At 25.5% G+C, this 72,089-nt stretch overlaps 1 protein-coding gene across 1 annotated transcript; it reads right to left on the bottom strand.

Annotated features, from left to right (window-relative positions):
• Positions 1-19,987: 19,987 nt before the first annotated feature.
• LOC136977826 (glutamate receptor ionotropic, kainate 2-like) lies at positions 19,988-62,477 on the bottom strand. The gene is made up of 16 exons (XM_067273406.1): positions 62,405-62,477; positions 42,670-42,880; positions 32,344-32,499; positions 31,022-31,273; positions 30,059-30,237; positions 29,365-29,418; positions 28,822-28,989; positions 28,027-28,179; positions 27,838-27,942; positions 26,240-26,350; positions 25,959-26,156; positions 25,489-25,850; positions 21,451-21,649; positions 21,152-21,377; positions 20,785-21,053; positions 19,988-20,621 (listed from the first exon to the last, which is right to left on the bottom strand). Exons 2-16 carry the CDS (start codon positions 42,746-42,748, stop codon positions 20,457-20,459), a joined length of 2,676 nt encoding a protein of 891 aa, XP_067129507.1. The 5' UTR covers positions 42,749-42,880; positions 62,405-62,477; the 3' UTR covers positions 19,988-20,456.
• Positions 62,478-72,089: the final 9,612 nt, after the last annotated feature.

Raw genomic sequence — 72,089 nt, 5'->3', positions numbered from 1 at the left:
CTTGGATGGAATATTCTAATTTTTGGCGAGGATTTTCACTCCATTGCGATTTAGTCATTATAGTATGTGAAAGTATGTACAGGGACAACTAATTTAAGGTGGATTGCATACATTTTAAATGAAATAAATTAAAAAACTATGACTAAAATTTGCAAACCGACACGGTGACGATGGCTCAATAAATAATTGCTCGTTGCTTTTAAAAATGTTAGTGAATTATAATCTTAATTATGATGACATTATATTCAGATTTTAAGTATAAAATAAAACAATTGCTAATTTTAAAAATTTACTTCATAATTATTTAATTCTATTATTATTTGTAATGTTTATCTGTTATACTCTGTATTTAAGAACGAGCAATTATTTATTGTGACATCAATTATTGTGCTACAATTTTTAATCATATTTTTAACTTTTTTAATTTAAAATACCTCAAATTATTACTGTAGTGTTTTGTCCCTGTACAACATACTTTTCCATTAACAATGGAGTCGTCCCAGTCATCTATGTAACTCCTTTCGGGGGAAAATTTTTTCAGTTAAAATAATGAAATTTCAGGTTTTCTTCTATCTTACTCCTTTCTCGAGATTAAGGAACGACAGACGGGTGGACAGACGGACAGACGACAGTGGAAATTTATATGTCTACAATTTTTTTCAAATTGCAGCCTAAAAAATAAATTCATTATTTTGTTTATATCAATGATTTCTTTTATAAGATTTACCATTTTCAAATATAAAAATGGGATTTATCTTGAATCAAATGTTGAGAAAAATAAAAGAATTTTACTACACTTCCTTTTTAGATTTTACTGAAGACGAACGGAGAGAGGTAGCAAAGGATTTGAACCACATATTATTTGAAAATCTTACTACTGAAATACAAAGCCGAATAAGAAAATAACGCAACTTTTGATGGTTATTTTCAATCCAAAAAAAATAAGCAAGAAAATATAAATCAAACAATTTCACTGGAGTTTTCTTTTAATTGAATTAATTAGAAATTTAGCAAACTCACTGATAACAAGAGAAAATCCCATTTAGAACGATAATTTAAGAGATTTTTATAAAATAAAAACAATAAATAAAGATTTGTTAATATATTTTCATTTATACATTCATTTTTATTTAAAATAACATTAAAATAATAAATTTTTTTTTCAATTTCCGCACTAGATGATATAGATCTTAAGCTAGATCCAACAGAAAATAAAATCTTACTAATTAATATTTCATAAAAAGTATATCATAAAGATTTCTTTTAAAAATACTATGATTTTTATAGTTAATTATTTTAGACGTTTCTTTTATCACTTCAATTTATATACTTTGTAAACCATTTTGTAATTTAACTTATTGTGACGATTTACAGGAGCTTTCATTGTCAATTTTCGTCACTCCTTATAAAAATTTTTCATTTCTTCTATAAATAATTTGTTGAAAAATAAATTGTAATCTTCGATTTTTAGGTATTTTTTATGCTAGTTTATCGTTCGAAATCCCAAGATTTTCTATTGATTATCAGGAAACAGATTTAATATGCATATCAATATTTTTTTTTGAATATAAAAATGTATAAATTGTTTGATATTTAAAATACATACAATAAACCATAAAAATAAAAATTATAAATATAGAATTTACTTGTCTTTACTGTAGTTAAAACGGTAAAGAGAACTTCTAAACTTTTTAGTACGTAATCTAAATACTGTATTTTAAATTGCATGTTAAATTTTAAAATATGTTAATTATCTAAGAAGTAAGCTATAGTTAGAACACAAGCAATAACTAAACGATGTGAGCATTAATTATAGAAAATAAACATTTTCTGTGAACGTAATTGTTTAGTTTGGTTTGATTTCAATGGATAAAGCAACGTAGCCTGAAAACTATTTGTCAAGGGAATGTTTTCCGGAGGACTTTCTATGGGAAACTTTTTCCTGTTTAGACGTTAAATCTGGTTTTTACATCGCCGAAAAATACTCTAGAAATAGAAAATAGAAACGGAAAATTGACGCCTCTTCTTGTTCAGGAGTTTCCTTTTACCAAAACCGGACGGAAACCTAGAATAGATAACACTCCTGCTTTTCTGTTTGTGTTTTAATAGTTACGACATAGTAGTGACGTTATGTCTATTTGTATCCAAGGAAAATGGCAGACTATTTGAGAAAAGCGAGACGAAGTCAAATTAGAATTGTTTTAAAAGAGGTCAGGAAGTATTTTTTCTCCTCTGTAATAAAATAAACAAATAATACGAAAATATCGCCTTAAAAAGCCAGTGTGGTCAGCTATTAAAGACTACGTGCTATCATCGACTTAACTTCGTTCATAATATTCTGCTATTGTGGAAATAGAACTAAATAAAATGAAGGGAAACGGAATCTAGTTATTTTGCTGCTTCCGTTTTCTGGTAATGTGGAAACCAGCTTTTAGCATGCGAATAAAACCTGGAAAATTCTACGTGGCCAGATCTGACATGAACTCGCGACTAAATACAAGCATTTACTAGTTTTATCCATTTGACCAGTGATGGATCTGTGAATATAATGAACGTCTTCCCATTCTATACTTAAAACTAACACGTGATTCTTGGCTTTGTACCTAATAAGTGTGGCATACTGATTCTAGATTATTATAATATAATGTAAGATAATAGTTTAAAGTCTATAAAGAAATTATACATACAATTGAAATTTGTGTAATAACTTCAAACAATGTTTATTTATTCCAATATAAAATATATCAAATTCATAAATAAAAATATTCAAATTTCTGAATAATGATGTAAAAATTAGAACCAAATATGCCGTAAAATAATTAAACATACAGTAAAATTTAGACTGTATGTATAATTATTTTACAGTGAATTCGGTTTACTCTTTTGCATAAACTTTTAATAATTAATATAATTTTTTTTTGTTTTGAATTATTCTGTAAATCATGTTAGATATTGTTATTGACAAGTGTTACAGCCATGAAAGTTTATTTTATCCAAACAATTATAAATTGCAACTGTCAATTCATCAGTTGTGCGTTGTTTGTTGCTAGCATAGAGCAGGGGTGGCGAATCTATGACACACGTGTTCAAAGTGACACGTATGGAGAAATCATCTGGCACGTAATTTATCATGGGATTTCGATTTTTCGTTTGTCTTTCTCAATCATCGTTTTGGTTTATCGTCTGATCAGCTTTTTTTAAATCAGCTTTTTTACATTTATTCTAATTAAAGCATATTTATTTAATTTATTTAGATATCGTCATTCGAAATCTAAAACTTTGACACGCATAAACATCTTTAATGCTAAGTATGCTTACAACATGGCACGCGGAATCAAAAAGGTTCGCCATCTTTGGCATAGACCATTCGAGAAAGCATTGCTCACACATTTTTCATCGAATTTAAGTCTGCACTATGCAATATCCAGTCCATTAAAAATTTTTTCCTTGTTTAAACTAATTTTTGGTTGATTAAATGCATGACAGGGAGCATTGTCTCGCTGTAATATCCAATCATTTCTTCCAAGCAGTGGTTCAACTAGAGTAATGTTCAAATAACATATTTTCATATTTTCTGAAGTCACTCTATTATTAATTATGATAATATCTGTTTTGCCATTAAAAGCAAATGCTGATCAAATCAGTCCACCCAAATAAAACTTTGTCGTTACGTGCCAGATGATTTCTCCATACGTGTCACTTTAAACACGTGTGTCATAGATTCGCCACCCCTGCTCTATGCTAGCAACAAACAACGCACAACTGATGAATTGACAGTTGCAATTTATAATTGTTTGGATAAAATAAACTTTCATGGACTGTAACACATTTTTCTATTTCTCAGTCAAACTCATTACTGATTTTGCCCATTCTACTCTATTTTGTTTCAGCTCATCTGTTAGTTTAGGTTTTGTCTTGAGTTTTACATAAGCAACTTATCATTTTTTTTCAAAACATTAGCTACTATTGAATGCGATACTTTTGATGACAAACTATCAGTAATGGCTCGTGTGGACATTCGTTGTGAGGTGACAAGATGGAAAACTTTTCCTTTTCTCACTTAGATCTTCTTTCCGATCGCACCATTTGTCTATTGTTGTTTAAGTCAAAGAAGTATTAAGTTTAAAAAGAAATATTTACAGTATTCTCGGTGAAAATATTGAGAAAATTAATTAAAAAAGAATAAGTATTTATATTAGTAACGATATGTTTATATGTACGAATGTAAAACTTTGTTCTGATTGAATAATTAATATAAAATAAATAATTAATAGTTTCATTTTATACTATTTATCATGAATTATTGGTTCTCTCAAGGAACGTAATTAGTTTTTAAAAAAAAAGCCTCAGAAAATTATGGCAATGCTGCGGTTGCACTTCGGGGATTTCGCCGTAAGAATTTACGCCAAAGTCTATTGTCTCTACAGGTTCTCAGGAGAATGATCACCCGATTTGAGGAAACTAAACGTCCCAAACTTTAACCCTATCGAGGGAGCAAATTTATTACTTTAAAACTCGTTGAAAATGTTTACTACAGCTGTTGTTGAGCAGACAATAAATAAATGTTGCATGTTCCAGTACTGCACGTACGGTGCCACGGAAGTTGGGTATATCCTATGGCACAGTGTGAAAGGTACCAAGTTGGTGCTTTGTAATTACTATAAGATCAGCCACTATCAGCAGTTGTTTGCTGCTGACAGGGAATTCGATTATCCTTTGCATTGACCTTTCTTATCAGAATGGAAGGAAATGTGGTTAATGTGAGCTTAGGCATACAAAATGGCGGCCGGAAGTGACGCCATCTTGATTACGGCTATCAGTGAAAATATTTATGCAAATTAGCCGTCGCAAGTTATTAGATATTAAATCCCTATTTTAAATCTACTTTACGTAAAATAGTAATTATTAAATTGAAAAAATTAATTTACTTACTTTAAGATACTTCTTTTCCCTTTTTCCTACGCTTGCTTTCTACAACAGTTGATTCTGACGAACCGGTCTGATTTCGTTTTTTCTTAGTGTTTTTGTCACACTTTTCTGTAACATCGCATTTCTTGCTTGTTTCCTTTTTTAATTTTTTCTTATTAGTAGAAACAGGAACGGCAGGAACAGTCTCCGGTTCTAACCAATCGGAATTTCTTCCGGATCCAGGAAAAATCTTCCGTAAATGTTGTATGAATAAATAAAATTTTTCGCCAGGTTTTTTGGATGGCCAATCTAAAAACTTCTTGTACATAAATGCATACATGTAGGAATCGGATAAATTGTCGGTATAATGTTTCGGCAGGTTTTTTTATTTTTTAAATAACCCCAGAGTCTTTCAATGTTTTGCGTGTGCCTGTAGTTCAATGCCTGTAGTTGGATTAACAAAGTTTTCTGAATGGTTAACTGTTCGATGTACAATTTCAATTCCTTGCAGGTCGTCTATATTCGTATAACCTTTCCACTCGTCTGTTAGGACTGTACTCCCTGAGTTAACAAATTTAAAAATAATCCAGTTTAAGGTGATTTCGGACCGATCATTCACTTGAGAAATAAAGCAATTCCTATCTTCTCTGCATATTCCACCAGTAAAGTTCACAAAAACGTCCGATGTGTTCACTATTGGCGACCGACCCGGTGCGCCAATAACATCCGATGAAGTTCTGTGTGTCCTGTTGGGAAACACCGTTGCAGGTCAGTCGGGAAGACACCTTGCGAATATTCCGTTGCTTGAAGGCTCCGCTCGGGTCCAAACGATCTTCGAAACTTCTCTCGCCAACCGTCTGGATGGCGTAACGTGGGCGAACTTCTCGAATCCCGTAACGAGACGAACTCACTACACCACCTGCGTCCCTCTCTCCTTTTTTTCCCACACCCGAGCGTCCACTCCCTTCTTCCCGCCTCGACCTTTTCCCTACACACATGTCGGCCACGTGTCGGATGACCACCCGGTGTTTTCCCGTTCACATGTGGTCAGTCCCTCCCTCCACCGTCTTCTTGGAACGATGATCGTTATCAGCGCAAAAAGGGAAGGGCGGGAATCGTGTTTACACAATTCCACCCCGACACCACCGACAACTCATTTCGTACTTTTCAATTTCCGTCCTTTTTCATATTTGCGTTTGCATATGACTGTTTCGTCTATTTCTACAGTTTTGTTTGGTCCGCCAACTTTAAATGTAGTTAAATTATGCATAGCCGCCATCATTACAAAACGGATGTGGTTTGACCAATCTATTCCAGCTCTATTAGAAATACCTGAGGCTAGGGCAGCTGTTGTAGTAGAGCAATCTAAACCAACGTAATGCCACAAACGAAATAATTCGATTCCATGGAATTTTGCCGCATTTCCCTTTAAATGTTCCGTCCAAAGCTGAAAAATTACTTCTACACGTTTGACATCGCACAACACAAAATTCTCTGTCAATTCGATAAATTATTTTACATAAATTAGAACATTTTTTACACACATCTTGTACGTGCTGTATTCCTAACGTTACTGCTAATTTAAACCCTTTATCAATCCTGGCATCAAGACTTAATTCGAAAAAGTCTGATTCAACTAATTGAAAAAATGATAGAGATGTGCATTCGGCCCAAAATGCTTCGGAATTAATATTAATCGTACCCATTTTTGACAAATACCTATTAATAGATAAAAATTAGGAAAAATTATGAGTTTTAAATACCTGAAAACTAGCATTAAAGCAAGAACTCCAATACTCCTACCTCGTCCGTTCACAAGGGGTGTTTCAATAATTAATTTGCATAAAACGCCACAATCATTAGCAGCTTCCTCTACCTCGTACGTTATTTAGTCATTGTTTTCGAGATTATCGGAAGTGCCGCCATTTTGTATACCTAAGCTCACATTAACCGGAAATGTATCTTGCAATAGATGATCTTGTGGAACGACGAGGCACATTCTTGCCTCAGTGGGGTGAACACCAGTAACTATCACATTTGGCCACGGAATATCCTAATATTCTCTAGCAGATTACTCTGGTATGGATTCACAGCCAGATTTATCTTTGGTCCATTATTCTTCGAAAAAGCTAGTTTCAGTTGGATTGCGATACGCGCTGTTATGACCCAGAGGTTTGAGAGATGCTCAACATTTTTTGGAATCTAAGCTGCAACAGCGACAATGCCTTGAGTCAACAACTTTCACATAAGTTGGAGCACCTCCACTCGGAAACTAAGTACAGCAGTTTCTGTAACAATATTTCACCAATGGCAGCTCATTCGTGCGTTCCTACCTTTAGAACAGGAATCATATTAAATAGTAAAAAAGCATCGGTAAAATCTCTGTGCAGCATTATTGTCTTATACAAATAAAATGTTTGTCGCTTGCAGAGCCAAAAATACCACAGTAACGAGTTTTGGTAATAGTTTTTTTTTTACGAAAATGTCTTTCGTGTGGGCTAATATATAACCATAGAAAATTTGTTTGCATTTGGTCTGCTAAATATCTTTCTAGACATCGTTGAATAGGGATAGTTTAATTACGATCACCCGGTATTAAGTATACGTATGCAAGAGATAAATTACTATTTTCATTAAATATTCTGCTCCGTTAATGGAAAGTCATGATTTTACGAACTAATTATTTATTTCTCCATTGATGAAATAATCAATGATAAATAGTATAAAACGAAACTCTTAATTATTTATCGTATGCTAATTATTCAAAGGATACCATTATTATTTTCACTTTTACTCATTAAAGCATGTCGACTGTATAACGTTAATTGGTCAATATCATCGATCGAAAGTTCGGAATTAATTCTGGAGAACTATCGACAGAATATATTAAAATGAAATAACTGATTATTAGTTATGTATTATATTTGTGACCTTTTCTATTTATGAGGTAATCTATAATAAATGCTCTGTTGATCTATGAAATTGCTGTCTGCCGACATTTATCTTAATAGCTAAAATATATTCATTACTTTTTTTCCCTAGAGGTAATGTTTTCTGTATATTAATTTAAAATATTAAGAATAAAAGCAAATGTATAAAGAGGAATGTACAGAATACCTGTAAATTATATTCAAAATTTCTGACATCAAAACATATATCACGAATTGAAATATTTTTACACTGTTTTTCATATATAAAACATAAATTCAATAAAGTTTAATACAACTCGACGTGGGTATTCCCAGTTTGTGTTACCCATTACTATTTTAGAGAAATCTTAATGTCACCAATTACTGAGACAGCTGTAAGTGAAGAGAGACATTTATATGAAACGTTTGAGGATTTACGTTTCAAAAGAAAAAAAATATATGAAAATATTTCAATTCTTGTTTTTTGTATCGATATCCGAATTCGTGAAGATAATTTACAGACATCCTGTAATCTATAGTCTGATTATGATGTAATAATTAAATTTACTACCGAATTTAGCATTATGAGAAAATTATATTTCTAACATGAATGATAATTAGCAATTAAAATTAAACTAAGTTTATGTAAAATTAGTGTATAAAATATAAAAGATCGTTAAAATTATCTTTTATATTGCTTACATTTATCAATACTCTTTTCTGTATATTTAGTAAAATCTTATCATTTGATAATATAAAAGTTTATATAAATTTAATATTAAAAATGCGTTAACTTTAAATAACTTTAAATAATTTGATTATAGTTAAATATATTTGAATTCAACTTATTGATGAAATCCAATTATACAGGATATTTTAAGTACTTTGACTCTCTAATATAATGAATCCCAAACAAATATATCTTAATAGATAAACTTTCTATATATGAATGGAAACACGAACAATACAATTAAATATTTAAGGATTTTTAATTATTAAAATGCTTTTCGAAATTGAAAGCAAATTGCTTAATTAACTGCTTTTAACAAACAAGAAAGTTATTTTTCATTATCTGTTTCTTTAAAAATAGTAAATAAATATTATAGAATCGCTATTTATGTTGTCTATTACGGTTATTTTTGTTAGGTTGGATGTTTATTTCGATATTTTACACTCTCTTTTCGCATAAGCAATCGACTGTTCAATAAAACTAATATAAAGAGTTAAGTTCGAATGCTTCTGTATTATTAAATTGTTAGATTAAAGGATAATGAGAAACAACTATCAGATTGGAAAAGAGCTAGCGAGATAAAGTTCAAAATTCACAGCTTTGATTGATATACAAATAATTTACATACTAGTGGATGAAAATGATGCGTTGATGACATTAAGAAACATTTATAGATAAGTTATTTACAGAGCAATATCTGAAGTGAATGTCAAACTTGTGCCCACAGGAACGAGTAAATAAAACCACTGAACACTAGTAGTTGGGCTTGAGTTCGCTCCTGGCCAACGGACTGGCCGCGAGGAGTTTTCCAGTTTTTCTTTACGTGTTTAACACATAAATAAGGGCCAGTTTCCCATTGTAAGTCCAACCAGGAGACATTCGCATTGGCGGATCGCTTCGGTGTTGCGTTAGCACAACAAACTTATTTTAACCACAAGTTCATATAATTCTTTTTAGTCTATATTCTCAATATTCTACAGAATATACTATAATGTCCTCATCTTCGACGAGGCAAAAGAAAATTTAAAAAAAAAAAATGTGAATAATTATGTATAAAATTCGTACCGATTTCTGTTAACTCGTCTACTGGATTTGAAGTTATTTTTTATATTCTTACTTATATCAAATGCATATTCTTATCTACAGTTTTTCTGCCATATAAGAAAGAAAAATCTTTATTGAATCCAACTAAATTATTTTTATCTCATGTCGACTGTTTTCTTGACAATGGAGGATATGTTGAAAAATCCAAATAGGATATAAAAAAATTTTATTTTCGTGACATTTCAAACTTTTTTATTGTTAGATAAATATATTTGATTATGTTGAATTATTTTTGTTCTTGTTTGTTCTGTCCATCACGGCCGATATTTCGGAAATAAGTCTTTATTTTTTTTCTTGTTTTTGAAAAAAATAAATACTATATTATAGTTAAAAATTCAGAAAATTCACATTGAATTTTTGTCGTTTATATTATATAGGTTTATATTGTTAGGAAATCAATATGTCACACATTTTAAGCTAACAAAAACATCTGTTAAATTTAAAAAATAATAAAAATATAAAGGTATTAGCGTAAAGAACTTTATATTTACAACAAAAATTACAGTTAAATCCGGATAAAATCATAAGAAAAAATTATATTTATCTCCTATTATTAATAATGAAATTAATAGTTACAAATTATAAAGTTTCTTATTTATTTGGCACATTATTTATAGGGTTACTGTTTTAATTTCTTTATTTATATATTGAATATTATTGTATATAAAACAACACCATTTGTTTTAAAATAATATCAAATAAACAAAATAAACAAAATAATTAATCTGTAAATATTTGCTTGTAAAACCTCTTTAAAACATCTAATTCGTGATTTGATTACAGTAGAGCGTCGATAAGTGGAACGTCGGTAAGTGGAATGGTCGGAAAGTGGAACGATTTTCAGTCGGAATGTGTCGTGCTGAATCGAACGTTTTTGATACTAAATTTACTTCTAAAGTATAATTTTCATGTTTTTTATATTCTTTAATATATTTATTTTGTTTGTACAAAATGCAGAAATAATTTTTAACGATACGATAGCCTCGATGATTATTATAAAAATTTTCGTTAGGCTTAAAATCGACGAAAATTCAACACGAAGCGACACGCAACGGAGAAAAATTCAACAGGAAGCGATACGCAACGGAGAAAAATTTGAACATCGGACAGGTTAATGTATTTTTTCGTACAAAGTCGGAAACTGGAACAAATCATTAACTGGAAGGACCCCAGTCCCCAATTGGTTCCACTTATCGACGCTCTATTGTATTTCAATAATTTTAAATCGTCATAATGATCGTCTTTATGAATCAGGCTAATTTAATTAGTTTGTTAATTAGTTATAATCGTGAGTATTACATTTCTCTTTATGTAGTTTTATAAAGTACTTTTACACAGTCGTGATGATAATGTTTCAGAATTCTTCAAATATTTACATTATTTTTAATAATAATATTTAAGAAAATTAAATGTTTGCTTAATCTAATTACATAAAAAAATAAAATGTACAGAATAGAGAATATTATGTAATTTTAAATTGTGTACAAATAGAAGAAAAGAATAAAATAATTATAAGTAAACAGTTATAAAAATTTGGAAAAACTTGTAATATTCTTCTAAAATATAAAGAAATCAGATATGCCAATCAGAAAACATAATATGGAGAAGAAAATGCTGAAAGATAGAATTTGAAAAACAAGAAATCAGAGGAAATAAGAGAATAATGGAATTGAATACCGATGAAACTAAAAGAAAAATAAACAAAACTGTTTAGAAATTATCTTGTTTCATTTATATGACATCAGTGAACAACATGAACACATCAGTGAACACACAAAAAAAAAACACGTTTGTTTTCTCCTAACTCCTAATATTTATCTTTTACTTGACTTGGAATAATTCAATTTTACATTTTAAAATGTAATTTTTAAAATTCTGAATGAATTACATTTCATAGAAAACAAATCCAATTTATTGATTAGATTTAATTTAAAAAGAATTAAACAGAAATTTAATAACAAGTTTTATATTTAATCAATTCTAATAAGCTACATAATAATATTCTATTAATTTTTTTTTATTATGGAACAATGTGATAAATCATTGAATAAAAATATAATTAATTAGGTTAAAATTTAATAAAATGTTAATTCAAAGAAGATTATAGAGTTTAATGTATGGTTAAAATTCCGATAACACAATAACATTAAATTAGTTTGAAAACTTCAAAAATTAGATACGTGAATAAAATTTACAAACAGTTTTAATATTTGTGAAAAATGATAATCAGAAAAAAGCATGAAATGAGGCGGTAAGTTGGAAGCAGTCTTAAATAATAATAAATTTCCTGTCATATTTTAAAACTCGAGAAAAGGAATGCATCTAAAAAAAGGGAAAATGCATATAGTTGATTAGATTAACTTTACTAAAATTTTATTTTGTGCTGATAAAAATTTACAATAAAATAAAACATATTCTTACTTTTATATATATAAAGGAAAAATATCAAGTCACCTCTCATAAAAATTCGAAGTTAACCTTTACAAAAACTCACGTCACGTATCTATCGTAAATAGCGGAGAGTTTTGTTTTTATCACAAATGCAATTATCATGAAACAATACTATCAGGTTTTGTGAGTAGTGAATGGAAATTTCATTTCACTCTTTTTCTCTTACACAACAAAGATATATATGTTCTATCTTTTTAGGAAATTAAATCTTACCACTGTACCAAGTGATCTAATACATTTTTTATTTTTTCTAACGATAATTTCTGCAAATTTTGTAAAAGATAAATGTAATATTACAGAGTTCTTAAAGTAATAATAAAAGAAATTTTCTCCTCTATCTTTTCTGTAATCAAAAAATTCACTTTCTGTGAAAATATTTCCAACATTCTTTTAGATGAATCTAAAGAGAAGTAGATCAAAGGGATGCTTTAAAGGAATATTTAACTTTATAAAGTAAATATTCACTCTACGCAGAATCGATTATGATTTTATTGATTTTTTTCTGTATAACTCGTACTAAAGAATAATTAAAAATTGGAAATATTTTACTTGAGATTTCGACAGATATGGAGTTAGATACTATCTAAAATATATTTTACACAAAAGGAAGAGATTAATTAATTAATATTCTATGAAGTGAATTTAAAATAGAATATTCTTTTATCAGTAAATTACATACAAATTAAATTTCATTATATAATTTTAATTATAGTAAAGCATCCATTATTTAATTAAGAAAAATGAATGAGGAGGTAGTCGTTTTAAATTTTAATCATTTTATCCTCTATCTTTACAACGTTCCTTTCCTCATCTGCTATCTTTTCTAGTGTTAAAGATGCAGAAATGTCATGTGACCTCTGTACATCTCTCAGAACCAAACACGCCTTTGTCTAATTCCAATGTAATCACAAATGACTTTGCTTATAATTTACTTTCGTCTCCGATACTAACTCATTTACCCTATCGTTGTGCTTATTTATTTGTTTGCATATTACATTAGTAAACTGTTATTAAGAATTTATTAATAAAAATTCATTTAGATTTAATTTAAAAACAAAAACAAATAAAGTTCGTATAAGACATTCAATACGTTTATTAATTATATTCAAAATTATTTTATAATGTAATAAAAATATAATTATAAAGTTGATTTTTAAACATGAAAATTAGACTTTAAAAAATTAAGAAACTCAATTTAAATCAGTAAATTTTAATTAGATTTTATACAAAATAATAATAAATTAACTTTTAAATTAATTAGTAAATAAAGTTTTTAAGATCGTAACGTTAATTAATAATTTTAATCAAAATAACAAATATAGTTTTCAAGATTTTACAAAATTCATCTCAAACTGTCAAAAATTTTTAATAATCTTTGACAAATTTCCAAAGTGCACAAGTTGGATATTTATTGATTAAAATTTTCTGCCTGAGAATATTTCGAGAAGTCTGCAAAGTATTATCAAAAACTATTTTAACTGCTCTTTTTCAATAAAGATTCTAGTTTCACAATAGGAAAAAAGTTTGAAGTTATTCAGAATTTATTATTATTTTTTCTAAAAATAATTTGAATAAATAAATGGTTCAAAAAATTTATTTTTTCTTGAATAAATATCAACGTATTGAAACAAACACACCAGGCATTTGATCTTTAAATTTATTATTTAATATAACTGAATATTTTACTGTTTATAACTAATTTTAAATGGGAATAATTCAAAATATACGACATTCATAAATATTTTTTAAAATAACTTTTTGTAAGTAAATTGAATTAAACATAAAATAATTTATCTGAGATTTTATTAAAAAAATAATTACTATATTATTAATCATTATAAAATGGTAAAAACGTTAATTTTTAAGGTAGAGACGAGTTTTATAATAAAAAAAAAAAAAGTAAATGCTAATAGCGAGTAAAATTTAAGTCCGACCCCATTCGAGATAGGACAAATGACTTCTTTCTATCTCCTCACCTCCTTGACCTTTAACAACCAAAATTTAACAGCATCAATAGACCCAATACACAAACTTACCTGCAAAATTTCATAAATTTTGGATAAGAAGCACAGGTGTTATTAGGTTTCGAATTAGGTGAACAAATTCGTGCCCTTCACACACACTAATGTCCATACATTCAGAAAAACCCCCTTTATTTCACGTTTCAAGCTTTCCTACGTAAAAAATATAATAATCTTGCGGGTTATTTTTTGATCGATCGCTATATTTTCCCCTCTGTTAAAGTAAAACTTATGTAAAATTTATATTTATTGGATTTTTAACAAATTTTTTAATATAATTTGAAAGTGTGAAAGTATAACTGTTAAATTAGAATATTTTTTAATTAAAAATTTATAAAAAAAATTATGTATAACATTCAATGTAATATTCTTATAATTTTATTGTCGAGACAATTATCCGAAATTAATATATTACTCTATTAAAGTTATTAATTTTAAACACAATAAACATAGCAAAAATATAAAAAAGAATCTCGAGTTATACAAGATATGAAATAATATTATGTAAAATTAATTCATGGAGACGTATTTTTGTATTTACGTTCTCTTAATAATTATAATTGTTTAGAAAACAAAACAAATCGGAGTTAAAATTGCATTGTAATTTGAATAAGAAGCAAGTTATAAATCAAAATATGATATATTTGTATACAGATACAGTAGTGTATAATCTGACGGTATATAAATTATTTACATAAGTAAGTAATAAATAATTTTAAATTATTGAAAAAATTTGAATAATATCTTTTAAAGAAATATTTTTTAAAATGTAGTTTATTTATAATAAATTGTATTTATTATAAAAATACCACCATAAATTTAGGAAAATAAGAGAAATATAATTCAGTAATGTAATACTGCAAAAATATTTTATATTAAGTTAAAGGTTAAAATTATATTAGATAAATAGCTAAATAATAATTTAACAATTAAAATACGAAAATAATTTCCAGCATTTAAAAAAAAATTACTTATCATTAGCATATTTTTAAATAAAAATAGTATTGGTAATTAGAACTATATTTATATTTTAAAAAATCGAATCTTATAGCATTCATATCCAAGATGTCTTTTGTTGTGTAAGGCATGATATGAATCGTTATGAGATTTCCACATGAAGAATATCATATTAGACATAAGATCCATTAGATTCTCCATTACAGAGTTCTTTCGGAGTATGAAAAATATTCCGTATAATGGAAGATATATAAAAAAGTATACAGGCTGAATGATTTATTCAACTTTAAAAACATATATACAAAATGACAGTTTATTTTTAAGTAATATATTGTTTTAAAATATTCAAAAATTATCTTATTTATTTTCTATGTAAAGAGGAAATATTTCAAATAATAAGATATATTCAAATATGCATATAGATATTGTTTTTTTATGACATAAATTTTTTATTTTATACATTGTACTTTTACGTTTTCTTTGATAAATAAAATTTGTTAAAATTTTTATACTGTATCTAGTTAATTTTATTATAATTGATATCACTGTATATTCTTTTAAATGTTTAAAAAATGGAGCTTTTTTTAAGGATTTTATCATATAGTTTAATCACTTACATTTTATTTAAGTTTATACTAAATATTAAGACTTAAATTTATTAAATTGGCTATTTTCACTATTTCAAATACTAGGAAAAACGTTTCATATTGGGCACTATCAAAATAAACTATTAAAATGTTCTGCTCAAAGGCAAAAGACACTATCGCTTTGTAATAAGTTCTGTAACAATTACAGAACGTTTTTTTATGCTAGATATTGGGTAGTATCGATAAAGGATACTAATTAAGTAAGACGACAAGCTCGCAATTTGATTTTCAACATTTTGAAGGGAGTGATTTTGGACGGTACAAATGAACTTCTATTACTTTTACGCAACCTGAATTATAAGTATTTTAAAAATCTTTAACCACGTTAATCAGAAAAGTCTTAGATATTTAATAAAATTTTATATACAAAGTTTTTATTCAACCAAAATTTTATACAGTTTAATTCTTAATTTTATTAATTGTAAAAAACATACGAAAACTCAAATTGTTTTGTCGAAGTTTAATACAATAAATAATAATTATCGCTATCGATATATCTAAAATTAATTGAATATATTAATATTTATAAAATTTTCAATAATAGACAAACTTTTCAATGTTAAATTAAATTAATTCAGTAATTAATATAAAATTTGATTAGTAAATCAAGCTATTTCATATCAGAATAAAGATTTATATAAGAAAAAAGCATAATTATAATTGTGAGAAATTATTCGTATTTTAATTCAAATTGTTAAATCCTTGATGTTGGACTATTTTATGGATATTTAAAATAAAACACGAAAAATAAATTCGTTTTATAGGTGTGATTTAAAAACTTAAACTTTAACCTTTAAACTTTAAACTTTAACCTAATGTAACCTAAACCGAGTTAACATTTAAGTAAACAATAATGAATACATCGCCTTTCGTTCTAACATTTTATTTTATTCTATTGTATTTTATTAAATATATATAACAAGCCTTATGTAAAGTACTGTAGAACTAATAATATTTAAATCTATTTGATTTCTTAATTTCTACGTTTATGTTATTTTATATATAATAATTGGTGTTTAATTAAATAAAAACAGTTTATAAATAAATAATTTTTCTCATTATCATCATTATCACCACTTTTTCATTCCTCAAACAGATACAGTACAATTATAGTTGTAAGTGGAAAGTATTGAATAAAGTTTTATATCATAATATTAAAAATTCTTCAAAAAGTTTTAATAACTAATCAAAATAAAGTATATTTTAAAATTTTAACAATTTATTAAATTACTTTTACAGTTGCGATATTATTAATAATTGAATATGAAAAAAAAAAAATATATATATATATCGAATAAACAATGGAAATATGTTTAAATTGCAACTGAAGTCATGTACCATTAAGAAATAATATTCAAAAAGTATCCAAAAATGTAGAAATTTAATCAAAATCGATACCAGAAAGAAGGAAAAACACTTTTTAATATTAAATTTTGAATTTTTAATGGTGTGATTTAAACGAAATGTTTGTTTCTTAGAAAAATAACAGTGAAATTATTATATATTCTGTTGTCTTTATAGACATATTTCTAATATATTTCAAAATTATTGCATAGAATGCATCAGTTATATAATGCTTCAATATAAGTCACTCCGATTATCAGTATTATTTTTAATACTCTTCTTTCTTATTTATTCTTTTTAAATACGAAAATAATTTTTTACTTGTTAGCCATAGAAGCTATCAGAATGATATATTTTTTTTAGAAGACGAGAAATAGGTCATGGCCAAACTAACATTTTCAGTCTCAGCCAGTTAAATTTTCACATAATGACACATATTCTATTTCATCTTCTGGAAGGATATGCGCCAATTGCTCTTATCTTAAAGATCGGAATGATAAATCAATACTGTAAATTGAGATTGATATACATATCTACAATTCTATGTGATCTCATAAGCATTTCCACTAAAATTTTATAAGTATGTAACATTTAATAACATAACAGGGATATTAAGATATAATAAATAAATGTTGTGAAAGAATTCAAGTCAATAGAAGATATTTTATTAGCTTATTTTTGTGATTAAGTTTATTATAATTTTACGACTTCGAGGAATTACAATTATCCATTCAATTTTTGATCTTTTAATATATTAAAGCAGTCGTGGCAACAGTAATGGATGCTGGAAATCAAATGAAAAAATAATTTGCTCTTTTAGTTATGGACGTAATTATAATTAAGTTTGATGAGATTGAGTTGTTGAATAGTAGATTTATTGATATAATATCTTATGAAGCAAAAGAATGGGTAGAAATACAGAAAACTGCTGTTAAAATGATTAATTAGCATGTTTTTATCTAACGGCTAATAGATGTTTTAATTTTTTCTTCCTTCTTTTCAATTTTATAAACCTTTCACGAGAATTCAAATTAACGTTGTGATCGTTATTAATTGTTAGAGATGAAAATTATTTTACTAGCTTGAGCAGTAAAAACACATTTCGAATATGGAATTCGCGCAGCCTGCGATTTCCTGTCTACAAGAAAATCCACCTTGTGTGTGTGGATTACTCCTGTCTGTAATTTAAACAAGATTATGTTGCTAACTAATTTGAGAATTCATTAAATATCTTCTCCCTCTAACATTCTAGAAAGATAAAAGTTAAATAAAAGTCATTCTTGTATTCTCATTACCTTCCGAATTTTTTTAAAAAAAGAATACACTTTCGTAAGAGTTCACCACATGACCACGCAACAAGGACTCAACTTAAAAACTTGAGGATGATCCGAAAACTGATTCCTTTTGACCATTGGATACAGGTCATTCGATGAAACATGATATAAATTTATTAATTTGTGTACTGAATATATATATATATATATATATATATATTAACATTTTACAGAGATATGCCAATGCCCTCTTATACTCAAGAGGAACAATAAAAACATCTTAATAATTGGCTAATTAAAAACTATGTTGTAAATTAATTTCATAGTTTAGTTTATTAATAAGATTAATGACATGGTTAAACTGTTATAAACTGAAAACATTTAATGACTGTTTTTAAATTGAGAGATTGAAGAAATTATTTACCGAACAGACTTAATTAAGTATATTTTGTAAAATGTTTTCATTTTAGTAACCAACCAACCAACCAAATAGCAAAAATCTTTATCATCTTTCATTAAAGATTTCGCAACTGTAAAAGCTATAAAAATACTCTACAAACTTTATTTTATATATAAATGTTATCATTATTTATTATTATCCACAACAACATATTAAGAATATCTTTATTACAGGTATTAAAGATACAAATCATAGTCATTTTGTGGTCTCTCTTATACTCAAGAGGAACATTTTTATTGTCCTTAACTCGCAGTTTGATTATACCGTTTATTAACTATATAGATATAAATTATGTTTTTAAAAAAACAAGATATTAATAAGATAAAAAAATAAAAGCAATATTGGAAAAATCATTAGTCAAATAAATTATATTAAATAGTTAAAATTTAATTTATTCGTCAGAATTCCGAACAAATATAGAAATTATAATTTTAAAATAATTACCAAATCTACTGAAATTATTAAATTATATTAATTTAATATTTTCCATTTGTTATTGATGTTAACACATTACTTATTAATTAAAACTTCGGAAAGCTTTAATACTATATAAACAAATTTGATTTGAGGTGCTTGAGATATATTTACAGTCGATTTGTTTCAGCTCGTCCAATTTTCATTATATTATATATTAAATAAATTAATATATTTTAATAATTTAGATAAATCAGACTTTTATACATTAATATTTTGTATAGTTTAATCGTAAATTATTCTAAATTAGCCCATTTTTATTTATGAATTAAGCTTAAATCCATTCAAATTTACAACAAAATGACAACAATTTTTAAAAACTATACGTAAACATTATTAATTTTTAAAACTATTTTTTAAGAGATGAAAAATGTTGAATAAATAAATTTTTTTTTCATATGATTTATTACTTATTAAACATTTTAATTTTTATTGAACAAATATCTGAAAATAAACTTTAAAGTTTTATATTATTTTCTTTACAACAAACTTACTTTATAATTTATAAAAATTTTTAGAAATTCTTTTAAAAACTTAAAAGTTTTTAAAGATTTTATAAAACACAATTAAGTAATAATAAAATTTTAAAATATTTGAAATTTATTAATGCTAATGTAAGATCGAAATAAATTAAATATAGATTAATGGCTTTTACAATTAACGTTAATGAATAATAAAGTCTAAAAACTTGCAGTGTTCTTTTTGTTTTTGAAATTATAAAAAAATCGTGTGCAGATTATATACATTATAAATTCAAAATATATACAGTTTTATTTACATTTTTACGACTCATACTGATATTTACAACTTTTATCAAGACTCTTATCGTGATTCTTCTATACACATTTGTATATGGATCTGTATTAAAATTTATCGGTTTTATGGAAAATTACAATGTTTAGTCAGTTAAATTTTATTAATATTCAGAGGAAAGTTTAAATTTTGAATTCATTCTGATAGACTAATGGTGGGATTTTTGGTGGTTTTTTTTTTTTCTTTCTTTTTGGAAGACTGATCCTGAATGGGAATTTCAAATAATTTCTGCATAACTTTGATGCTCTATTTTTTGTTTTTTTTTAATATCTGATTAGATATCGGACATATCCTCTTGAGAATAATGATAATAGCTGACACTTTCGTTTTTTAAAGGTTCTAATACAACTTCTCCCTTTTCTTGTCAAGAAAATGTATCTTTCGAAGGTGACATTGAATAACGATTAAGAGGCATGAATCTAAGATCATTATCGACATGTTGTTCATCGTCGTCTTTCGGAGCCGGTTTGGAAGTTTTGCACATCATAGCGAGTTTTAATTCTCTGCATAATTCTACACATAATGGTTCCTATAAAAAAACAAATATGTATATAATCTACGCAAAACTTTATTATTGTTTTATCGATTTATTTTATCTATTAAGTTAAATTTACGCTTTAAACATTATAGAAATAATTCTTTTGTTTTAAATGAATTTATAACGATTATTATTTTATTAATGATAAATTTACCCTGTGATCTTTTGGCATTTTGCGAGATTTCCAATAAAATTCTCCAATCACCATAATGCATGCCAAAGCCATTCCAAACGTCAATACTATAAAGACACCTCCGACATTAGCCAAACCTAATTCACTAGCAGAAACCGAAGTAGATGTCTCTTCTTTAGCACATTTTCCTCCCCCTTTTGTTCGCCACCATTTATCTTTAAGAACTCTCAAACCACCTTTTTCTTGCAATTTTAAAATTGCGCTAGATATCACGGTTCTATAGGGAGAACCTGAAGACAAAATAATATATAATTGACATAGTATTCTACTATGATCAATCATTTATAATTTCATTAAGAGTTGTTGAATTAATGAAAGGTAAAGTTACCTGTTGGAAAAGCTACTCCATATCCTTTGGAATCTAAATTAGAACCTATCTTAGTTAATTCGCAGTTTCTTTCTACTCTGTACTCAATAGATGTTGATTCCATTAAAAAGGCATAATTTCCTTTCAGAACTCTTTCCACGCCTTTATCATTATCTTCAGTGAATACACTAGGTCGAGCCGACTCCATTACACTCCACATTCTTTTGTAAGTAGAATAGTTAGAATGCTGTAAACAGAAAACTGTAAGTCGTTGTATATTTATTTTAAAATATATATATATTTATTTATATATTTTGTACCATAAAAAACGATTGAGTAGAACCCGACTGTACACATCCATATTGAATATGATTCTGTTTGGCCAAATCTTCGACATTTTCAATAGGAGCTCCTAATCTTTCTACAGTGAGAAATGCTGCCAAATTTGCTGTATAAGAGGAAACCATGATGAGAGTAAAAAACCACCACATGCCTGCAGCAAGTCTCGTAGATATTGACCTGAAGGAATAAAGAAAGACTATTAAAAAAACAGTGAATTTTTAAAATTAAATGTACTTAAAGCTTTATCTAAAGTTTCTAAATAAAAAAATTACGTTTTAAAACATCATTTCTTAATTTAAATACTTTTCTAATATGTGGTTTATGATATTAAACTACATTATACATGAAAATTATGTACGTATTTCAGGTATATTTTTTATAGTTTCATGTTTAGTAGAAATTTTGAACTAAAAAAAATACTTAATTTATAAATCTTTCCATAAATGATCATTTAAACGTATTAAACTGAAAAATCGAATAGAGTATAATATATAATACGCAGTAGATATTACTTCTAAACTTTGCAAAAATTGTTCAAAATAAAATCGTGTTTGTTCGGTACACAAAATTGCTAAAAATTGCAAAATTCAGTATACAAAATAGCTGAAATACTTGCAAAAGCACGGTTAAATAACTCTTTAGTAAATACAGTTATAGAGGTTAATGCATGTATCAATTCGTTTGCATATTTCCGCATTTTCAATCAACCGTTTAGTGTTTTTTTAAATGATTTTATACGAATTCTTCGTTGAATTGTGGAAAATAATTTATAAATTATCTGAAAAAATATATATGGAAAGAAAAATCTGATTAAAAGTAGCTCGGAGAATTTTATTTGTCAGTAATACTTGTGATGTCTGATACTATAGTAGTCTGAAAGGCCACTTTAGCTGATATCGACAAATTTGATTTGTCTGTTATGCGAGCTATTCTGTCAGAGATTCCAAAGAAGATAAGATTTTCAACAATGGAAACTTTAAGCGGATAAAGAGAATACAAATAGAGTTTAATGGCAATAAAAACTGTTTCATTAATAATATATCACAGAAAAATATTTTAATACGATAATTGGAAGGTACGTTTCAAAAAGATTTTAAAGATTTTACAAGCATTTTTACCTTTCCTGGCTCTGTTATACGTAACAGAGAGCGATCGGTCAAAAAATCACTCCCCAAGATTTTTACAGTTTTGGACTCGGAGGACCCTGAAACGTCCAGAAATGTAAAAACGATTCTATTTTTTCTGTATGTATGGATGTTAGTGTGTGTCTGTTGCACGATTTTGTCCACCCTTTTGAAGTTTAATAACTCCTGTGCATTTTATCGAAAATTTTTGAAATTTTTGCAGAGTGGTTTGTGTATTAGGGAAATTGATGCTATTATTAAATTTTGCTGGTTAAAAATCGAGGGGTGGGGAGAATCGTGAATCATATCTCGAGTAGGGTCGGACTATAAAACCCATCCCTACCCTCAAAATTAAGCTTTTTTGCCATTTTATAATAATTAAAAGTGTAAAAAAATTTTAAAGAAAATATAATAGATGGTGCCACAACCAGTTTTAAACTTTGCCGGAAAAGTTAAGCAACTCGTTTCTGGATTTTTTTTAAATAGGTAATACGAACGATTAAATATATAATTCTAGAAATTCTCTCCAATACATTTACGGTATTGATAATATCAAAAGTCTTCGTCGACATCACGAATCGTGGATAAATGCTACTTTTTTATGATATCACGTATTTTATTATCACAGACAACTAAAAATAGGAATTCGAAATAGCACAAGTGAAAAATGTAATTCTATAAGAAATTTACGAGCAACATTGTCCATCATAATTCTCGAAAATTTCAGCTCTAGTTTTTTCAGTTGTGATAAAAAAAATTTATGAACAGATGAATGAACAAGCTAGCGAACTGATAGATAAAATAAATACAGGAACTATTCCCACATAATTTTATTGCTAAAATTCGTTGCTTAGGCATATATCAGAATGTTATATTCAAATACTTCTATAGTATAATTTGGACAAACGAAAATACCAGCTATATTTGTATTAAATATTTATGTAAAGAAATTCTGACTGATTCGTCGTGTTTTACCTCAATTACTCGTATATCGATTTTTTCCAAATTTCGTGATATCTACTGCAATGTAAAGAATTTGAAAATAATATTGATAACTTGTTCAGCTTGGTTCAATACATTTTTTATCGCTTCGAACTTTACTTCTAAATATATATTTAGGAACCAATAATATTAAACTTTCAACATTTCATTTAATTCTTCAGAAAAAAAAACGAAAAACAATTGTACGCATTGAGTTGCAAACTTATAAAATGTTTATATTAAGGGTGAAAGTGTTAAAAAAATTGAAAGTATTTTCAATTCATATTTTCACACTTTGCTTAAATTTTAATTACTGTAATAATAATTAACATAATTAGAATTTTTTGTATATAAAGAAATTTCTTTATTGTAATTTTTTAATGGATTTTTTCAGTTTGTGATGGTTCAGAATATTAGCTTATCAACGTTACTCTAGGGAATGTACTCAGTGCTTACAATGCACTCCAGGTTATCACCCCCGGAAACTCTAGGTTGCCATTTTAAAAAAAGATGAACAAATGGCACGGTAAACCTGAATTCAAAATTTCAGAGACTTTCATAGTATTTCGATCTGGATATTTCGATCCATTTTCTCACCATCTGTCTACCCTCATTGTGACCTTTGCTGAATCTATGTTGGATTTACAAACAAGTTCTCTAGTTGCCACACGAAAAACTTTAAAAAACTTATTAACATATAATAATTAATCTTAATAAGTAAAATATTTTAATTAGTGTAATATTAATTAACTTTTTTTTTCTATAAAAATAAATTCGATTTTAGCAGAGAGATTCGACTACTTTCGAGTCATCAGAAATGAAATAATTTATTCGAAATTTATAAATATAACAATGTAAAAGTGCATAATTTATTGTTATTTTTAAAAATAACAATGTTAATTTATGATTATTTAATAAACAAGAATGACAAGGTGTTTCTTATTATACTTTAATAATATTTTATTATTTACTGTATAAAATAAGTTATACAAATTAAACTTTCTAAAATAATAGAAAAACAATGTAAAATATTTGATTCACGAATTCTAAAACTGGAGATGTGAGGATTTGAGTTTATAAAAATAAAAAAATAAAAAAAACTGAGTTTATACAGTATATAAACAAAAATTTACATGCAAACAGGACCGTTTTTTGATAGACTTTATTTCTCAAATCCACACATGAAATTTTTATATAAAGCTTGTCGGGACTCAGGTGTCATCTCTTACATTTCTTTTGAATTTTATCTCAAAACCTTGCGTGTGAACAAAGTTTCAGTTAAATGGGTAAAAAAATAGAATTTTAGCTAAAAGAAGGGAATTATTTATACGGCACATCTAACAAAACTAACCATTTTATTTTTATTTTAGTTTTATTACTTTTTAAAGAGATAAAACAATCATAAAAAATTGCGAATTCAATCAAATTTTTATTATATTATTTGAAATGCTTTATTTATCAAATATTTGGAATTTAATAGACATGTATAAAGTGTTTTTTTTTAAATTGTAAATAAACAAAAATACATGAAAAGAACATAAATAACTACAGTATAGAATAGACATATATGAAACACAATAATATAGAACATGACAATGGAAATTAATAATAACGGATTAGAATCAAGAATAATATATATATATATATAATTATTATCCCTTTCATACTTTTTTTATACGTAAAAAGATCAATTTTAGTATTCTAAGCATTTTCAAGATTAATTTTTTAAAATATTTCTACTTAACTTTTAAATATACCGCAATCGCTTCAACTACTAAATTGTTTTCGCATTTTTACTGTAATATCATATGTTGCTTTTCATAAAGAAAATTTAACGTGCAATCTTGTCACTATAAACTAACAATTTATTACCTTTCCTGTAATTAATAGTTTCCATAAAATTATATTTACCTCGGAGTAATATCGCATCCTTGTTGCATTAAACAACCAACAGTAAACCATAACGTATTCAAAAGATTAAATTGGTTCTCTAAATTCTCCGGATTCTGATCACACGGATGAGGATTAACCCATTCGTATGGGCTAAATCTAGCAAGAATAAACAAGAATAAACTGACTCCAAGAAATGCTGTTACCATATACAACCATACTTCTACAGAAAGAGGAGACAGAAAGGAGAAAAGCTTCGGAATTTTTTTGGTTGGTTTTTTAAACAGAATACCAATCCCCAGATTCATAAAAGGCATTGTAAAATCCACTACTTCTTCTCTTTCGTATGTAATTGTAATATCTCCAATTGCTAAATCAGCTTTCTGAAATTACAAAAATTTATAGTACTTAAGTTATGTTTGATGATGTATTTGAATATGTAATGTAACAACTAGTAAAAGAAAGTTTATGTCGTCTCAGTTTACTCATACCGCATCCATAAGTTCTCTGATCATTCCATTCCATTCTCCCAGATGATCTCTTTTTCCGTAACTTTTATCGGCTACTTCTCTGATAACATAATTGAAACCCAAATACTTGGCAATTTCATCCAATAAATCGACACAGAATCCTTCGTATCTTACTTTCTTTGTTACTTTATCTTTAATCTTAATTATATACGGAGGATTCTAAGAAATTGAAAAGTATATATTATATATTTAGAATTAAAATATAAGGTTTTATTTTTTACGAAATAATTTATAGTACTCACAGGCTTGCTTGTCACACTTAAAGTTTTATTTCGTAGAGAATGAATAATGTCAAACGTTCTAGTGAAATTTTCTGAGTATATAAATCCCGATGCTTTTGTCCAAATTCCTGTCTATAAATTATATTTATTTTAAAATACATATAAAAATTATAGTCGTATAATAAATTACATTTAGAAATAAAACATTGAATAAATTAGATTTTTATTTCATTGTAAGGAAAATTTGTCAGTAATTCGATTATTTTTCTTGCAATTTCGTCGAAAAACATTTGGCACATTTTTTTTATTGGATATCGTAAGTGGATTTCGTATATCAAATAATAATTATATTCTTTAAAATATAATAATGAAAGAATTTCATGCTTTTTAAAAAATACCGTAGAAAATAATTGTAGAATCAGCGACACAATAGTATATTTTATTTACGTTAGTTGCTTCTTAATCCTTGCCTTATCAAAGGAAAAAAAACACAGCATTTCGGTAAATAATTTATAGCTAAACTGAGATTTAGACAAGATTCCAAGTCGATTTAAGTGTCAAGATTTAATTTTATCCGATTACTTAAATATTATTGGTCCTAAATAAATAAAAATCATGACTTATGCTTTAGAATTATATATAATAACTAATAGTAACTTGTAATAATTCACTACTAATAATGATCGTCGGCAATATGTAGATCTCTATAATACTATTTAGATCAGTGAATAGGAAAAATTGAATTCGAAATTTATCAACTTAAAATTGCAGGGTCAAATATTTAATTCAAGTAATTAAAAAATTTGATAAGTTTGGTTTAATTAGAAAATAAATTTTACACGAGGATCCGCTTTTAACGCTAAGTTTTAAAATTATCAACTATTTTTCTATGATTTATAAAAACTTAATACTTTGTAAGTATTGAATGCGGGTACCTTGAAATCGTCGGATCACAGGCTTGCCATCATTGATTTAAACGAAACGTTAATTTATATATAGAGAGATAAATTTAATGGATACCATACATAATTGATTTCTTAAAATAAATAAATATTAAATTTCTAGCATTAAAATAAGAAAATTAATTTTTCTAATTTCAATCACGTATAACGTAATTTTAAAATAGCTATGAAAATGTTGAGGAATATCATTTTACTTACATAAGTAATTGTTTATTAAAGTAAATCTATTTTTATTCAAATTAATTGAGAGTTAATTCAAAAAATAAAATAATAAAGAAGTCGCTCTTATTTTCATTACAGTCTTACATGCGTATACAGAATTTACTCGACATCCTTTATTATTTCTTTGCCGGAAGCAATTCTTACTGATTACGAAGAGAAATCGAAATTGAGTTTTCACTACACAGTTTACATATTTTTCGTTAATATACTTTTATATTTATTATAAAATGCAATAATTATTTCGATATATAATCATAAAAATCTTTAAAATGTAAGTGGAGTTAAAGCTTAAGCGGTACTCGATGGTATTTATATGCAGAAAATGTTAATCTTGGTGAAAAAAATATTAAAAATTTCTTAAATATCTTAAACGAAATTTATCTTTAAACCGATATATGACAAGGCTAAACACGAAGCAAAGACGAGTTCACTTACTTGTTTCAGACCTTCGTGAGTGAGATCCAAGATTGTCAATTTGAAATCCTTACGATACCCATTTTTATCGAATTCAATATTTCCAGTCAAGCCGTTTATATTAATCTGTATCAAAGATAAACACGATCAGAATACAGTTTTGCATTATATTTTTACTAATGTTTTAGCATTCGGATGTAATCGACTCACTCTTTTTATCGCATTAGCTAGAGCCATTCCCTGAGGCCAAGTCTTTTCTGTATCGCAAGAAACTGGCTTGACTCTTAATTGGTAACTTCGATCTAAGCCGTTAAGTGCTGTTGCAAATAGCGTGACGGCATCGTACATTAGAACGATTTCTGTCTGAAAAAAATCATATTAATCTTGTTTACTAATAACAAATCATCATCAGAATAAATTATTTTAAAAAAAACGAGAAGACAAATCAGAGAAAATGAACTGAACTGGATGAAGATTGACAAAATCTAATTTAATTAATTAAAAATATAAACAACTTTAATATTAATTAGTAAATGTATGAATGAGGCCATTAAAATAAATTAAGTTTTAATTTTAATTGTGAATTATTTTTTCTTTCCTCTAAATGGAATTTTTTTTTTTGTAAAGAAATCTTTCATAAAGAAAGCGTAACTGGGAGAAGCCATATTTGCTCATACAAATCACTTTTGTATCGATTTTAAACTAGTTCACGTGTCAACAAAAGCGCTGGCTGAGGTTTGGTACCCTCTTAAAGGAACTAAAAGCTTTAAATTTTGAAAAATGTTTACTTACTGTAATATTCTATCCATTCAGAAGCAATAAATAATTGATGTATTTTTAAAAGATTCTTTATTAGTCATTCTAACATATTTCTAATTTAAAATAAAAATTCATTATTTTAAAATAAAACACATTATTAACATTTCAAATTTATGCTTAATTAATAAATTTCTAATATATTTTTTATGTGTTAACTGTACGGAGATTGAGAAGATGCTATAATACCTTATAATATTGTGGATCTGCTTCGATATTTTCGTTGTACCAGAGGGGATGCTGTTTCCACTCCTGGAGTAATTCCTTGTAGATAGAAGCATCTTCATCGATCAAACGAAAACCTGTGATGTTTGGTCCTGCATTCTGAAATGGTTCTACATTGATTGTGTGCATGTCCTATCCATATAAAAATTTAATTTCTCTTCAAATATCAAGCAACTGAAAGGTATCTTTATGCTTTATATATATATAAAGTTTTAAATAATAACAAATAAACTAATTAACAATAATTTGTTTTGAAGTATTTGAAGATTTTGAAGTGTAAAAAGTTAGAAATTACGAATATTATATATAAAATTTATTATAGTTTTATTTTAATGAAAATTTGACAGATAATTTTTAATTACGAACTTGAAAAAAGTCAATAAAATATTTATGACCTGTTAAATAAACCTCGTTAATAAATTAAGAATGTGAATATTTATAACATTATGTATTAAATATCTTAATATATAAACAAATTTTTCAAACACATTTGTAATCTATACTTACCATATTAATAAAAATATAATTGTAATATTCAGACATCATATCCATTTGTTGTGCCTATAACAATTGTAAATATTTAATATATTTTTAAAAATTTTGTTGATTATGTTAAAAAAATTAAGTTTTATACATAAAATATAACAAAAATTTTAATAATTTTCTGTGAAATTTATTATAATCGAATTTATAGTATTACTTTGTATGTTAATTTTTAACATTTTTCAATGTAAATTACTAAAAATAAACGTTAAATAGTTAAAAATTTTAAAATTTATTAATAAAACTAAAGTAAATTAATTTACGTTTTGAAATTGAGAGGAAAAAAAATATTAATTTTTTCAAAAACTAAAAAAGAAAAAAAAATCTAAATTTACTTTAAGATTTTTGCAATGAAACATCTTAAAATAAATATATCGATTTATTAAATTACTTTGTTCTTTAATCCTATTTCATTTACATTTTAATCTGGTTTCCTTTATCATTATTGCATAAAATTATTTAGTTCAGAAGCTAAAGTTTGTATCGAGGGATTTGTCTACAATCGATAATTTCTCTTGTTAACATTGTATTGCTTTAAATATGAAAAGAAAACATTTCATACCCAATTTCGGTTGTTGCTAAATAAATTACACTTTAATATAGTTTAAAGTAATGATTAATATATTTTATATTAAAATTAAATTAATATAATTCCTACATGTTCTATAACAGTAACAAGATTTTCTGTAGCAACGTCGATAATCATGTTTTTGACACCATTCCTTCCCATTTCCTTTAACAGTTTTCTATATTCCTGTTCTGGATTGAATTGTCTGACAATCACATTCTTCTGCCTCATTGCTGGATCTCTCAGTAATGTCTGAAGTCGTATCAACGCTGTTAAATAAACGAAAGTATAGATTTTTTATTGTCATACTCATGTTCTCTTTATATATATAGCTCTAAAGGTTATGTCTCTGTATTCATGTTTGTATGTAATGTTAATACAATGCTAGAATAATTAAAGTTAATATTTCAGAAATTATATTTTGTTAAAGTATGATAATTTAATTAAGTTTATACATAATTTTAAAGTCAATAAACATCATAACCTAATTATTCTTATTATTATTTACATTACTTGATAATTTGCCAATAATTATATTTTTGAAAAATAATTTATATTCTAAAGTCTGTGTTTAAATATCAAATATGTACAGTACTTAATGTAACTTCAATTACATTTTTATAAAATGTGTTCCTTTAACTTAAAGCTACGCTATCAAAATACATTACTATAAATTTCGTAAGAGATATATTAGAGAGTTTTATGAATTCGTAAGCGATTAGTAATTCTAATGGTTATCTTATTATCACATCCTCTTACAAGGCGCTAGTATGGCCATTTAAAACGTGCCTCATATTTAAAAGAGCATTAAAACATTTGTTACAAAATCACTACTCTACTACATTTCTTATATAGCCTATTAAAAAATCTTTTTGCTAATTTTATTATTTAATAAAATATAATTTTTAAAATTGTTTTGTTTTGTTACAGATACTGTTTATATTTTAAAAATAAATTTTATCACTAAAAGTAATCATGAAAACAAGAAATATCTACAGATGAAAACAGAATTTGTACAATACTTCATACTAAATTTAGCTTTAAACAACTCACCATCACTGTCTTCGTATAGAATAGCTAACGTTTTCCAATTTTTTTCTAGAACGAAATCTCTATACGCTATTCCTATCGTATCGGGATGCGGATAGAGATTGACAGTCTGGTTGTTCCTGGGAGATCTATAATCCCATCTGTACTGGATATGAGGAACTTCTAGTACACTGCATGTGGATTGTATGGCTGAACTGCTTTCACTAGATTGAGGACCGAAAATGGCAGCCATTCCTTTACTCAACAATTCACATACTGAAAGATAAAAACAAAAGAAAGAAACTAAAATATAACAAAAATATCGAGCTTTGTTATTATTAGGTTTTAATTGAATTTTATAGAATTCTTATCGATATAAAATTTTTTTAGTATCAGTGAAAATAGATAAGTCTATAGAAACATTAGTCTCAACAGAAATAACGATAATAGTAACATTTTTACAAATAGATATTCTCACGAGAAATCAAGAGCTCCCAGCAAAATATATATCTCTTTTTTTTCTTCTTGGTGTTCAGCTTGGTACTTGCATTTCTGGTCATTGACTAGAGTAGGGAATGGAATAAAATGTCACAGGAGAATCATATAGACACTTTCTCTTGATGACAATATCGAACTATGTATTGAATTTGGTAAAGAGAGATATCAGATGGACAATTGTATTCTTCATCCAATAAACTTCAGAAAAGCTTACAGATAAAAGGATTCGACCATTGTATGAAAAGTAATGTAAAGTCACGACAATAAAGGATTCAAAGTTTAAATTAAATAGTAAAATTTTAATAAATAGTATATTCATTTTTAAAATCTAGATTAAATTTTAATTTTAAAACTTTATATCATTTATGATATTTAAAATTAAAGTAAACATTTAAAATTGTTATTTTTTGATAAAGATTTGTTGAACGTTTTACCCCAAGATGAAGATGTAGCTCTAATTGTATCAAATATAGCAAGATAATCAAGCGAATAATGTATTCTGTAGCTTCTTTCGTAGGAAAATAAGAAGAAAAAACCCCAAAAAACTATCGGTTATATGTTTTTGCGTTTTACAGAACATCTTAGAAAAAAGCAAGGAAGCAAAAATGCGCATTTAGAATGTGAAATGCAAATGTAACAGAATTTATCTCTCGAACAGAATATAAATGCTTTGAGTTAAACAAAATTTAGAAATGTTCCATATGTATTTGGTAAAACTGCAATTGACAGTAAACTAAATTTTTCTTGGATATATTTCTCATTAATAATAGAATTTAATCAAGTTTTTTCAATTTTAAAGATGTTATTGTTGTTATTATTTTAAAAGAAAATAAATTTATAAAAATTACCTTTTCTAGTCGCTTGGAAACTGTCGTGTCGTTTCACTCTTTCTATATGAGGTTGTAATCTGGTGTGGCTTAATATTTGTTTATTATCATTTATCCTATTGATGGCATGACGAAAAGCTTGCTCTAAAGTATCGTCGTTGGTTTCAAAAAGAGCTCCTAAATTAAAAACAAAATCATTTTGTATTTTCACGTCAAATTAGTTCTTAAAAAGTTATTAATACTTCAAATCGTTGAAAAGATGTTAACAGATATAGTAAACTTTCTCTTTATTGGTGTACTAAAATACACTTCTACATACAATACTACAGTATGTTCGTACTGACACTATACTACAATATACAATTTATTTACAATAAATTTTATATATAGAAGAATGCTATATAAAATCCAGATTAATGACAATGATAAATCTAAACTTTAAATTACAGGAGATGAATTATTATTTGATGAAATCCGGCGAAGTTTGAACCACTCTTCTACACTCTTTCTTCGATTTCAGTACATCACCTGTATCTAAACCCTTTCCTAGAGAAATAACTTGCTTATCTATTCCAATAAGCTTACCAGATACTTTAGACACGATTTTAGCTAATCTGAATCTTTCCAATTTCTCCTTTAAGTCTCGTAAAAGTCCTTCCTTCAACACTTGAAGGAGGGACTTTTAAAAACGGATTCGGATAAATCAAGATATTGATTCCTTTTGAGAAACTTCTACGCCCGTCAAATTCAAACTTGGGTTGACATCATTTCCACTTATTTGTTTCCCTTTTTTTTCTTTTTGTGAAACGAGAGATAGATTATGATCAGGCCACATCTGGAACGGAGTTAGATGCAATAAAACTAGTTTCTCCTTTGTCTCTTTCCAAACATCTGGCGAATAATCTTCATGGATACAGTAAAAGATTGTGTTTATTTTTCATTTAATAAATAGATTATATAGCGTAATTATTATTTCCTTACTGTCCTTTAGTTTCTTATTATATATTTTGTCAACGTGGACATTAATTATTAATAGATAATAGCAGATAGCTTAATAAAGAAAGTCTGTTTTCTTTAAGAACTTTTTCCTCGATTCTTGCGTAAAATCTTAAAACCAGTATAATTGTCCAATTAATAATTAATGTCCACGTTGATAAAATATATAATAAGATTATATAGCAATTTAGTTGAAGACGTGTGGGAATATTCTTAATTATTTTAAAGAAATAGTAATTGTTTTAACAGTATATGAAAAAATAAGTTTTAATTATATTTAGTGCTTATTTAAAACTCTAGCTTTTAAACAAATAAATAATTGTATAAGTTTTACCTAACCTAACCTAATGAAAAATATCATTACCTTTATTTAAAATCCATATTTTTAATATACTATTGAATTAATTACTATTATAAACAGAATATATTCAAATATTAAATAAATATCTCGTGTTAAAATAATAATAATGCACTTAATTTATAAAATAAACTTCATTTTAAAATTGCCAAAAATGAAGTTTAAGTAAAAAATAATCATAAAATCTTAGTTTTTAAAAAAATATTTTTATAACATGAATAAAAAAATAATGTTTAAAATTAAATAAGAACAATCCTTATTGTGTTAAAACAATTCGAAAAATTTTTAATTTTCTAAAACAGAACAATTCTTAACTTAATTATTAAGAAAATTTCGAATAAAAATATAATTAACTATTAAATGTAAGAATTTTCGGATTACAAAATCCGAATAATTGTGATAATTCTTATCACAATTATAATTGCTACAAAAGCATACTTAATTCCTAAGTATTCATTCAGTAATTGTCACCTTTATTACAGATAAAGTTATGTTGACTGACTCTTATCGAAGGAGAATCCAATTATATTTTATGCAACGAACTGTAAGATAACTTTAGATACGAAATAATTATTTCCTTATACAAAAGACCGCCTTCCCTTTATAGGAAAATTGTTGTATTTAATAAAGATTAACACATTTAAACATAAATTAATATTTACCAAAGCTTTTAAATGATAGATATTGATCGTGAAAATAAAAATTCCAAGAATTTTATTATGAAACTTTAGAAAAGACCATTTTAACTTTACAATAAAAGTTTTCTTTTTAACTTTATGTTGAGTAATATTTTACAGATGAAATAGAAAATACTTTTATTCTTATGAAAACTGCTTTTATTGATCGTATCAAAACACTATCTTCTGTGGTATCGGTGAAATACTAGGATGAGCAAACATTTAAAAATGAAGAGAATAAATACTTTAGATACGTGTTTCTGTGTATAACTTTTATTGTACAGAACTCGAGATAAAAGAAAAAAAAGGAAAAAAGTTTAAAAACCGATAGAGGTTTTTCTTTCAACTACATGCTTCGTGATATGAATAAAAATATCGATTGTTGAAATAAGGATAAGTAAATTCACACAGGCACTTTCTGCACGAACTATCTTAAATGATTACAAAATAAAGGTTTATTCAATATGTTAAAGATTTTATACCTATATTTTCATCATTAATTATTAATATATAAGCTATAATTTCGTTTAAGTTTAATATTAACATGGCGTATACATTAAATATTTTTTCCTGGTTCAATTAAAATTGCTGGAAAGTAGGTCACACTTTGGCAAAAAAGAAAAAAAAAAAAATACAAATTTTGATATTACATTGCCAAAGAAAGGAGCCTCATTTAAAATTGATATCATATTTATACGGTATATAATTTATACAGTACTGAAAACAATTTAAATTATTTATATTCATAATATACTTTTCCTACATAAAGTATAATATATTTATTATTTAGAGAAGTTAATTATAATCTTCTAAGATATTTATAAGATTTTTCGTGTAAAAAAAAAAAAAAAATGGAAATATTTTTATTTTATTGTCATCGAGCGAAATAATTTTAATGTATTTATAAGTAAAATGTTTTACATTAAATCATCCCAACATCGATTTAAGGGAGTTTATTTGAAAACTTTCCTATCGACTTTAAAATGTTTACTGCAATTTACATGTAACTCACGAAAGTTCAATTTAAATATACCATCGAGTGACATTCAAAAAATGTATTTGTGTAAGGGGGAAAGAGAAAAGAGAAATAAGAAAATATATCAGCTTTTAAATTCGGATACGGATTTTGTAAGATGGCTAAGATTTTATCAATACTGTCACGATTTGTCATATAAATCTGATAGAAACGTTTCTTTTGACATCTATCTGACTATTTAAAATAAAATATAGGTATTTTTGATATTATATGTCTGCGTGAGATATTACGATAGTAAATCTTACAATATATTAGCAAATCAAAAAGATCCTACTTCAACTCAACTCCTTTGTAAACGTCCAAGTTATGAGAAAAATGCACGTTTCTTTAATAAAAAAAGAAAACTTAATCCGCAAAAAATAAAGATTAAAAGAAAGAGTGTAATTAGTATTGGATTCTTGAAGGAAATTTATGTTTCTTAAGATTTTTTTAACTGTCATAAATATATTTTCCTGATAGAAATGCCTATTGATCATATCAGTGATTATCCATAAAACTTTTTTCATCATTAAAAAAATTTGATTTTTTTCTATTTTATAAATCACTGACAAGCAGTTTATATAGTAAAGGATTAAAAATTCTTCTAGCAATCAAATTTGTCTATTTTTATTATAGTAATAAATTAGCTTTTATTTTAGTAATACTTTTATTTTCAACACATAAGAAGGGACTGGTTTATTTTATTTTATTTTTATTTTTTTAATTATTTCAATAAAGGAAAATCATTTCTACACATTATTTTTACTTTATTTATAAAATTCTAATAAAACAAACATAAATTAACTTAATTAATAATACTTTATATGCTAAATTATATACTGAAATTAAAAATTTTAAGTCAATTTTTCGAAAGTTTATTTACTTAAATCTTCATTCGTATCTCAATAATTAATTTTTTTTAATAATAGTTTTGTGAATTTTATAATCTTTTCATCGTATAAATAATGTTCCTTCATATATAATTCATAGTATTGAGGTAATCTATTATTCAGGAGGTTTAATGCTTTTATAAAAATGAATATACACGTTTTTTCTCTTTTTTGTAAATATGAAACTGGTAATTTTTAAAAAAGTAATTAATATTTAAAATTAAATTATAAATATATTTCAGACATGGTACGAAGATTCTTAAATAACTTGTAATTAATGATAAATTTCATTTATAATTTGATAGATAATTAATTATAAGAAGCGAACATATTTTTCTAAAAAAACTTACTTCACATCAAGAATGTGTAAAAAAATATCCTCTAGGGATTTTTGTAACGTAAATAAGAATCTTACAGTTAAAAGTTCCATCATTAAAAAAAATCCAAGCTATAAAGTATATTACTTCTGATTTTATTATAAAAATTTTACAGAAAATTGTAAAAAGAATTTTTATAGGAAAAAAAATATATATATATATATATTTAAGATACCTTAATTTAAATTATTATTAAAACTCAATTTAATTAATTAAAAATTTTTTTATTTATTTTTCAAAATGTATAAAATTACAGGTGACTTTTATTTATTTTTTTTTATATTTACTGAAAATAATTATACGATAAAACCTGTGTAAAACGAAAAGCTGCCAAACCGGAAAAAATATTCGGTTTATACAATTTTTACTGTAATTTGTAACGATTCGTAAGCTTATATTTCGACGATTTAAACAAAATTTTTTAAAAAATCTAGAAAATATTTATTTTTATTGCGCTTAAAACTTTCATTTTAAAATTTATTAAATTAATTTTATTCGATTTTTTATTGTAAATAAAATGAAAATGTTAATAAAAATTGACTAAGTTAGATTAAATATTACACAATAACAATGTATAGATCATATAAAAACTTTGAAAGATTTTATTATTAAAATAAAAAAAATATATATATATATATGTGTGGAAGTATTAATTTACATATATTTTTACAGCTGAAAAAGTTATTTCTATGCGTAAAGATGAGAAATTTGAATCTCATCAACTGTCAATTTTTTGCTAGAGAATTGACGAAATTCCACAGAGTCTCGTTACAAACAGAATCCGAAGAAGAAATTGGTAGCTGACAAGACGAAGAAAGAAAGTAGATGTTGCTAGTTCCAATATTTCCAACAAGTCACATCTCTCCACGACTTTTTGACATTCGAAAATCCAGGATTTACAATCGATTCATTCATTGTTAACCTTTTCAATACACAACGACTAAACACAATTACAAATTGCAAATAAATGGACGTTGCGTAGAATTACAGTAGTTTGGTAATGTAGAATAAAAGTCTATATTTAATAAATAAAATCTTATAAAGTATATTTATAAACTCGCAAATCATATATATATATATATATATATTAATGTTAGAAGCGAACAATAAAATAATAAAGTCATATTATGGAGTTTATCATTTTTTTATTTTTGTTTATTTTAATAGACTAATAGAAAAATATAACTACAATAATAGTTTATTCAATGTAAGCTTATGACATGAAATAAAATTTATTTCAAGTTTAAATATATTGGATTTTTAGAGTTATACTATTATATTCGTATACTGATAAAGGAAATTTATAGATTCTTTTCACAACATATAAGCAATTTCATTTGATATGTATACTTGTACGTAATAAAACCAATATACAAGGGAAATATCTCATAAAAATTTTTTGAACGAAGAAAATATTCAGTCGAATGTTCTCATTTATGATAGAGACGAATTTTAAGTTATTCAACATCATGAAAAAGATATTAAGAAATTTTGGATTGCTCTTTTCAGATTTTTCTCTTATTTTGAAAATTTAATAACATAGATATTTCTTTTTTGTAATAAGAGTTCATTTGCCTTATTCCACACCTATGTGATGTGCAAATGATTATAATTAAGAAAGAAATCTGTTAAATATTAAGTTTGATCACTTTTACAGTTATTTTCTATTAATATATCCAATCTTTTATAAAAATTTTGGAATAATGTTAAAATTCTTGTTAAAACTGTAGAGTATTTGTAACAAATCCAACAGAGTTATTACAAAAACAAACGACATAAACCCAATTATGATGACTAGTCATGAAGTAACTGGGGGCTGTCATAGTTTTGAGAAAAACACACGATATAACCCCTAGTTACAATACTACGACCATTAAACCTTTCTCTTATATATTACTATAGTTGTAGAGTACAGTACATACATTTAATTAATTTATTTAAATGTAAAGAATAATATGACAATGTATGTTTAAGTTAAAAATAAATTTATTTCCTCTTTTCTAATATAAATTATTTCACTTTTGACCCGTTTATTCAATCACACTAATAAAAAGAAATATGATATTAAACTTAAAATCGAATTATTGATTTTAAATTTGTTATAGGATCAGGTAATAAATGTTTTTAGTAACGTTAGCGGAATTAAATTCCTTTCTGCATAGAAAAAAAGATATAAAAATTAAACAAGAAAAATTATTATAAATAATTTATTGCGAACTTTTTAGCAATTAGATTTTTAAATTTATTATAAATTAAATAATAAAATAAAATGTAAGAAAAATGTTTTAATTAAAACTTTGTCATAATTTATCAGAACAATTAATTATTTATTTATGGACGAAAAAAATTCGTATAAACATTTTTAAAATGTTTACATTCATTAATTTTAAATGTAAAATAAAAACTAGAATGAAATATTAATGAAAATATTTTTAAACTATATATTAGCTTCATATTTTTATGTAGAGTCAAGCAGAGATTGTAAAATTTTGAATTATATTTCAAATATATATTTATTACAAATAACAAATTTTTTTTTGTTACCAGATAAGCTTTCAAGTAAATAAATCTTATCTGTAATAAGCAGTTTTGACAAAGTATATCGAGGACAAGCAAATCATCAATCGTATAAAATACATCTCGAACCATGAGAAAAGAAAGAAACAAAAGAACACATCACTTATCGAAAAAAAAACTAAATAAAATAGATAGTGTACAGTTAAAGAAGTGACTTCACTCAATTATTATTTGAAAAATTATTTAAAATAAATATTTCTGTTGGTTGTATTATTCTTATGTTTCTGCTTAAAGATACTTCTGCATTTATTATTATTAACTCTTAATATAAAATATTTTTAGTTAAATTCGAGTGATCAAAACTTATCTTGCGTATAGAGTCAGAATCGTATAGTGCACTTGCGGCTTTCCAGGTCAATATATACACAATCAAACTTCGATTTAGAGTCGCGATCTCTTCGACTCTGAAATTGGCACTAAATCGAGTGTGGCGATAAACCGAAGTTCCTCAAACGGTATATATAATAATTTACAGTAGTTCACACACAAGCTTGACTTTAAAAGCTTCGAAAGTCGTGTGATTTGGTTTTAACCACGTCGATTGTAATGCAAAATCGTACATTTAATATTTACAAGGAAGATCTGTACAAGTATTCACCAGGATGCTCTATTTATGTAAGCGCTTTATCGAGGTTTATCATTAGTAAATGCTATAAATATATGTACAAATTATGAACCAAATAACAATTTTGTGAGAATTTAATCTATTAATATTAATAAAATATTTAAACTTTCGTTGATCATTTTTGTAATTATTTGCTTTCTATTAGAAGAGTTTATGAGGTCCTTTTTTCTTACAGTGCTGGAGGCAGTGTTTTGAAAATGTCTTTATATGCATAATTTTATATTGAGATATTTAAATTTTCTTTGATAGAATTTGTTTCTACCGAACAGTTTTATTTAATAAAATATGATCTTGTTATGAAAAAAACTATATACGTTTTGTTCGAAAGTCATGCGGATTCTTCTTCTATCTACGTGTCTCTACATAAATTATTGAATAAATAAATAAATATATATATATATAACTTTAAAACTTTAAAATTTATTCATTTATTTACAATTTATTTTATGTAGAAATTATCAAAATTAGTTTTATAAATACTTTTCTATTAATGTTAAGTAATTACTTCTATATAATAATTTAGTCATATTCAATAATTGTTTAGAGGAATTTTGAAATTATAACATAATTTTGAATTTAAAGCAAATTTACAGTTAATTAAATTTTATTTAATAGTATTACTTTTTAATTATGATTAATATTCCAATAATTCATGTAAATAATGTAAATCATGTGAAAAATTAACATAAATTTCAAATACACTCAAATTTTATAATTGCAAAATTCATTTATTTTATTTCATTTCACTGTAAAGAACAGAGGGAAAAAAGCTTCATTAAAATATATAAAATTGGAATTAAATTAAATATTTTTAATAAACGTGGTCGATGTGGGTTTTATATCTTAAATTTTAATGGAAAAAAATATGTTTAAATATATATTTTTTCTATTTTAGAAACGGTAATAAATGAAGATAAGCAAGTTATTTTATCCATTGTGTTTTTATTATTGAAAGAAAAACCATCATAGTTCAATAAATAGTAAAATTAGAGTAGTTTCTTTTTATATTTTATATACTAAAATATTTCTAAATTTTATAATACGTGACTATTTTCAAATAATACCGAAATATACCAAAATGTATTACTTTAATAAGAAGGGAAGCTTTCTCAACAAATTTTGAGATTTTGCACTTCTACGTTGAGCTATAAACTCTAAATTAATGTGTAGGATATAAGAATTTTGACCTTTGAAACCCTATTATATATCCTTAATCTGTTATGACTATTTTCTCTTTACTTTATCTCCTTACTTTTCTTAAGAACCTCTATTTCTTTCCCATCAAGATATATTTTTCTCTTTTTTTATCTTCTATATCTTCTCATCCTATATCTTTATATAAAAGGATAACGCAAATATTTCTATAAAAATATATATATAAAAAAGTGTATAAAAACATATTTTTCTATATTCCATTCCATTCCATTTTAATTGAAAAAATAAATAAATATTTACAATATTTGCATATAAAAATAACGTAATTCAATCTTATTAATTCAATTTTTTTTGTGTGTGTTATTCCAAAGAGATTATTTAAAATGAAATGATTTAAATTAAAGCAGCTTCCATAAGTTTGAGTTTAAGAAATTGCATTTTTAATGAAAATTGCATTGAGGTTACTTAAGTGCTTTTTCTTATCTCTTCCTCCTCAGTAACAAAGTAATTTGTTCGGAATGGATAAAATGAAAGGAATCAAATCCATCCAACTTGAAATTAAACTATCTGAAAATTGATTCTCGATATTAAAAAAAAATCAAATATTCAAAAATGATTCATTTTGAAAATAGCAAAAGAGATAAGAAAGAACAGACAATTCTCTTTAAAATTCAGAAAGGAATAAGAAAACACTTTATATAAACGACAGTCACTTAAAATTTCTTCTTTCCCCCCTTTTTTTTTTCCTTGAAAATTTCTAAAAATCATATTCATCAGCACTTTTTAATGAAGTCGAACTCGAAAAGGAAAAGTACATTAAATATGAAATCTAATTTCGCGAAAAGTTCCATCAAGTTATTTTCTAAATAAATTTATTCACGCATTTTAACGGAGGAAAAAAAAATTATAATCTCCTTAATTAAAATTCCACAGCGGAATAAGGCATCGTGAGAATGTGAGCATTGATTAATATATTCATTAATAAGCACTTTTCTATTTTACATTACAAAAATCTGCCAGAAAATAGAGGCAAAAATATATATATACATTAGTGATTCTAACAACTTGTATGTGTTCATTAGATGTCTTTAACGATTTTCTTTAAGATAAAACAATTTTTTTTTAGAGAGAAAAAAATGAAACGGCAACAATTATTTTTCTACGTAAATTATTCTCTTTAAAGTACAATTAAATTTAGTTAATAGTATTTGAATCAAATACAAAAGTTCGCATCGAACTAAACTTGAACTCTGACTTCTTTCAAATTACTTTTTGTCTTCTTTTACCAAAGATCGAAGATGTCGATAAACACCTCTAACCTCTAGTAGTTAACTCCAATACCACATCGCGGACACACGACAGAAGAGTTATGTCTTCTCTGACCTACTAAACTATTTTTATACGAAAATTTATTTTTATTAATGAGTAAACATTGCAGTAATTTGTAAGAAGACCAAGATTAATGTGACAATAAATTTCCAGAGTCTCATTAGCACTTTATAACATTGGTAAAAACTATATATTTACCATGCAAACTGGACACGAAATTGAAACAGAATCGATCTGCACAATTACCGTCATGTTTATAACGTTTTATACACGTTAAAAATTGTTTTAGAATACGTATAGAGTATAAAAGTAAGTAAATCTTTTACTTAAATAGTTATTTACACTTACCTATAGGTATCACATCCGGTAAAGTAGACGTTGTTAATCCAGTCAAAGACAATAGACAGAGGAGCGTAAGTTTATCCATATTCTTGCTAGTTGGATAAGCACGTTGAGAACACCTGTGACTAACTCACCACCACAGATTGGAGAAATGAACAGCAATGGTCGGAGCCACATCCAGGTTGAAGCAGACACCAGGCACTCTGGCGGGATTTTCCTGTAACAATGGAATAATCCAAATGTAAAAGAGGGGTTCTCACCATTACTTAACAGTTATAAAAATCAAGAAAATGTTTCAATGTACTGGTTATTAACATAAAGATAACTTTAAATATTTTTTAATAAAATACATAAAGCTATTTATTTTAAGTTTTATTATTATTATTTTTTTAATTATAATTCTTTAAAGATAAAATTTGCCAAAAAATTTATCTTTATAAAATAAACTTCTCAAAGGACTTAATTAAATTTTTTGTTGTTCTCCTTCTACTTTTAATATTATAAAATTTATATTTTGTTAAAATTTCTCTCGAGTATGTTTAAATTTATTATCTTTCATTATTTTTTTATATTAAATGAATTTAATCGTTAAATAATGTAGCATGGAAAATTTGTAGAAAAATCCGTTTATATATAAATAATTTATAAAATAAAATTAATTGATTAATTAAATCAATTGTTCTTGTAAATAAAAATAAAATTTATTCGAATTTTAATAGTTATTTTCGTAAATATTCCAGATTAAACACATGCATATTCACTAATATTATTGGCAATCAACAAGGTATTAATAATTAAATTATTTTAGGTAAACTTCTGATGAAATTTTAAAATTATTTTAAAAATTGTATTATGTAAATATCTTTTAATAATTAATTATAATTTAAAATTCAAAATCTCCTAATTATACTAATATTAGAGAAAGTGATGTACTCAAGTTTATTTTAAGAATAAAGTTTGATAATCAATTTAATTAAAATAATTTCGAAAATGCTACTGAATAAACATGATTAAAAATAATTTGTTTATGATCTTATTAATTATTATTAACACTTTTTTATTAAAATAGAAATAAAACATTTATCAAATTCGCAATATTATAAAGTTAATGCATTAAAATTTTTATTTATAAATTTAAGTATTAAATTATAATTTATGTTCTTAACATTTGATTAGATTATAAAAATTAAATTATTGGTTAAGTATCTAATGAATTTATTAAAAGTTTAATTCAACTTTAAGCATACAACTCGTAATAAAATTTTATTTATTTACTTTTTTGTTCTTTTATACTAAAAATATTACTAATTTATATTGTAATATATATAAAAAAAGAGTTGTATTTTACAAAGAAATACGAACATTTTTCAAAAATATACATCCTGAACATATTATTTTAGTGGGAAGAATGTGATACTCAAACAGGTCAATAGTTGCGAAACAGATCCCATCTGTTATGGAGAACAATAAAGAGAATTTCTCAAAAGAATGCTATATATACTAGTATTTTCAATGTTTTTTTATAGTAAAAATTATTGAATTTTTCAAAAATATTCTATAAAATAAAATTAAATTTTATGAAATGCATACAAATGTATTCTGACATTGCGTGCAGCGTGTGTACTGTATAAGTATATCTTAATTCATAATTATATATTGTTAAATCATCATTTTATATGATTACAATTACATAAAATATTTACTTATTTTTTTAATATGTATAAAATTGAATGAATTTTTATTTTACTACGACTTTTACATAAGATTATTTCGAAGTTCTTTTTCTTATTATGAAAGAAATATATAAAAAAAATTAATTTATTTTTTTTATTGGATTTCTTTAAATTTTATTAGTTATTATTTATATAATAAACATCTTCAAAAGTATAATAATGTATTCAAATTCTTTTTGAGAAAATCTGTAAATTTACTTGTCATTCTAAATGTAATTTTAAGCAAATTCGTATTTATATGTTTATTTTTATTATTTTTTTAAGGAAAAATAAAAACATATGTACAAAAATCTTTTACATTTTAAAGTTTATTTAATAATTTAATTAGGTATAATGCAAAAATATTAAAAATTTTATACCTAAGAAAAATATTTGAAGAAAAACAAAGCTGTTGTTTGTAAGTTTGTTCATAATTTAAAAAGAAAAATATTTTCTAGATAAAAGTTGGAAACTTACACAGGAAAATAGAGGAGAATAAGAGTTACTAGTTCCCATCGGGTGTTTGTTCGTCCAAACAAAGGAAAAATTCAAGTAAATTTTAACGGTTTGGTGATTTTCTCTTTAGAAAAATAAAAGAGCAAAAATTTATTTCCCTGCTTTAATGTTAACTTTGTAAAAACATGCTGATTCTAAGTTTTACTTATCCTATTATCAACCTGCAAATTCTAGAAATAACTAAACTATTTGTTCTTTATACTTTCTAGATAAAAATATCGCTTGTTACCTTCAATATTTCCTTTAAAAACTTAATATATTCATGAGATTCAACACATAAATCAACAGTTTAGAGTTGAGTAATATAGATTTAACTTAGCCACATGGAAAGAAAAAATACATTTCTTTTTCCGAGGAGCACTCATTTAAAAAATTTTAAATCGAAACTTTGTCTTAGGACTATTGCTTTTCCGCATCCACAGACCAGATGAAATTTAGAGAAATTTAGAGAAATTTTCACGACACCTCGGCCATTCACTTTTAGAATAGATATAAATCTTGTTTTCAATCATTATTACATCATTATTAAGGCGAAGCTGGGCGAAGAACCTCCTAACACCAAAGGGGAGATTAAGTAACTTATAATTATTGATATTTGGGTAGTCCAGTATTATATTATATGAATTCGGCATCTTTCGTGACCGGATATCCTCCGCGTCCAGTACCAATGAATTCTCCATTACGCATCTAGTAAGCTGTCTACATAATTCTTCACTAATCTCCGAAAGGTGTATAATCGGCCCCATCGAGAATCCAAAATTATTGATTATTCTAGTCAGTTGACTTACCCAGTTCTTTCTCGATTCTGAACGTAATGATTTCCAGTATAATTGGTTCAAAAGGCTAAATAACAGCTGTCCGCTCTCTTACCTTCATTAAAAATTTTTACGCATCACTTAGCCAACATTGACGTCATTCTAAATCTATGCAATTCCAATCTCAGAATGCTTCCAGGGAATTTATAGTCCAGTAAAAATACTCTCCGTATGAACTTAGTTGAATCGTCTCTAACTTCTGATATTTTGGCAAACACCAAATAGGGGCTGCATAGCTTGTTGCGTTAACAATTACTGAAAACAATTTAAATTAAGTTTGAATGTTTTTCAATTTAATTTTTGAAAATAGCATTACTAAACTTCATATCAACTTATTTGCCTTGACCAGTGAGACCCTGACTTGTTTTTCAAAGGACAGCATAGGGGTCAAAATTAACCCTAAAAACTTTATATCATTGACTATTTTTAATTCCTCTTTATTAATATAAAATAATATGTTCTTCTTTGAAATCCTAGAACCATTTCTAAACACCATGATAGCCGATTTCTTCGGATTAATATTCAATTTTAATTTATTAAAATATAAAGTTGTTTGCTGAATTTTCCTCCGTAGAGCGGCAGCAGTGGGGGCGATTATCACAATATCGTCTGCATAAACAATGGAGTGAACTATATTAACATCAAATTCCAACCTCTCTATATCAACAGTCTGGCGACTCATAAAAAATATCTAATCTGAATTACTTCTTCCAGATTTAAATCATACGTAAAAATATTACCATCTTTTATGAAATAATCGTCTCTAACCTTTATTTTATGACCCTTAGCTTTTTCTTGACTTATCATTAAAGTTAATTTTTTCCTTCTGATCCTGGATCTCTTGCATAGATCTGCTATAAATAGAAACTTTCTCTTTCCTGTACCGGATAACTTTGACCTCTTTTTCCAAAACTCTCGCAAAATCGAGTTTCTCTCATAGCTAGAACTTAATAAAATTTTCACAATAGATTTATCTTCTCCATCTGACACACTGACCACACCATCAGGCAAACAGTCAGGTAATCCTAAGTCGTTCTTAATATAATAATTAATTTCATCCGTGAGATCGCTTGTCTTGAACGGAAAGTTCAGGACTATAATATTGTTCTTTACCTTCTCGTTTCTCAAAGAATCAATTTGAAACTCCAGCTTACCTTGCAGTTGTTTGCCAGACTTAACTATCTGGTCGAGGTCGATCACTCTCTGGACGGCTTTATCCAAATCCTCTCTCAATTCTCTATTCTCTTTCTTTAGTGATGTTACTTCTGCTTTTATCGTACTTAAATCTGATTTTAGCTGTACAAACTTTTCCTGAATCAACTCGTATATTCCTTTTAAAGTGTATTGAGTCTCTTCCGTTTCACATTCTTCTTTTTCCGCTGCCGATACAAAGTAGTCTTGAATATTTGAGTCTCTCACTATCCCACTTTTAGTTTTAGAAGGGGTTTCTACAATTTGTTCTTGTTCACCATTCTTCAGATTTGATAACTCATCTCCTCTCTCTAAGACTTTCGCGCTACCTTTCCGGGGTCTTCCACGCCTCTTACTTTGCATATCTGCACGATCAATCTCCTGAGGAGATCTAGCCAAAGGCCCGGGGTTAGACTCTATCCCCGCCATTTGCAATAAACACCTTATTAAACTTATTCTTAGAATATTTGTGTATTCGTGAACTTTCTGATACACCATATTCAATTACTTTCCACACTGCTACCGTAAAACGTCACTTCTAGCCTCAAAAATTTATTTCCACTGCTTTACACGTCTAACTTTGTAAAAACATGCTGATTCTAAGTTTTACTTATCCTATTATCAACCTGCAAATTCTAGAAATAACTAAACTATTTGTTCTTTATACTTTCTAGATAAAAATATCGCTTGTTACCTTCAATATTTCCTTTAAAAACTTAATATATTCATGAGATTCAACACATAAATCAACAGTTTAGAGTTGAGTAATATGGTAAAAATACTAAAAATATATTATATAAAATTTAATTATAACTAGATGATTAAATTAAATGTTTATATGTTAAATTTCATATTCGAGAAATCTCATAAACAAATAAATTTGTTGGAAAAATTAAAATGTTTTCTACTTGTTATAAATTAATATAATATTAAAAATTTTTACATGTTTTGGAATATGTAATGTAATAAATAAATTTAAATATTTACTGTAGAACTAAGTTACAATAGAATATTCAGAGAAAGTTAAGTAATTAATTAATTTAATTGAAAAACACCTTTCTGAAGTGTGTTAAATTTAATTTTTCTAATTCTTACAAACAAATTTTAAATGTAGTAATTAATTTTTTAATAATATATTCGTTTTTATTACACATAATTCAATTATTTAAACAATCTTCTAATTTATTTGTAAGTGTTGAATAGGTCCAGATTGGAATATTGAAGACACTCTGTATTAGCATCTCCATTCTAATATTTTATAGTTATACTTAATTTATGCTTTTATTATTTTTAGATAAAGTATATAAAAATTTACTATTTGTTAGATCTGGACCACCATTCAAATGGCTCGAAAGTTTAAAGAATCATAATAGGCCAAAAATGTCTGTGGTAGGATACAATAGATTAACGTTTCTCCTGAAATCTTGGCAATTCTTTGTTCAATCAGAAGATTCTGAGAATCGGCGACTTATTGCTTTCTTTTAGGATAATATGCGAAGAAATGTAGTGGCTTCACTGCATGCATTTCTTCACACGCAGTCTTTCTGCTTAAGGGAGTGATATTCAGAACTGGGGCTATGCATAAGTAGAAATATGACCACGTCTATGCTTAAAATGCAAAGATATATTACATTTTATTAATAATAATTAAAGCAAAATTAAATAGATATTTGTTAGCTTGATGAAATAAAAGATGCTAGTTTACTTCTTAAAATGAATTTTATTATTGAACGTTTCTTTAATAAATTCTCCGAAAAAATATTCATTATTTTATATCATTTACAATTGAATTCGAAGATTTATAAAAAAAATTCATTAATAATTTACTGTTGGAAATTTATTTACATTTTTATTTTAATATTTAACTATTCTACCTTCGCAATGACTAAAATATCATTATTTATTTTATTGACAATTTTAAATCTTTAGTATAGACTACTTGTTATTATAAGTAAATAAATAAGATGACCTTAAACTTAAATATTATTGAAAATTATTTTAAGAACGATTAACAGTTGCATCTGTAATTCAGTTCCTCAATTGACTTATTTTTGGATCGCCATGTCTATCAAATAAAATTGAATTAAACTATCCGCATTATCATAAAAAAAGGCATATTGTACACTTTTTATAATTCAAAACTTCATAAAATTTTATTAAAATGAATATCTTAAATCATACTTATTTTATTATTTTGAATGAAAGTGTATATATGATAATGTTATTTATTTATTTTGACATATTTAAGTTAATATTTTGGAAGGAATCTTTCCAAATTCCGGTGTAAACTTTTCAATGTCAAGTTTGCGATAGAATGTGGCCATCAAAAATTCTCTGAACTATGATTACAATTTTTATAGCAACTTTAGTATTCATATAACTGTTATGAGATCAATATAATATATAAAATTGAATTTTATCTATAAAATTTAAATAATTTCTATTTTAATATTTATAATATGTTAAATTTTTATATATAGCCTAATTTTATATGCATGTATATTTCTCTTAATTATATACAGTATGTTCTTTATGGGTAGAATTTTAATAACAAATTATTTAGAAAATGTAGATTAAATATTTTACATTATTTTAAGAACTAGTTACAAATTACTATTTGTAATTATTTTTAAAGCACTGAAGAATATTTAAGAATGTTTTATATTTAACTTATTGTTAGACTGATAGGAACAATTAAAAGATAAAAAAAAATAGTATGAATGTTTTAAGCCATTTATCCTGATGTGCATCACTTCATATTGAGGGAAAAAGAAGAAAGTGAGAGACAGAACAGAATGCTGTCTGATTACAGTCAAAAGGAGGACTATGTAATCAAACAGTACTCTATGGAAAGGGAAATATTAGGGGAATAGCATGCTCCCTACGAACCTGTGGACTGAGGAGGGTGGGAGAGAGCTACCATTTTAAATAATTAATATTCATTTACTTTTAAAGGTTTAGTATTAAATTAAAGAGTGTTACAAGAGGCAAAAACATTAAAATATCTTAATCTGAATAATATATAATATAATAAACATAAAATATTTATTGCTGCTTTTGTGGGTAAATAAAATATAAATGTCATTTTCATTATAATAGTCGTTTGAAGGCAAAAAACGTGTTAAAGTAATTACAGATTAGTGCATAATAACATATTAAATGTTTAAATTAAAAATTGAAATAAGTTTTTTAATAGTAAAAGTATCTTTTAAGCAGTAATTAAATAATATATGATAATAATTTAAATTTTTATGATATACAAAAATTGAAGTTTTGAAGGGGGAAAAAAACAATTAGTAAGTTGACTGTACTTATTATTTTCATAAAAATAGATAGAAAATTCTCTCTTTATTCTAATGATGCTGACAACTTGATTGATTTCATCTACACTGTATGATAGCGAGAACATTAACTTAACATGCCACAAACAGGGATGTAAAAGTTTAGTCAATTAATCAAGTTTTTGTTTTTTATTTCTGAATTAAATCGAAATAAACGATCGATTTTTTAATGAAAGTTGATTAAAAATTATAGGAAATTTTTTGTATAATTTATTCGGAAATTCTTATAAATGTCTTTTTTTAGACTAAGAAATGAATAATCAACTTTAAAAATTTTTTATATTTTAATTCTTTGAAGACTAAATCATTTAAGAAAAGTCATTAAAGAAATTTAAAATAAAATGATTTATTCATAGAAGTTATTTCTATTAAAATTTTGATTTTTGTCCAAAATTTTGATAAAAAGAAAATAAAATATATTTATAAAATGCATCAGATTTTCGTTCTAAATTAGAATTTGAAATGCTATTGTAAAATAAAATTTATTAATTTATAATTTAGTTAAAGAAGTTTCAATATTTTAAAACATAAAACATATCTTAACTTCAAAACTTAGAATAATCTAATGTAAATATTGTACTGTACTTTATTTCAACCCTCATTTTATTACCAATATAAAATGTTTGGTAGTAAATTATCTGATTGCCATCTGAACCCGAATGGCGATGCATTAAATAAAGATTCCACTATAAATCAATCATTAGAACCTCACTTCCTTCATCCTCCAACATAATTACAATCCATATTCTTTGAATGTAGCCATAGATCTTTGCATTTTTCTTTTTTCACTTATTATTACAGCATAAATTTAAAAATTATTTAGGAAAAAAAACATTTTTATTAAATTTTTATAGAAAAAAAAATCCGCATTTTCTGTATTAAACCGTTAGCACCGATAACCTCGGTATATACACTAGAATTTAAAATATCCTTCACCGAATATCAGATCCTCCCAAACCTTGTTAAGTTAAATCCTTAGCAAAGAAAATCGTTTCTTTTTTGTTTACAGTATATTTCTTTTAGGATTGATAAAAAAAGTACATTGTTTATTTTAAAACATCCCTTTATTCTTTTAAGGAAAAAAACAAAAGATACGAATTAAATTTTCAATTAAGATTAAGAAAAAATAATAATTATTATTATTATTAAATTTTTAAACTTTTTACTTTTCAATTAGCAATTTGTTTTCATAAAAGTTTAGTTAAAATTCTGTACATGCAATCTTGTTGTTTCATTCATTTCCTATGACAATTTATGACAACCACTTAATTCATCATCATTTATCAAAATTTCTCCAAGGAGCAAAAGGATTTAGATTTTGTTCTCACAGATAATTTCATTGATTGATGGATAAATAATATGAATATATAAAGTTTAAAATTTTAAGTAAAGATTTTTATCGATTTATTTATGATAAAATCATTCTTAGAATTTATATATATATATATATATTGATATATTCTTGATAAAATGTTTAGTAAAATTGTTCAGTTTATGTTTAATATATTGTAAATAAAATTATTTAAAATTTTCTCTGCATAATTTTGATGTAACGTTAAAAATTTTAATATTATTTTATATATTTCGATAAAAATTTTACATTTTTATTTATTAAAATTTATATTTTAAGTTTAGTTAAAAGTGGTTAAATATAATAGTAATAAAAAAATATTCCTTAATTTAGTAGAAGATAAAGGAGCAATTACTGTCAAAAATATAGTAGTTCAAAAAGAGTTCTTTGAAAGATTTTTAAAAATCCTTCAAGCAAGAGTTATTAATAGCATAGAAGATCTAGTAATATGCCTAGTAATTTGAAATTTTCTCATGTAAGAACTTAATCTATACATGAAGTTCTAGAAGATGCTACTGCTACTACTACTGTTATTTTTCATGATTAAAAGTGAATGTCAAAACCACGTTATTTAAACATTTTAAACAAAATTTTTAAACACATTTTTACTTACTTAATAATGTATCTTAATAGCTGTTGATGCTGTTATGAATAATAAAAACTGCAGTATATTAGTTAATATCACGAGTACGTAAGGTATTAAGTAATTAACATCATAGAACAGATATTTTTATGCGTGTATTTACTGGAAAATGTAACTCGTTTGTAAAGATTAAAAAATATATATTAATTATATAATAAATGGAAGCAAATATTAACTTAAATGAATTAATCCTAATTGTATTTTAATTAGAATGTATTTAACCAAAACTTAATGAAAATAAATAACAATAGTTGTCTCTAATATGGCCACCTGCTTTCTTTTATAATAAAAAACATGTATTTTGTTGGAAATATTTACATATTTTAATTATTTATACAAATATTTTTCTGTTTATTATCTCATATTTATCTTAAATATCTAATCATCAGAGTATATAAAAGCATTTGATTAATGTAATTCTCTTTAATTTGTTTCTAACTCAAATTAATTAAGTAATTTATTTGTGCATAAATTATAGTTTATTTATGATAATATCATTGTTAAATTTAAAATATGTTTATAAATTTTAATGAAAAAAATTATTTAATTGCCAATACTTTTGTTACTTTAAAATTTTCAAAGTGAAATAAGTGGCCTGTAACTTATTTAATTAATAAACTACGATTAGTCAAACAATAAATCAAACAAACTAATGAAATTTAATAATAATATTTTAATAAAATTAGTTTATATTTTTAAAATAAGTATTAAGAACAATTTATAAAATTATTATTATTACAACGCAACTTAAATACGTCATTGTTATAATAATAATATAAAAGTGATGTAAAAGTTAATATTTAAGTTAATTAATTTTTACAATTATGTGCCAAGTAGATTCCAAGGGTTTTCCAAATTAAACGTTAGTGGTTTGTGTTTAGAATGAAAATATTACTGTTTATTTTATAATTTTAGCATATTTACTATAGAAGAGGGAATTGAAAATGAACGAAACTGCTAACTACTACTGATAAAAATATAATTATTACTAGAAACATTTTGCTATAAAAGTGACTAGTACTTATATTAAATCTTGCTTTACTGTACAATTTCCTATCTTTCTCATTTTTATATTAAAATTACTGTTATATGAAATAAATTTTAATTAATTTTTTTAAATAAGTAACTTAATGGTAAAAAGTATATAAATTTTCTGTTTTGAATTCATTTAAATAATGATTTTTATCTTCTGTTCCTTACTAACATATCACTGGACAGGTCAGCTAAAGTGGTGAAGTCTGAATTGACTCGACTTGTCTAAGAAATTTTCAATGAATTGTCAGAGAAATTGTCAGATTATTCTCTCAGAAATTTTCAAAATAGCAAGAAGTGTGTTTGATAAATTCTGTTTCACCAAGACACGTCGGTTTCCACCTTTTACTACCTGAACGTCTCTATTGTAGACCTTTTTGAACCCCACGATGGGTAAGATAAAGAATTTCAGTTAAAATTTTTAAAAAATATCTAACACTTTCAGAAAAAAATGCACGTAAATTTATTATGAACATAAACATATTTTCATGTCAATAATTTATAAACATGTCGATTAATAAATTGTGTAATAAAAGATTTATGAGGAGTAATTATCTTTCGTCTTCATTTATTGGTATATCTTATACTAGAATAATTTATTATTTAAAGATTTTTCTTGTTAATTTAGTAGTTCTGGTTCAAAATGTTAAATCTAATTACAAGATTACTTAAAAATGTTTTTGATTAGTTAATTACTTTAATCATTTTACTTTATATGTTTAAATATTTTAATTAAATAACAAATTTTTTCTCATTTAATTAAAAATAATAATTTAATTTTTAAAAAAAATTTTTTCCTTGCTATGATCTTTATTTCAAACTTTTTATATTTAGTCGTAGTGTTAAATAAATTGAATAAACAATTTTATAAAAATTAATATATTTAAAATATTAGTTTAAAAGAAATTCTAATGATATTTACTTTTAAATTTAACTTGCATGAAACTATACTATTCAATAAGATATAAATAAAGAAAAACGACATAAATTTATTTTAAAACTTTTAAATTTTATAAAATTTTGTTTTAAAATAAATATTTTTTTAAAAAAAATTTAGAATATTTTTACAATTCTTAAAAATAGGATAACCTAATGTAAACACTTTAATGCTATTGTTTTTTTTTATAAAAGCTATTAAATTTAATAGCACATTTTAAACATTTCGTTTCATTTTTTCTCATTATTTTAAATTTAGTAATATTTTTTAAAAATTACGAAAAATTTTGAATATTAAAACAAAATAGACAAATCATAAATATAATTTATTTTTTAGAATTAAATTAGAGAGATTAAAAAATGAATTACAGAATATGAAGTTGAAGTTAATACAAATTTATAACATATTAGTTAATGATATAATAAGAATAATTAATTATAAAATTAATCCTTTTCTTCTTCATTGTTATTAATCTTAATTTAAGTGGAATTACTGCAGAGGATACGTTTCTCTGTTCTGCTTTATTCACTACCATGACATCGTTCAATCTTAACTCCTTCGTGTCCTATGCTACATAATCCCCCACTTTCTCTGCCTCTCTTTCCTAATACAGTATTAATAATTGTAACATTCTCCTCCTTCCATATAATTCCACTGCTTCTCGTGACATGGTCATACAAACTTACTCTTGACTCTCTAATCTTCATTGACAATCCTGCTTGCATAACGTCTCCAATCTTTTTTCCTTCTATCAATACCACATACCAGTTCTAGCATTCTCATCTCGGTAACATTAAGTTTATCTTTCCATCTTTTGATAAGAGGACATGTCTCTGTACTGTAAATAAGGACAGCCTAACTAAAATTCTATACAGTACGCTTATCAGCTTTATGCGAAACTTCTGATCATACTTGATATCTTCTGTCATTTAGCCTAACCCTCCTGAATCTTATTTTAAAGTCCTCTTCCAATTTCCAATTAATTATAAATTGAATTAAAATACTAAATTTTATATTAAAAAATTTTAAATTTTATTTTATGTTATTTTAATGAAAAAATTACTTCAAGTTATTACTTTATTACCTTAAATTTTTATTTATCTGATATCAATGAATAATTGATGATACGGATTTTTCTTATTTAATTCCTTTATAAATAGAGATTTAATTTATATAATTTAACTTTAATTTTTTATAAGAAATAAAAAGTTAAGATTTCAGATTTGTTTTTTGTAGTAAAAAATTAAGTAAGTGCATTATTAAATTTACAAGAAAATATCAAAAAAAAAGACAATTTCGTTGTGAAGATATTAAAAGCATTTCCATTTTTCTTATTTTGATTAAAAAGAAATAAAAAATCCAGCAATATGATAAAGCTCTTTACTGAAGATTCAAAAGGAAAGTTCATCTGGCTTTAAAAAAAAAGTTATATTATTATGAATATTTTAAAAAGAAATTTAAATTTAAAAAATTCTGCAATAAATTTTTCCTTCATAAAATTGTAATAAAAGTTAAGAATTTAATTAAAATTTATAAATATTGTCAATATAAATTCAAATATCGCGATTATTTAAACTTCTAAGAATATGATTTTACACAAAATATAATTACTTTATAAAATTAATGTTGTAAAATGATTAAAAAAATATATAATAAAAATAAACAAATAGAGAAAAATAGAATACAAAAAAGTTCAAGCGCTCGAAATTTTTTAAATTATAAAGTAATAATTTCAGACAGATAATGTCATGAGGGACATAAGATTATAGGTCTGGATGAACTGCTATAGATAAGTTTTAATGTGTATTAAATGTTTATTTATTTACTTTATATCTCAGAGGTACCTTGATTAGATCAATTAATTTTAAGCAAAATATTTACATGTCAAGAGAATTTTTTAAATAAATTTAAGTTAATTAAAATATACTTCGTTATGTAAAGACTAGATGATTGTAAATCGTAAAAAATATCGAAATTTTAACTGATTTTATGTTCGTGAGACATTAAATTATTTTTGTGAGTACGCGATATTTTACATTAAATTAAATTTCAGTATAAAATAATTCAACATAGTATTGGAGAAACAATGATTCAAGGAGTCATTTAGAAATGTTTTTAGATTTTTCACCCCTTTTGAATGTGATTACAATATAATGTTTAAGGCATGTCTTCTAAATACACACTTGCACACAATAGAAGGGTCTTGTCATTCGCCAAATGTGCTGCTCATCTATCTAGAAAAAAAAGGTTAAGCGGGTTAGGATAATTTCCTGTTACCTTTCATGCTTCGTCAGAGTCTAGTTTAGTCACTTTCAGAGTTCCTGTGAAAGCTCCAGAGCATCCCATACTCTAAATAATGAGGAAGAGGTCAGTCCATATCTGGTCTCGATTTTAATCTAATTCCTTTTCAGAGACTAAAAAAGGACAGAAAGGCAGACAGACGACAGTAGGAATGTATAGGTCTGCAATATAAAATTTGCAGCCCAATAACGTATTTTTAAATATAAAATCAAAATAGTTTACCAAACTGATTAAATATAATTTCGTCAACTTGAAAAAAATTTCACACGAAACTGAATAATAAAGATATACCTGTATTAATTAAAGTTTTTAAATATTTTAAAAGACTAAAATAGTTGAGAAAATTAAAAATATATATAAAATATTTATTTATATTATAAACTAGAAATAAATATTATGTATAAAATACAAGAAAAAAATAAAATTGAAGAATTTTTATAAATAAAAACATATGATAATCGTATAAAAATTACTGTCAATTTTTAGACCGAAAATTTTACTTATATTTTACGTAGATATAAGATTGATTGATGAGTTATATTTTATATATCTTAGTAAAAATACGAGCAAATTAATCTTTGAAATGGCATATAATCTTGACCATAAAATGGCAAAAACGATCTTTAAAATATAAAGTAGATTTTTACCTAAAACATGAGCAAAATATTTTATCAATCAACTTATCAGATGGCTAAAATATTCAGTTAAAGTGAATTTATTCCATATCATCAATTTATATTCTTCCATTTTTATGCTTTTTTGAAAAAATTTCTGTCTCAAATTTTTTGGAGCGAAAATTTTCTAAAAATTGCATAAAAACCATTTCCATCTGTACGATGTTTTATTCAAACTGTATGATAAAAAAAAATAGTATACTGAAGAAAAATGTTAATTAAATTCATACCGTAACTGAATTGTAGTGATTGATTTGTTAACGCAAAGTTACAGCCTATACTCGGCCATAATTTCACCATTACGAACAAGAGTGGTCCATATGTATAATCGAACAACATAGGCGAAAGTTGAAGATCTATTTATAGTTCTGAACTGATCTTATCCGGTTATTTTATAATTGTAATTTTTATATCTTACTGCATTGTTTCGCTATTATAACAGAACTTTCGGTCATTGTAACTATAGAAACAAGTTCAAAAGTTACGTAAAGTAACATTGTAGAATAAAGTAAAAAATGATGCAGCAAACAATAAAATATCTCTGTTTTTAAGAATTATAAGGAATTATAGAACTGATAGAAGTAATTAAGAGACAGTTTTTTACATTTAAGAAGATTTATCAAACTTTTAAGCCATATTTCAAATTAAATTTTCGAAGAAAAGTGAATAACAACACAGAGAATTTGACAATTATTTGAAAGTTTAAGCATTCAAATCTAAGTTAAATTATTAACTTTTTAAAATAGATATAGAATAAGTTTTTCTAATTATAAATTACCATAATTAAACTCTATAAAGGTTGGAGGATGTTAATATTAGTCCATAATAACTAATTAAATGTAATTAACGGTATGAAAATTTTAAAAATATATTTAATAAAAATCTTACATATTCGAATTTCAATACATAAGAGTGTCTTTAATTCAAAATTTTTATTTAATAAATATTGAGTTAAAATTTAAAAATATATATACATATACAAAAGCTTCTACTTTTTAAAGTCTAGATTTAAGTATAAAATATGTATTTAAGTAACTAAGTAATTAATTTTATATTTGAATTGAACATAGAAAATTAACTGATGATTGAAGACAACAGAGAATATCCTCAATTATATTTACTCACTGTAATGGGTTCAGAAGACAAATTATGGAGGACAGATGTCGTCTGGGTTATTTCTAGTTGAACAATCTTATTGATTTACTTAAGTTATCTCGTCTAACAAGAAGCTTTTCTAATCCATTCTGACATTATTACACTGAATATCATATTACATGCTGACAAGAAACGTAAAATAATTAGTAATGTGTTTAATAATATTGGCGAGTTAAAACCAATTGTAGTGTCTTTAAACACATTATAAGTTATTTAAATGACATAGTCTTATCAAATTCTTAACGTCTACAAACACGTATCGTATCCTTAAACATCAAATTCGTGTTCAAAATTTAATAGTTGAAATGATTTAATATTAGTAAATATACAATTAGCAGATTTCCTATTTTTTTTTTGTATCTTAATTGTATTTGTATCTTAATTTGAAATTTGTATCTTTAAAAGTCAAACTATGAACATAATTTAAATTTTTAATGTTTCTCTCAATAACTTTTGATGTTATTATATAATTAACCATATTTTTAGAATATAAAAAATATGAAAATATATTCGTTTATGTAATTAAACCGATTGTTATTTTATCTCCAGAATACAAACTGAGAGAAGAATACGCCTAAATTAGTATTATATTTTTTCTAATTAGAGGCAAAAGAATATTTACAAGTATTTTTGATTTATTAGAGATTTTTATAAATTTCGATATTACAACTACAAAAATTTATGCGTAATATCTCGACAATATTAATCATTTGATGAAATAGCAATAAATGCAAGCGACTTGTTATTTATCCATTATTTTTATTTCATTCTAAAATTTGTGGCAGACCAAATTGCATTTTATTAAATAATAGAATTACATTCATTCAATTGGGTCTTTTCTTATTTGTATCTTGGAATAAGCACTTGATAATTTAATAAATAAAATTACTACATTTTAGAAAGTTAAATACAGAACAGAAATTATTATTTTTTCCCTTAACACTATTCTATTATTACTATAAAAATAAATAAAAGCTATTTAACAGCAAAAATTTGAGTTGTTGCTATGATTAAACCTGATACTTACTTGTTAGCGTTGGATAATAGATATTATACTAATAATTAAAATGAAAGTAGAATCCAATGTTGAATAATTAAATGCATTATTAAATTACTTAAAATAATTGAAGATAGTTATCAATCAATCTATTCTTTACTGATATAGAAAATTTTTCACCTACCTAAGAGAGTTTAAGTAAAATGTGGAACAAAACTTTCCCCGGGTTAGACGATTAGAAATAAAATTCAAAACAAAAAATAACGTAAATTTACATATTTGTATAATTCCAAAAAACAAACTCAATATATTTTTAAGACTAAATATACGAAAGTAACTTACACAAAGCTCACATATTTGTATATTGTAGCCTTACAGAGAATTCTTATTGGGCTGCAATTTGAAAATTTTGTAGACCTATACATTTCCACTGTCTGTCTGTCTGTCCTTCCTTAATTTCGAGAATGGTGTTATATATAAAAGTTAAGAAAGGTTAGGGACAGGAGGACTTAATTAGCTATATGGAAACTTCCAACCTAGACCAGTAATCACGTGATTTCAATTCAAGCATTTCTCCTGAATGGAATTATATAGTTGACCGGCATGACTTCGTCGTTATCAGGAAACGTATGATGTACAGCGGCAAAACACTACTAATTTCAGATGAAAAGCATATATTTTAAATTAAATAAATTAAAAATATGTTTAAAAATTGCAGCCCGGCATTGTAACGATGTCACAATCAATAAATAATTACTGGAAGTACTGGAAGAAACACACACACACACACACACACACACATATATATATATATATATATATATAAAGGTCAAGAGAGAATTAGTGTCTCGATTCTTGCTATTTATTGTTTTTTAAATTCTATTTTTTCGATTTAGATTTGTATTATGAAAGTACAGTAGAGCATCGATTATCCGACTTAATTGGGGACTGGGGTTGGTCGGATAACTGAAAAGTCGGATAACCGAAAAGTATAAAAAAAAGTACATTATTAGTATAGTGTATTAGGCCTGGTTTAAATACCAGCCTCCCTTCATGGTCGAGCCAGTGCTGCCAGCTAAAACATGCAAAAATTTAACAAAAATAATATTAAAGTAGCCAAGACATAACCAAATATTTTAGCGCCACATCACTAGCGGGCATTTGAATTTGCCGACTAGAACGCGGTCGGTTAACCGATAATTCGGTTAATCGGGGAGTCGGATAATCGATGCTCTACTGTATATTTTCAATTCTTCAAATTAAACTAAAGTTAAATGTCTGCTATAATAAGATAATTTCTTTGTTTCCAACCCCTAATAAAGAATATCAAGAACCGAAATCGATATATATCAAATTGAATTAAAAATATAGTTTCACAATAAAAATTAAAACGAAAAACTAGAATTTAAAGAACAATGAATAGCAAGAATGGAAGATCGAGACACTAATTCGCTCTTGACCTTTTGTACACTGTTTTGCATTCACCACAAGCTTATAAGCTGCCAATACAGAGTAATAAGATTTATGTAGGATAACAGATGCACAGCATTAAATCGGGCAATGTTACACTGCCACAAAACCACTTTTAAAAATAGGATTTGAATCTTCTCAACTTTATTTAAAAATTTTGTAGATAAAAACAACTGTTTAAACATAGAAAAGAAAAAAAAATTATATTTAAGCTATATTGATTATTTTTAGAAGCGAAAATAACTAAATCATATTGTTATTCACCTGATTGGAAAGAAAAATTACTTGGAGTTATATTATATATATATATATATATTAAATGCAAACTATTGATAACAATAGTTTATCAATAATCATCATAAACATAAACTATTGGTATAGGAAACTCTTTCTGTAATTCAAGTTAATTATTTAATATATAAATAGCCTATATCTATAGGCTATATAAATAGCCAAAATCTAACAAATAAACCAATACTATAACAAATGTTTTTCTTTATGTTTTTGGTTTTTCGCGGGGGGGGACGACTGACATGTGTTAGCTAAAGGTTATTACACATTAAATATTGGGTTTCTATGTTATTTTTTTAAAATAAAATTTATATTTTTAATATTTAATTTAAAAAATGGAGAATGATGCGCGATGCTGTGTAAACTAATAACGAAAATGATAAAATATTACTTTTAATTTTGCTAGCATCCCTTCCAACCAACAAAAATTTAATTAAAAAGTGAATATACTGTTTCTTGTTGAAAAAAGTCGTACACTTATATGCAATATTTTTTTCATTTTCAACAATTTCCTACATATAAAAAGGTCATATTTAGTCGAAATTAATTAATAATAAACCAAAAAATATTTAAGACTTAATTTTCAACTTTGACTAGAATAATAGGGTTATTCAGAAAGTTATTATTATTATTATTATATGAAAATTAACATTATTAAGTAACGAAACTAATTAATGTTACTTTCAAAATTTGGAATTATAAGCTAAACTTTACGAATTACCGATTACTAGAAATAAAATTAAATAAACGTAGATTACTTATAAACAATTATTAAATTATTTAAATAAAAACTTTTCTGAATTGCTTGAGTTTAAACTTAGATTCGTAAATCATTTTTTAATTATTTTTTTAAGCAATAAAAAATGTAAAATTTCTTTTAAATTTTTTTTAAAGAAAAAGGAGAAAAATATATATTTTTTTCTTTAATATGAAAAAATAATTCATATTCTGAATGGGATGAAATATTTTATCATCTGTACTTCAATCCTCAGGGATAATGTTTCGTATCTTTTCATATGAAAAGAAGTAACTTTTTCTCTATTTACGAAAAAAGAATTTTTCATTTTTAATATATTTAAGTAAACTTTAAATAAAAATAAAATAACACTTTTTATATAATCGATTTTTTTTATTTTTTAACGATTTTTTTTTCCTGTATTCAATTTATACTTATTTCAAAAATCCGAAGATAAGCGTCAACAGGAGAAAATCTTTATTTTATTTTATTTTATTTGTAATTATATTTCAGTATATAAATCTTTAACCTATAGGAACTAAAGTAATTGGAGTACCAGTTAAAAGCTTTAGTAATTACCTCTCATGAACATTCTTGGAAATTATTCTGCTGAGAACCATTAATTTTCTTTTTTCTTCCTTTTCCCCCCTCTCTGAAAGAAGTGGAAATCTATGATCACGACTCATTTTTTATTATTTTGAGTTAAATAAAAAGCTTTAAAAAGAAATTATACCGTTCTCCGTACAGATTATTGACTAAAATATTTTCCAATTTTATAGATTTTTAATAAATAAATCTTTAAAACTTTTAGTATTAGACGAAGATATTCATTATGTAAAATTGGATATAAAATTAACAATTTATGAAATATAGAGTGAAATTAAAATTTAAATATTATAATATATTTCTTTTATGAATGTGAGCTGTCAAAGTGTTGTAATCATACAAATTTCAATAAAAATAAAGCGTTATAAATTGCTATAACGTGAAGCTTAGAATCAATCGTAAATGTCAAAGTGCAGGAATCAAATGAACATCTGCTCTGCTCTCAGAAATTAATTACCTTTTGCAAGTATGTCGATCAGAAAATTAATTAGCGGTCGTTCTATAACATCAAAATATCACTTATGACACAGATAGGACGTGTAATATTTCATTTCTTACAAACATGCCAAAAATTAATACTCTTAATTCGATAATGGGGCTTAATTGCATTTTAAATTCGTGTAGCTTTTAGAAGCATTCAATCGATATTTTCAATTCTTAAAAATATAAATAAAAAAATTTATTTAAAAATCTTTACTTTGAACGGTTAAGAATAAGCCTGCAGCAGAGAGGATACAATTATAATATAGTAATTTACTTATATATGAAATAATATAATGTTAAGTCTAATTTGAAGGTTTTTTTTTCCTTTTTTTTAATGCAAAATTGTTATTTGCATTATGATAAGAATATTGATTTTTAATACAAATATTTTAAAGGACAACAAAAAAGTGTACATTGATAAAAAGTTCCACAAAGACTGAACCTTTACTTACTACTGCTGAAGACGGAGTTTATTGTACACTTGGTGTACACTTCAATCTTTGTGGAACTTTTTCATCGATGTAGACATTTTTATTGCCATTTATTTGTTGTAAAATATAATGCGACGAAGTCCTTTTACAGTAATTTTAATATTTTTGTAATTTTTTTACTATTAAGAATTTTGATATCATTTAAATTTATAACAATAGTTATATTAATATAAATTGATAAAAAAAGTCACTCGGAGATAAAAATAAAAATTATGCTAATTAACTTTAAGACAATTTATCAGCGTAAAATTACGCAATTTTAGGATATCTGAGAAGTTTTTATAGCTAAAAATTACTCCTTTTTTTGTACGATTTGAATATTTAAAAAAATTTATTACCTATATTACTCTGTACGCAGGGAGACCTTAATTTTACAACCATTTAACAGTAAATATCAAGAGAATGATAGTTTTATATAACGATGAAGATAATTATATTATTATAATAAATGATCTACTTAAATATAAAATTCATAGCTGTATATATTAGGTAAAGGTTATAGAGTTTATATAATGTTTAAGTAATATATTTTGTCTATTAGTAATATGACATGAAATTCTTAAAACACATTTATCATTTTAGGTAAGCAACTAAAATTATCACGCAAATTCCACATTTAAGTACAGGGGAAACTTATTTACATTTAAATACAGCAAGAGATAGTTAATTGCCAAGATAATCAAGATATAGTGTTAAGTATTACCTATTAAATATTTATTATTAAGAACGGATATTCTGTACACTCAATGCCAACTTTAACGAGTAATTATCGTTAATTGCCTAAACGATTATTTTATTGGATATCTTTTCAAAATTATTCTATTGAAACTTTATTACAGAATCAAGCCATTGTAATTAAAAGTTTAAACAGAATTATAAACTCTTATTTTTGTTCTGTTTACTATATAATATAGAATTGGTATGATAAAATTTCATAACATTGGTAAATTTTATCTTTACAATTTTTCCATGTTGTGTACACTAAGTGACAATACCATAGTTAGAGTTAGGGTGGAGGCCATAACGTATAATTAACAAATAAGAAACGTTTTTTCTTTCATTAAACAATAATAAATTTAAAAACTTGAGGTCCGTAACATAAGTCTCTCAAATATTCTAAGTTTTAGTTTGTTTATTTTATATGTAAATCAGACTCTCCGATAAGAAGAATTTTTATTGTATTCATCAATCGATCACACTGGATAATCAGAGAAAATACGTATTTGGATCAGTGGCGTATTATCCTATACACAAAAAGGGCAATTGCCTGGTCCCTCATCAAGAGTTGGCCCCGAATCACTCATTTATAAGAAAATATATCCCAAAAACTTACCCCGAAGGAGAATTCAACACTATATATGGAACCCTCTAATTTAAATTTGCCTGGGCCTTATGAGGCAAATCTGAATTAGGGTTGCCACAAATTTGTTCTTTTCGCTATATGAAAAACGAGAAATTTAGATTATTGTGATGATATAGCAATATAATTTCTTTATAGTATAAATATGAAAAATGAATCAGTTTGTAGCAATAATATGTAACGTAAAAAATCAATACAAACATACAGTAATTAAAAAAAATTATAATTTTTTGGTATACAACTTAAACAGGAGAATTCTATTAAATTTGATTTATACTTTCAAAATTACAAATTATATGAATAATTAATTATATAATTTAAGTAATAAATGATACTCTAAATATGAATTTTTATTTAATAACTTAGTCTTGTACTTGTGGAAATGAATTATTTAATCATTCATTAACATAATATATCAAATAAAAATGATTTCATATTAAACTTTAATAATTTGATTTTATATTTAAAATATTGGGGAAAGAAATCTTGACTATTTTACAAATTTCACGTTACTTAAAAAATTATTGAAAATGCATTACATTGATGTAAGACAATCGACATATTGCAAAAGTTAATGTATTCCAAGCATTTTTTATTCAGAGGATACTTATTTTTAGAAAATTTATTTAGTATTTTACAAGTATTAATTGAATTCGTCTTAGCAAAATTTTTTGTTTACAACACAGCACGAATTTGTAAAATTAATTTCCTCTTCACATATTCGCTAGAAATTATAATCGAAAGTGCAGAAATAACTTTCTTATCTCAGTTTCATTTCCAAGAAAATATATTTCTGGGAACATACTTCAAATCAAAATATACAGATTTAATATACAAATCAATACGTGTTTATCAATCCAGATGTGAACTTGTCTTGATAAGAGTGGCATCGATCTCTTGGTCTGAAAGGGCAGAAAACTTCAAGTTCCAGACCAGTATTCAGTATTTGTTATGAATGATTTAACTGTGTAAAAGGTATTGTTTAATTAAACATCAATTTTCTCTGCCTTTTATCTTTCTCTGTATTGAATAGATGTGTATCGATCTAAATGTCACTTTCATCCAATATCAATAATTTTATTCATTATTAATGAATATAAATTTGATAATACTTTCGCTCATCTTGTATTTGTTTAATATTTTAACTACACTTGCGCTTGTATATCCTTCGATTACGATATAGTTCAGTAAATCTTTTGACGTATTGTATCAATTTTTTAATATAATAAATGTAAGCTACACTTTAGGAAAATACTAAAATGAAAGTAGTATCATGGTAAAATAGTGGGATACACTTAAATTAAATTCAGTCAAAAATAAATATTAATCACGCTCGTTTCTCTTCGAAAGAAAATTGCTCTGATTAAGATATGATACACAATAATTTTAATTGGATTTTATGCAATTAATGTCAAAAATATATTAAAGTAAAGAATGATAAATTTTAATAAAGACCGAAATTAAAAATGAAATAATTTTAGTGATGAATTATTCAATCGAATTTTATAACATTCTATTAATTTCCGATTAAATTCATTTAGGTCAATTAATTTTAAACGGAATTAATTTAATTTTTAATTTATTTACTGATAAATAAAATAATTATTACCGTTATATTGATTCATTAACTGTAATTAATCAACATTTAGTGCATCTTATTATTACATAATTACTTCAAATATTTTTACTGTAATTTTCAGCCATAATTATACTTTTAATTTTATATTTTATTAAATTCAAAATTATTACAAAAAATAGAAAGACTTTTCGGGATTACTACTAAAGAATAAAACCAAATAAATGGAATTAAAGACTTTGAAAGTGAATAGTTTCAAACAGCTTAGAAGTTCTTTTTTCTTGAAGGATAATCATTTGTTTTATACACTATGCGAGAGAAAAAAAACAAAAGAAAACTTTTATAGAGAGAAAACATTCTTCTTAATGATTCTAGTTAACTTTTTATTGAAATATAAGTATTTTTATAGCATTGACTTCCTATTTAATATCATTTTAATGATTGCTCAATTAGAAACATTCTTAATTTAATAATTTCTGTAAAAATTCATTAATAGTTTAATTTTAAATGTTAATGATAATTTTTTGCATATTATAATTAGTATTATTGAATATATATATATAATTCAAATATATAAAGTTATGATTAAGAAAATTTTATTAATTAATTTATGTGGATTTTTATATAAATGTGGACTATTATATGGATAATTTTACGTTAATATTCATAATTTACGATGTTAATTTTCTGGATTGTGTTTTTAAATTCATACATCTCAAGTATACACACACGTAAATAAAACATTAAAACCATTAATTATTTTACAATATACAAAAACAAAATCGAGACATTAAATTGAATTAAAATCAAATATTCTTGATATGAATTATTGAAGTAAAAGTATTCTGATAAAGTAGGTACAGTACTTCACCAAATTTAATCTATAATTTTCGAATTATAATGATAAATGTCTTAATTTCTGCATAAAATACATATTATACTTTTTCTCGAGTGCTATTTTATGAGTAAACTAGACATTGAAACGTTGAATAGGACATGAATTTGAAAACATCAAGTAGTAATGATGTGAGTAAGTGATAAAATTTAATGCATTCTCCATAACTAGAAACCAATTTAAATAGGAAAATATCTAATATCGAGAATTCTTTACTTTCACGTGATGACATGTATCGATTTTCAGAACGATCCAATACCGGAAACGGAAGTTTATCGATGTTTCTCGTTATATGTTTTGTCTTATTCACGTATTACATGTAGTAGGTCACGTTGCGTGGCATTTACACAACTATAATGGAGAAAGTTGTATTGCAGTCACACCAGATTCTTTTTATGTTGGGAAGCGTTTTATTTTCTGAATTTTATTTTATTTCGTAAGTTAAATTACTGTTATATTCTCAACTTTTTACTTAGTAAATATCTTCTGTTATAATCATATATAATCTATTTATTTTTAGCAAATTAAAGCCGTATTAAATGCAGAGAACTTAAAATAGTAAATATGTAGATTAAATATAATTATTTTATATTAAAATATACTACTGTGTAATACAAATTTGTAAAAATATAGATTTTTATTATATATTATCTCTTCTTCATATCTAATCTATTTTTTAATCCATACTTAAGGTCAATATTTTAATTTTTTTCGAGATAATTAGATATCGAAATTAAGTGATCAATGAGAGAGAATAGTAAAAGTAATTAAAATTGATTCCCATTTTTTAATAAAATAACATATGAAATACAGTTTTTATAGATTTCACTTACTGTTTTTTAAGTAAAATTTTAATTAATTCAAGGGAAAAAATGTTAGGTATAGATAAATCAATAAGTTCAAAAGTTTAGGTTAAATCTACGATTTTATCAACGAAAGAGTAAATATAAAGTAAAAAAGATATATATACTTACTCCTGGAATGGAAATTAAATTTAGTTTCCTAAGTTACATATAAGTTAAAATGTATAATTTTGAATATTGTAGCCTAATGTAGAGTGTTATTTGTTTAATTAGCATATCGGTAACTGATATTTTGTGAAATGCACTGTGGCGAAAAAGTCAGTCAACTAAAATATATTCTAAAGTCAGTTTAAAAGCAGTTAAAACCGATTTTAAACAAAAAATGTTTAAATAATTATATTCTACTACTGGCTGGTGGAATGTATAGTACTTCTATATTTCTCATAGTATTCAAATTTTTGTTTCATATATTTTAAACAATTCAAAAAAATATGATAAATGAATAAAAATGATTTAAGATAATCAGCTACAATCTCAAGAAATTTCTGTAAATATAACTTTACGACATGATAACTTTAAGGAAGACAATCGAGAGTCTGTTAAAAAATGAAAAGTAATTTTTTTCTTAAAAATGAGCATGTAATTCAGTGAAATGTTAGTAAATAAGGGAGAAATTATCGTGATCAATTCGAGAGCAGAATTATCTACATCAGATATTGTTCTACAGATACCAATATCAAGAAAAATAGTAAAATGTCAGATGGTATATGTTTATTTATAATTTATTATTAACTTGAAAAAACAAATTTCTAATCATAATATTAGATTAGATATTATCAGTTCTCTTTGAAATAGCTCTTGGATTTTTATTCCAATTTTGTTGTTTTACAACGACGTATAAAGAAAGAATTGGTGAATAATCAGTATTTCCTAATTCATCTCGAGTATTTGTAATCTTCAGGACTTCAGATTTATATTCTCCACATTTCTACATTTCTTTAAATTTTAATTAAAAATTTGCTGTATAATTAGAATAATAGCGAATAATTTCCAGTATTTTGTCATTTCATGTTAAATAATTTTATTGAAAAAAACCAATCATATCAAAAATTTCTTTCGTTGTTTTAAATTTCATTACAGATTTCATTCAATTAAAAATATTTATATCTTAATTCTTAGTTTTCTAGTTAATTAATTTAATCTTCCAGTTCTATTATATAACTAGCAGATGAGTCCAACGTTGCTCGGGCAAAAAATAACGATAGTAATTATTAAGATTATTAGATTATTTCGTACTTCTAACCCGTCTATTATATTATACTAGCAGATAGGCCCGGCGTTGCTCGGGCAAAAGTAACGATAGCGAAGATTAAGATTATTACGTTATAGTCACAGAAGAAAAAGAGTAATTTCGTCAACAAACTAACTATTTCTAAAGAAAGGTCGAATTTGAAAATCGAATATTCTAATATTGTTCGATTTTCACGACGTGTTCTGATTATATCGTTCGATTTTCATCGAATGTTCTAAAGAAAAAAAGGTAGAGAAAAACCGAACTAATCTGTTTAAATTTGAAAATCGAATATGTTCCAACATATCAATATTACTCTTTTTTTTTTTTTTTTTTTTTTTTCAACGCCCGTAAATCTCGCACGTCGCTTTCTCTTGTTCTCCATTGTTACTTAACACTTCCATTGTTACTTAACACTTTGGAACTTATATCTGGTACCCTAACTATGCACCAAATTTCAACTTTCAACTCCTAACCGTTTTAGCGAATATTAAGATTATTACGTTATAGTCAATCTTACCCGTTTTCACAGAATGCAAGGATTGGGTCCTCCCTGTTTCCAGACTAATTACAGAACTTTTAGATAGGTCTAAAAATATGTTCGATTTCGAAAAAACTGCATCTGCGTCTTGCACTTCGCTTTCTCTTAACACTTCCATTGTTACGTAACACTTCCATCGTTGATGGAAGTGTTAATCCTGTCCCTCTTCCTGTTGGGAAGAATTTCAAAAAATCCTTTCTTAGTGTGCGTTCTCGTGACGTACCTAACTATGTACCAAATTTCAACTTTCAACTCCTAACCGTTTGTGCTCTTAACATTTCTATTGTTACGTAACACTTCCATTGTTGACTCTTCCATTCTTAACGATTCCATTGTTGACACTTCCATTGTTACTTAACACTTCCACTGTTACTTAACACTTACATTATTACTTAACATTTCCATTGTTGATGGAAGTGTTAAGACCTAATCCTGTCCTCCCCAGTGGGGAGGAATTTCGAAAAATCTCTTATTAGTGTGCGTTTTCGTGACGTACCCTAACTGTGTACCAAATTTCAACTTTCAACTCTTAACCGTTTGGGCTCTGCGCTGATTATTATTATTATTATTACTATTATTATTATCAATTCGTCTCGATTATATATATAGATTATAGTATTTGTTTTATATTTACAAAGATTATTTTATGTAAGAGTTTATCACACCAAGTGCCCAATCTAACACATATACAAAACTTTTCTTAAATTGTGTTCAGTAGAGGAAGAAAGAATTTTTCAGTCACTTGGTGTGATAAACCCTTATGCAAGATAATCTTTGTAGCTATTTGAAAAAATTGTAGACCTATATATTCGGACTGTCGTCTCCTGTCTGTCTGTATGGGTCCCTTTTCTTATTTTCGAGAAAGGAGTTAGATAGAAGAAAATTGAGACAAACTGAGACAGGTTAGGTCAGAAGACCCAGATTAACTATGTTATATGAACGTCCGGTTTGAAACGGAAGTAACGTTACTTCAATTCCAAATTCTCCCCCGAACGGAGTTGAACAGATGACCGACACAACTCCGTTGCTAACAGGAAAAGTATGGTGTACAGGAGCAAAACAATACTACATTGCACGTGTTATATGCTACCTGTCGCAATAATGACGTAATGGCGCATCTATTTCGCGCTATATCATTGTCACAGTAATTCTGTGAATAAAAAATTCCAGCAACGAGTTGCTTAACTTTCCCGTGAACATTTGGTGGTGCCATCTGTTATGATATTTTATTTAAAAGAATTTTTTATATTTTTAATTATTATAAAATGGCAAAATACAGTACTTAATTTTAAAAGTTAGGATGGGTTTTATAAAAAAAAAAAAAAATTGTAAATGTTAATAACGAGTAAAATTGTCATTAAGTCCCTACTCGAGATATGACACAGTCGCCCTTTATCTCATCACCTTCACGATTTTTGAGGAACAAAATTTAAATTAATAGCATCAATTACCCTAATACACAAACCTCCCTGCAAAATTTTAGAAAATTTCGGCAAAAAGTACAGGAGTTTTTAAGTTTCAGAGGGTGGACAAAATCGTCACACTAACATCCATACACACAGGGAAAAAACAGAATATTTTGCATTTAGCGACATTTGTAGGTCCCCAAGTCCAAGAATGGAAAAATCTTGGGGTTGGGTGATTTTTTGACTGATCGCCATACTTTCTCTCAGTGAAGTTCTAGTGAAGTTCTTTCCCAAACTCCGTCTCGTTGAGTCGGTTTCCGTGTGTATCACGATCCGATAGTTGTTTCAGGTTCGATGGAAAGTACACCTCCACGGCAATTCAAAGAATATTTACAGTTTATTTACAAAACAAAATACGTAGAATGTACAAGTTTGACAACATAACATATACAGGACAACAAAGTGGTGTCTCACGTATCAGTTTGGCCTTCGGGAACTATTAGACTCTGGGGAGGCCTCAGTCAGCTTGTGGAGTTGGCTCAACTATACGGTCTGTCCAGTCTCCGCACTTACCCGTCCCCGAGATCGTTATCAGAAGAGTTCACTCTCTCTACGCTCAGCGGGCTTTTCATGTGCCAGAGGCTACCGTATTATCAGTCTCTTGCTCTTCTCTCCTCTCTCTCCTGTTCGCTCCGCTATTTAAGGGTTTTTTGGACGGAAAACTTCCGACCAACCACAAACCGTTCTTTCGTGAACAGCTTACACTTATGTCTGCTGTTATCCGACGAGAATGGAGTTTACATTAATGTCCG

This window comes from Centruroides vittatus, unplaced genomic scaffold, assembly GCF_030686945.1.
Source record: "Centruroides vittatus isolate TY-2023 unplaced genomic scaffold, ASM3068694v2 contig_476, whole genome shotgun sequence".
Classification (NCBI taxonomy): Eukaryota; Metazoa; Arthropoda; class Arachnida; order Scorpiones; family Buthidae; genus Centruroides; species Centruroides vittatus.
The sequence above is the reverse complement of the archived record's forward strand: the minus strand, read 5'-3'. Positions and strand labels throughout refer to the sequence as shown.

What these genes read in the sequence shown, in the direction of transcription:
- LOC136977826 (XM_067273406.1), bottom strand. Translation starts at nt 42,748, where the DNA reads ATGGATAAACTTACGCTCCTCTGTCTATTGTCTTTGACTGGATTAACA. An exon ending in ACCGGATGTGATACCTATAG is followed by an intron (nt 32,500 to 42,669) that starts GTAAGTGTAAAT and finishes TTTTTAATTTAG; the next exon opens with GAGCTCTTTTTGAAACCAAC. An exon ending in TAGCTAATGCGATAAAAAGA is followed by an intron (nt 27,943 to 28,026) that starts GTGAGTCGATTA and finishes TCTTTGATACAG; the next exon opens with ATTAATATAAACGGCTTGAC.